The sequence below is a fragment of the Ovis canadensis genome, chromosome 21 (genome assembly GCF_042477335.2).
Source record: "Ovis canadensis isolate MfBH-ARS-UI-01 breed Bighorn chromosome 21, ARS-UI_OviCan_v2, whole genome shotgun sequence".
Lineage (NCBI taxonomy): Eukaryota > Metazoa > Chordata > Mammalia > Artiodactyla > Bovidae > Ovis > Ovis canadensis.
This window is the reverse complement of record NC_091265.1, coordinates 948869-1018365: the sequence shown is the minus strand read 5'-3', so window position 1 is coordinate 1018365 and position 69497 is coordinate 948869. Positions and strand designations below refer to the sequence as shown.

The window sequence follows — 69497 nt, the reverse complement described above, 5'->3', positions numbered from 1 at the left end:
CTTTGCAAAGGCTGCTCCTTCCTGGGTAGGAAGCCTAGCAGCGAGGCAAGACTGGGCAAGGTTCGCCCAGGGCAGAGCAGCCTCGCACCAGGAACTCTGCCAGATCGGGCCTCTGAGCAGAGCTGGAGCTCTGCCATCCTGGAGGCGCACTCGACTCCGCCCAAGCAGGGCTTGCAGCCTAAGGCGGCTGGGCTGCTTCGTCTTCCCCCTAGGAAGCTCGATTCCCGCATGCTGTTCACTCGGCTTCCAGGCGCCGGCTCCCTGCCCCTCCTTACGGTCTAGGATCAGGGGCTGCTTCCCCTGAGCTGGGGCTGTGGGCAGGAGCCCAGACACACAGGTGCAGGACCCAACCACCTGCACACGTCTCTGCTGGAGAGGAGAGCGCTAGGGAACCTACGTGTGTGAGGCAGCTACTGGGCGCCCACGGAGTCAGACTCGAGGTGTGCGGGGCTCCAGAGCCCCGCCAGGGGTCCAAGGAGCCTGGTGCTCACCGTGCGGCGCTGAGTCTGGGCTGTCAAGCAACCGCTGGAGGAGACCTGCACTTGCCCTTCCCTTGCCTCTGACAGAGCTCTCCCTGCTGGAGCCCTTGGCAGTGTGCAACCCACCGGCCCCTAAGCCATCCCCAAGGACGCCTGGTGCAAAGGCAAGGCAGGAGCAGAGCTGAGGCCAGGAAGGCGACAGTGGCATCTCCCAGGCTCAAGGAGCCTGCTCCTTCCATGGCAGGAAGCCTAGCAGCCAGGCAAGTCAGGGCAAGGCTCGGCCAGGGCAGAGCAGCCTCAGACCAGGAACTCTGCCAGATCGGGCCTCTGAGCAGAGCTGGAGATCTGCCATACTGGAGGCGCGCTCAGATCCAGCCAAGCAGGGCTTGAGCCGCACGTGGCTGGGCTGCCTCTTCTTACCTCGAGGAGGCTTGCCACCTTGAATGCTCTTCCTTCGGCTTCCAGGCGCGGAAGCTCTGTGCCTCCTGCAGGTCTTGGCTCAGGGGCTGCTTGCCCTGAGCTGGGGCTGTGGGCGGGAGTCAAGACACGCAGGGGCATACCCCAAACTGCTGCACACTTCTCTGCTGGGGAAGAGAGCGCAAGGGAACGACATGTGAGAGGCAGCTGATCGGCACCCACGGAGTCAGCCTCCAGGTATGCCGGGATGGAGACCCCAGCCAGTGGCCCTGGGAGGTGCGTTTCTTCGTGCGGCGCTGAGTCTCGGCGACCAAGCAACCGCTGGAGGATCCCTGCACTTGCCCTTCCCTTCCCTCTCACAGAGCTCGCCCTGCCTGAGCTCTTGGCAGTATGCAAGCCACCGGCCCCTAAGCATTACCCACGGACGCCTGGGGTCTAGGTTCAAAGGCAAGGCAGATGCGGAGCTGAGGTCAGGAAGGCGCCAGTGGCGTCTCCCAGGCTCACGCAGCCGGCTCCTTCCTGGGCAGGAAGCCTAGCAGTGAGGTAAGTCTGGGCAAGGCTCGCCCAGGGCAGAGCAGCCTCGCGCCAGCAACTCTGCCAGATCGGGCCTCTGAGCAGAGCTGGAGCCCTGCCGTCCTGGAGGCACACTCGGCTCCAGCCAAGTAGGGCTTGAATCAAAGGAGGCTGGACGGCCTCTTCTTCCCTCGAGGAGGCTCGCCTCCCCGCCAGCTCTTCACTCAGCTACCAGGTGGCGGCGCTCTGAGCCTCCTGCAGCTCTTGGCTCAGGGGCTGCTTGCCCTGAGCTGGGGCTGTGGGCGGGAGCCCAGGCACGCAGGGGCAGGCCCCAACCAGCTGCACACGTCTCGCCTGGGGAGGAGAGCGCTAGGGAAGCTACGTGTGTGAGGCAGCTGCTGGGGGCCAGGGAGTCAGCGTCGGGGTGTGCGGGGCAGCAGACCCCAGCCAGGGACCCTGGGAGCCTTTTGCACTCCGTGCGGCGCTGAGTCTGGGCAGCCCAGCAACCGCTGGAGGAGCCCTGCACTAGCCCTTCCCTTCCTTCGCACAGAGCTCTTCCTGCTGGAGCCCTTGGCAGTGTGCAAGCCACCGGCCCCTAAGCCCTCCCAATGGACGCCTGGGGCCTAGGTGCAAAGGCAAGGCAGGAGCGGAGCTGAGGCCAGAAAGGCGCCAGTGGCGTCTCCCAGCCTCGCGCAGCCGGCTCCTTCCTGGGCAGGAAGCCTAGCAGCGAGGCAAGTCTGGGCAAGGCTCGCCATGGGAAGCGCAGCCTCGCGCCAGCAACTCTGCCAGATCGGGCCTCTGAGCAGAGCTGGAGCTCTGCCGTCCTGGAGGCGCAATCGGCTCCAGCCAAGTAGGGCTTGAGACAAACGAGGCTGGGCTGCCTCTTCTTCCCTCGAGGAGGCTCGGCTCCCCGCCAGCTGTTCACTCGGCTTCCAGGTGGGGGCGCTCTGCGCCTCCTGCAGGTCTTGGCTCAGGGGCTGCTTGCCCTGAGCTGGGGCTGTGGGCGGGAGCCCAGGCACGCAGGGGCAGGCCCCAACCAGCTGCACACGTCTCTGCTGGGGAGGAGAGCGCTAGGGAAGCTACGTGTGTGAGTCAGCTGCTGGGTGCCCAGGGAGTCAGCCTCCGGGTGTGCGGGGCTGCAGACCCCAGCCAGGGGCCCTGGGAGCCTGGTGCACTCCGTGCGGCGCTGAGTCTGGGCGGCCAAGCAACCGCTGGAGGAGCCCTGCACTAGCCCTTCTCTTCCCTCGCACAGAGCTCTTCCGGCTTGAGCCCGTGGCAGTGTGCAAGCCACTGGCCCCTAAGCCCTCCCAATGGACGCCTGGGGCCTAGGTGCAAGGGCAAGGCAAGAGCGGAGCTGAGGCCAGGAAGGCGCCAGTGGCGTCTCCCAGCCTCGCGCAGCCGGCTCCTTCCTGGGCAGGAAGCCTAGCAGCGAGGCAAGTCTGGGCAAGGCTCGCCGAGGGCAGAGCAGCCTCGCGCCAGCAACTCTGCCAGATCGGGCCTCTGAGCAGAGCTGGAGCTCTGCCGTCCTGGAGGCGCACTCGGCTCCAGCCAAGTAGGGCTTGAGCCAAACGAGGCTGGGCTGCCTCTTCTTCCCTCGAGGAGGCTCGGCTCCCCGCCAGCTGTTCACTCGGCTTCCAGGTGGGGGCGCTCTGCGCCTCCTGCAGGTCTTGGCTCAGGGGCTGCTTGCCCTGAGCTGGGGCTGTGGGCGGGAGCCCAGGCACGCAGGGGCAGGCCCCAACCAGCTGCACACGTTTCTGCTGGGGAGGAGAGCGCTAGGGAAGCTACGTGTGTGAGGCAGCTGCTGGACTCCCAGGGAATCAGCCTCCGGGTGTGCGGGGCTGCAGACCCCAGCCAGGGGCCCTGGGAGCCTGGTGCACTCCGTGCGGCGTTGAGTCTGGGCGGCCAAGCAACCGCTGGAGGAGCCCTGCTCTAGCCCTTCCTTTCCCTGGCACAGAGCTCTTCCTGCTGGAGCCCTTGGCAGTGTGCAAGCCACCGGCCCCTAAGCCTTCCCCAAGGAAGCCTGGGGCCTAGGTGCAAAGGCAAGGCAGGAGCGGAGCTGAGGCCAGGAAGGAGCCAGTGCCGTCTCCCAGCCTCGCTCAGCCGGCTCCTTCCTGGGCAGGAAGCCTAGCAGCGAGGCAAGTCTGGGCAAGGCTTGCCCAGGGTAGAGCAGCCTCGCGCCAGCAACTCTGCCAGATCGGTGCTCTCACCAGAGCTCGAGCTTTGCCGTCCTGGAGGCGCACTCGGCTCCAGCCAAGTAGGGCTTGAGACAAACGACGCTGGGCTGCCTCTTCTTCCCTCGAGGGCGCTCGCCTCCCCGCCAGCTGTTCACTCGGCTTCCAGGTGGGGGCGCTCAGCGACTCGTGCAAGTCTTGGCTCAGGGGCTGCTTGCCCTGAACTGGGGCTGTGGGCGGGAGCCCAGCCACGCAGGGGCAGGCCCCAACCAGCTGCACACGTCTCTGCTGGGGAGGAGAGCGCTAGGGAAGCTACGTGTGTGAGTCAGCTGCTGGGTGCCCACGGAGTCAGCCTCCGGGTGTGCGGGGCTGCAGACCCCTGCCAGGGACCTTGGGAGCCTTTTGCACTCCGTGCGGCGAAGAGTCTGGGCAGCCCAGCAACCGCTGGATGAGCCCTGCACTAGCCCTTCCCTTCCCTCGCACAGAGCTCTTCCTACTGGAGCCCTTGGCGGTGTGCAAGCCACCGGCCCCTAAGCGCTCCCAAAGGACGCCTGGGGCCTAGGAGGCCAGGAAGGCGCCAGTGGCGTCTCCCAGCCTCGAGCAGCCGGCTCCTTCCTGGGCAGGAAGCCTAGCAGCGAGGCAAGTCTGGGCAAGGCTCGCCCAGGGCAGAGCAGCCTCGCGCCAGCAACTCTGCCAGATCGGGCCTCTGAGCAGAGCTGGAGCTCTGCCGTCCTGGAGGCGCACTCGGCTCCAGCCAAGTAGGGCTTGAGCCAAAAGAGGCTGGGCTGCCTCTTCTTCCTTCGAGGGGGCTCGCCTCCCCGCCAGCTGTTCACTCGGCTTCCAGGTGGGGGCGCTCTGTGCCTCCTGCAGGTCTTGGCTCAGGGGCTGCTTGCCCTGAGCTGGGGCTGTGGGCGGGAGCCCAGGCACGCAGGGGCAGGCCCCAACCAGCTGCACACGTTTCTGCTGGGGAGGAGAGCGCTAGGGAAGCTACGTGTGTGAGGCAGCTGCTGGACTCCCAGGGAGTCAGCCTCCGGGTGTGCGGGGCTGCAGACCCCAGCCAGGGGCCCTGGGAGGCTGCTGCACTCCGTTCGGCGCTGAGTCTGGGCGGCCAAGCAACCGCTGGAGGTGCCCTGCACTTGCCTTTCCTTCCCTCTCACAGAGCTCTCCCTGCTGGAACCCTTGGCAGTGTGCAAGCCACCGGCTCCTAAGCCCTCCCTAAGGACGCCTGGGGCCTAGGTGCAAAGGCAAGGTAGGAGCGGAAATGAGGCCAGGAAGGCGCCAGTGGCGCCTCCCAGCCTCGCGCAGCCTGCTTCTTCTGGGCAGGAAGCCTTGCAGCGAGGCAAATCTGGGCAAGGCTCGCCCAGGGCAGTGCAGCCTCGCGCCAGCAACTCTGCCAGATCGGGGCTCTGAGCAGAGCTGGAGCTCTGCCGTTCTGGAGGCGCACTCGGCTCCAGCCAAGTAGGGCTTGAGCCAAACGAGGCTGGGCTGCCTCTTCTTCCCTCAAGGAGGCTCACCTACCCGCCAGCTGTTCACTCGGCTTCCAGGTGGGGGCGCTCTGCGCCTCCTGCAGTTCTTGGCTCAGGGGCTGCTTGCCCTGAGCTGGGGCTGTGGGCGGGAACCCAGCCACGCAGGGGCAGGCCCCAACCAGCTGCACACGTCTCTGCTGGGGAGGAGAGCGATAGGGAAGCTACGTGTGAGAGGCAGCTGCTGGGCGCCCAGGGAGTCAGCCTCCGGGTGTGCGGGGCTGCAGACCCCAGCCAGGGGCCCTGGGAGCCTGGTGCACTCCGTGCAGCGCTGAGTCTGGGAGGCCAAGCAACCGCTGGAGGAGCCCTGCACTAACCCTTCCCTTCCTTCGCACAGAGCTCTTCCTGCTGGAGCCCTAGCCACGGGCCCCTAAGCTCTCCCCAAGGACGCCTGGGGCCTAGGTGCAAAGGCGAGGCAGGAGCGGAGCTGAGGCGAGGAAGGAGCCGGTGGCGTCTCCCAGCCTCGCGCAGCCGGCTCCTTCCTGGGCAGGAAGCCTAGCAGCGAGGCAAGTCTGGGCAAGGCTCGCCCAGGGCAGAGCAGCCTCGCGCCATCAACTCTGCCAGATCGGGGCTCTGAGCAGACCTGGAGATCTGCCGTCCTGGAGGCGCACTCGGCTCCAGCCAAGTAGGGCTTGAGCCAAAGCAGGCTGGGCTGCCTCTTCTTCCCTCGAGGGGGCTCGCCTCCCCGCCAGCTGTTCACACGGCTTCCAGGTGGGGGCGCTCAGCGACTCGTGCAGGTCTTGGCTCAGGGGCTACTTGCCCTGAGCTGGGGCTGTGGGCGGGATCCCAGGCACGCAGGGGCAGGCCCCAACCAGCTGCACACGTCTCTGCTGGGGAGGAGAACGCTAGGGAATCTACGTGTGAGAGGCAGCTGCTGGGCGCCCAGGGAGTCAGCCTCAGGGTGTGCGGGGCTGCAGACCCCAGCCAGGGACCCTGGGAGCCTTTTGCACTCCGTGCGGCGATGAGTCTGGGCAGCCCAGCAACCGCTGGATGAGCCGTGCACTAGCCCTTCCCTTCCCTCGCACAGAGCTCTTCCTACTGGAGCCCTTGGCAGTGTGCAAGCCACCGGCCCCTAAGCCCTCCCAAAGGACGCCTGGGGCCTAGGAGGCCAGGAAGGCGCCAGTGGCGTCTCCCAGCCTCGCGCAGCCGGCTCCTTCCTGGGCAGGAAGCCTAGCAGCGAGGCAAGTCTGGGCAAGGCTCGCCCAGGGCAGAGCAGTCTCGCGCCAGCAACTCTGCCAGATCGGGCCTCTGAGCAGAGCTGGAGCTCTGCCGTCCTGGAGGCGCACTCGGCTCCAGCCAAGTAGGGCTTGAGCCAAACGAGGCTGGGCTGCCTCTTCTTCCCTCGAGGAGGCTCGGCTCCCCTCCAGCTGTTCACTCGGCTTCCAGGTGGGGGCGCTCTTCCCCCCCTGCAGGTCTTGGCTCAGGGGCTGCTTGCCCTGAGCTGGGGCTGTGGGCGGGAGCCCAGGCACGCAGGGGCAGGCCCCAACCAGCTGCACACGTCTCTGCTGGGGAGGAGAGCGCTAGGGAAGCTACGTGTGTGAGTCAGCTGCTGGGCGCCCAGGGAGTCAGCCTCCATGTGGGCGGGGATGCAGACCCCAGCCAGGGGCCCTGGCAGCCTGGTGCACTCCGTGCGGCGCTGAGTCTGGGCGGCCAAGCAACCGCTGGAGGAGCCCTGCACTAGCCCTTCTCTTCCCTCGCACAGAGCTCTTCTGGCTTGAGCGCTTGGCAGTGTGCAAGCCACTGGCCCCTAAGCCCTCCCAATGGACGCCTGGGGCCTAGGTGCAAGGGCAAGGCAGGAGCGGAGCTGAGGCCAGGAAGGCGCCAGTGGCGTCTCCCAGCCTCGCGCAGCCGGCTCCTTCCTGGGCAGGAAGCCTAGCAGCGAGGCAAGTCTGGGCAATGTTCGGCCAGGGCACAGCAGCCTCGCGCCAGCAACTCTGCCAGATCGGGCCTCTGAGCAGAGCTGGAGCTCTGCCGTCCTGGAGGCGCACTCGGCTCCAGCTAAGTAGGGCTTGAGCCAAAAGAGGCTGTGCTGCCTCTTCTTCCTTCGAGGGGGCTCGCCTCCCCGCCAGCTGTTCACTCGGCTTCCAGGTGGGGGCGTTCTGCGCCTCCTGCAGGTCTTGGCTCAGGGGCTGCTTGTCCTGAGCTGGGGCTGTGGGCGGGAGCCCAGGCACGCAGGGGCAGGCCCCAACCAGCTGCACACGTTTCTGCTGGGGAGGAGAGCGCTAGGGAAGCTACGTGTGTGAGGCAGCTGCTGGGCTCCCAGGGAGTCAGCCTCCGGGTGTGCGGGGCTGCAGACCCCAGCCAGGGGCCCTGCGAGCCTGGTGCACTCCGTGCGGCGCTGAGTCTGGGCGGCCAAGTAACCGCTGGAGGAGCCCGGCACTAGCCCTTCCTTTCCTTCGCACAGAGTTCTTCCTGCTGGAGCCCTTGGCAGTGTGCAAGCCACCTGCCCCTAAGCCCTCCCCAAGGACGCCTGGGGCCTAGGTGCAAAGGCAAGGCAGGAGCGGAGCTGAGGCCAGGAAGGCGCCAGTGGCGTCTCCCAGCCTCGCGCAGCCGGCTCCTTCCTGGGCAGGAAGCCTAGCAGCGAGGCAAGTCTGGGCAAGGCTCGCCTTGGGAAGAGCAGCCTCGCGCCAGCAACTCTGCCAGATCGGGCCTCTGAGCAGAGCTGGAGCTCTGCCGTCCTGGAGGCGCACTCGGCTCCAGCCAAGCAGGGCTTGAGCCAAACGAGGCTGGGCTGCCTCTTCTTCCCTCAAGGAGGCTCACCTCCCCGCCAGCTGTTCACTCGGCTTCCAGGTGGGGGCGCTCTGCGCGTCCTGCAGGTCCTGGCTCAGGGGCTACTTTCCCTGAGCTGGGGCTGTCGGCGTGAGCCCAGGGACGCAGGGGCAGGCCCCAACCAGCTGCACACGTCTCTGCTGGGGAGGAGAGCGCTAGGGAAGCTACGTGTGTGAGGCAGCTGCTGGGCGCCCAGGGAGTCAGCCTCCGGGTGTGCGGGGCTGCAGACAAAAGCCACGGGCCCTGGGAGGCTGGTACACTCCGTTCGGCGCTGAGTCTGTGCGGCCAAGCAACCGCTGGAGGTGCCCTACACTTGCCTTTCTTTCCCTCTCACAGAGCTCTCCCTGCTGGAACCCTTGGCAGTGTGCAAGCCACCGGTCCCTAAGCCCTCCCTAAGGACGCCTGGGGCCTAGGTGCAAAGGCAAGGCAGGACCAGAGCTGAGGCCAGGAAGGGGCAAATGGCGTCTCCCAGCCTCGCGCAGCCTGCTTCTTCCGGGCAGGAAGCCTAGCAGCCGGGCAAGTCTGGGCAAGGCTCGCCGAGGGCAGAGCAGCCTCGCGCGAGCAACTCTGCCAGATTGGGCCTCTGAGCGGAGCTGGAGCTCTGCCGTCCTGGAGGCACACTCGGCTCCAGCCAAGTAGGGCTTGAGCCAAACGAGGCTGGGCTGCCTCTTCTTCCCTCGAGGGGGCTCGCCTCCCCGCCAGCTGTTCACTAGGCTTCCAGGTGGGGGGGCTCAGCGACTCGTGCAGGTCTTCGCTCAGGGGCTGCTTGCCCTGAGCTGGGGCTGTGGGCGGGAGCCCAGGCACGCAGGGGCAGGCCCCAACCAGCTGCACACGTCTCTGCTGGGGAGCAGAGCGCTAGGGAATCTTCGTGTGTGAGGCAGCTGCTGGGCGCCCAGGGAGTCAGCCTCCGGGTGTGCGGGGCTGAAGACCCCAGCCAGCGGCCCAGGGAGCCTGGTGCACTCCGTGCGGCACTGAGTCTGGGCGGCCAAGCAACCGCTGGAGGAGCCCAGCACTAACCCTTCCCTTCCCTCGCACAGAGCTCTTCCTGCTGGAGCCCTTGGCATGTGCAAGCCACCGGCCCCTAAGCCCTCCCAAAGGACGCCTGGGGCCTAGGTCCAAAGGTGAGGCAGGAGCGGAGCTGAGGCCAGGAAGGCGCCAGTGGCGTCTCCCAGCCTCGCGCAGCCTGCTCCTTCCTGGGCAGGAAGCCTAGCAGCCAGGCAAGTCTGGGCAAGGCTCGCCCAGGGCAGAGCAGCCTCGCGCCAGCATCTCTGCCAGATCGGGCCTCTGAGCAGAGCTGGAGCTCTGCCGTTCTGGAGGCGCACTCGGCTCCAGCCAAGTAGGGCTTGAGCCAAACGAGGCTGGGCTGCCTCTTCTTCCCTCGAGGAGGCTCGCCTCCCCGCCAGCTCTTCACTCGGCTTCCAGGTGGGGGCGCTCTTCGCCTCTTGCAGGTCTTGGCTCAGTGGCTGCTTGCCCTGAGCTGGGGCTGTGGGCCGGAGCCCAGGCACGCAGGGGCATTCCCCCAACCAGCTGCACACGTCTCTGCTGGGGAGGAGAGCGCTAGGGAAGCCAAGTGTGTAAGGCAGCTGCTAGGCGCCCAGGGAATCAGCCTCCAGGTGTGCGGGGCTGCAGACCCCAGCCAGGGGCCCTGGGAGCCTGGTGCACTCCGTGCGGCGCTGAGTCTGGGCGGCCAAGCAACTGCTGGAGGAGCCCTGCACTTGCCCTTCCCTTCCCTCTCACAGAGCTCTCCCTGCTGGAGCCCTTGACAGTGTGCAAGCCACCGGCCCTTAAGCCCTTCCCAAGGACGCCTGGGGCCTAGGTGCAAAGGCAAGGCAGGAGTGGAGCTAAGGCCAGAAAGGCGCCAGTAGCGTCTCCCAGCTTCTCGCAGCCTGCTTTTACTGCTGGAGCCCTTGCCTCTGCGGCACTCAGTAGCCCCTAATCGCGACTCCAATCCCGGAACTCCACCCTGACCTCAAAACCCTATATCCCAAACCTGTAAACTGAATGCCTAGCTCGAATCCCCAAACAATGAACCTGAAACCTGATACCTTAACCCTAACCCGACCTCAAACCAAAACACCTACCCCTTAATCCCAAACCCAAACTCCAATCTCCAAACCGCAACCCCAAACCGCAAACCTCTAACCCCGAAGCCGAACCCCAAACCCCAAGCCCCTAATCAGAACAAGAACCCCCAAACTCCGAACCCCAAACCCCTAACTCGAACACCATACCATGAACCCCAACCCATTTCCCGAATCCAAATCTCTAACCCCAAGCACCGAACTCCCAACCTGAACCCGAATCCCCTAACCCAATCCCCTACCTGAACCCTTTACCATAACCCGAAAACGAAACACCAAACCCCTAACCCATAACCTGAACTGCGACCCCCTACCCTAAAACAGAAGCCCCTGTCACTAACCCCTAACCAGAACAGCGAACCCCTTAACCGAACCTCAAAGGCCGAACCCCAAACCCCTAACCCGATCCGTGAACCCCAAACTCGTACCCGAACCCCTAACCCGAGCCCCAAACCCAAACCCCGACCCCCAAACCCCATACCACAAACCCCGAACCATGTAGCCCAAACCCCGAATCCATAACTCAAACCCCGAACCCCAAATCTGGAACCCGAACCCCCAACCCCAAACCGCTAACACGAACCCCACACCCAGACCGCACACCCCTAATGCCTTACCGGAAACGCAAACCCATAAAGTGAACCCCAAACCCTGAACCCAAACCCCTAACCCGTACCCCACACCCCACACCCCCAACCCAAACCCCAAACCCCTAACCCAAACTGCGAACACCTAACCCGAATTCTAAACCCCGAAACCCAAACCCCAAAACCCAACCCTCAAACCCAAACTCCAAACCCCTGATCCGAACCCCAAACCCCAAACCCCTAGCCGGAACCCCAAACCTCAAACCCCAAACCGCACACCCCAAACCCCTAAGCCGAACCCCGAACTCCCAACCCCTAACTCCTAACCTGAACAGCAAAACTCGAAACTGCACCTCACACCCCCATCCCCAAACCCTGAACCCAAACCCCCGAAGCCCAAACCCCAAACCTCAAATCTTGACCCCCGATCCACAAATCTCACTTACTGAACCTCTAATCGGAACCCCCAACCCCAATCCTCGAATCCCAATTCCCGAACCCCAAACCCAAACCCCAAACCCCTAATCCGTAACCCAAACTGCAAACCCAAAAACCGAACCCCAAACCCCCAACCCACAACCCTGAACCCAAACCCATAACTGGAACCCCAAACCACGAACCCCTGACCCAAATCCCAGACTCCAAACCCCAAATCCCTAACCCCTAACCAAATCCGCGAACCCCTATCCCAAACCGCGAACCCCAAACCCCAACCCTCAACCCCTAACCTGAAACGCGAACCCCAAACCTCGAACTCCAAACCCCAAACCCGAACCCCGAACCCCTAACCAGAACCCCAAACCCAAACCCAAACCGCGAACCCCAAAACCCAAACCCATAACCCGAATCCCAAACCCAAAACCCCTAACCCGAATCCCAAACCTCCAACCCAAACCGCGAACCCCAAACCCCAAACCCTTCACCCTAACCTCAAACCCAAACCCGAACTGTGAACCCCTAACCCAATCCGAGAGCCCCTAACCTGATCCCCAAACCCCAAACCCAAACCTCAAACCACAAACCCAAACCGCGAACCCCAAACCCTTTACCTGAACCTCAAACCCCAAACCCGAACTGCGAACCCCGAACCTGAACTGAGAACCCATAACCTGATCCCCAAATCTGAAACGCGAACCCCTAACCCGAACCCCAAACCCCAAACCCAAACCGCGAACCCCTAACCCGAACCCCAAACCCCAAACCCCTAAGCTGAACCTTGAACCCCTAATCGGAACCCCAAACTTCAAACTAGAACCGCGAACCCCTAACCCCAAACGCTGAACCCCAAACCACAAACACGAACCCTGAACCCGAACCCTAAGTAGAGAGGGGATTCCCCGCACCCGAACTCTGAACCTGAACCCTAACAAGTTGGGGGGATGCCAGAACCCTAAACCTAACCCTAACAATAAAACTCTAACATAAACATAAACTTTTCTGGCCTAAGCCCCGCCCCTTGCTGTCCCTCACCCCCTAAAAGCAAACGAGGCAAAACTGGGACTTGAATGCCTGACCTACAGAGCCAAGTTGGATGTTTAACTGGTTGTCAGCCTAACCGCTTCGCTAGAGAGGATTACTGGGTTTTGTTTTGCTCCCAGGCGCTCTTCAAGCCTCACCCCGCCACTGCAGGCTAATAAAGAACTATGGACCCTATTAGCGCTCACTTTAGCTGTAACCCTAGAGTTAATGCCAACCCTAACCGTAACCCGAACCCTGACCCTGACATGAACCCTAACCCAAACCCGAACTCTAAGAAGAGGGGGGTCCCCGAATTCTAACCTGAACCCGAACCCTAACAAGTGGGGGGGGGTTGCCCGAACCCTAACCCTAAGCTTAACAATAAACCTCTAAAATAAAAAAATTTTCTGGTCTAAGCCCTGGCTCTTGCAGTCCCCTGCCCCTGAAAAGCGAAAAGGTCAGACTGGAGACTTGAACTCCTGATTTACAGGCCATAGCCTACCTGCCTAGTGGCCCACCTAACCCCTATGCTACAGAGGCTTGCTGCTTCCAGCAGGGCTCCCGAACCCTCTTCAAGCCTCGGCCCACCAGGGCAGGCTAATAAAGAACTATGGGCCCTATTAGGGCTCACTTTAAGCTGTAACCCCAACACTAATGCTAACCCTAACCGTAACCCGAACCCTGACCCTGACATGAACCCTAACCCAAACCCGAACTCTTAGAAGAGGGGGGATCCCCAAATTCTAACCCTAACCCTGAACCCGAACCTGAACAAGTTGGGGGGTTGCCCGAACCCTAACCCTAAGCTAAACAATAAACCTCTAAAATAAAAATAAACGTTTCTGGTCTAAGTCCCGCCTGTTGCTGTCCCCCGCCCCCTAAGAGCAAAAGAGTTAAGCTGCAGACTTGAACTCCTGACTTACAGACCATCGTCTGCCTGCTCACCAGCGCACCTAACCGCTACGCTACAGAGGCTTGCTGTTCTGACAGAGCTCCCGGACCCTCTTCAAGCCTCTGCCCGCCAGGGTCTGGCTCTATAGACTATCATGGCTGTCCTAGGTCATCTTTGCTTTCTATAGTCATAGTTTTATCCCTAAATCATAGACAGATCAGCTGAGAAAAAGCTTGGATTGTCTCGGTGGGGTGGATTTGCTTGTCCTTGTGTTTCACCTGGAGGCAGTCGCGGTCCCGCGGGCCTGTCCTGGAAGGGGGCGTGGGGGTGGGGCGCACCGTGAGCGCGTCGGGGGCGGGGCGAGCCTGGGCGGCTGGTCAGGAGCGCGGCTCACGTGAGCGGGTCTGGGGCGGGATGAACATGGCGGCGCGTCGGGGGCCAGGGCTCTCAGGGCTCGCCATTGCAGCTGGGAATGCTCGTTTCGTGGGCTCCTGGGTCCCCGTCGATTGGCATCCAGCGAGCAGAGCGCAGGGCTGTGGGCCACAGGTAAGGGAACTCGGACTGGGCGGAGCAGGGAACCATGTATTCTGCCCTCTTTGTTTGCAGTCTCGGAGCCGACTAAAATGGCGGTCGCAGAAAAGCCTCGCCTTTGGGGCCAAGGGTTTTACTGCTTTACCCCTTTGCATAAAGCTCAGACCCGCGCGGTTTTCCCAAGCAGCCTAGTGTATTGCTTCCTACAGGCCTGGAGAGGATAACAGGCAGGAAGGCCAGGGGTCTCCAGACAGAGAAAATAGACTGCAAGTGTCAGACGTTTTTTTCTCTCTCTTAAGAGGCCGGAGGAGACAAAAGAGTGCTGCATTTTTTTTTCTCCATCTTGATACAAATTTAAAAGGTTTCTCAGAAATTTCTGTGTTGCCATGACCACTCCTGGCTCCACCTGAATTTAACTTTCCTCAAACCTTGAACTAAGCAATGCATTTTTCTTATGGAAATGTTTGTCTTAAGGTATGCTAATGTACTATGTATTTACCCAAGGCTCTGTCTTCAGGTCAGTTTCCCCTAAAGGCTCAGAAAAAACTTGACAAACCAGTATGTTTTACTCATACCTTGTTCTCTTAATCTATGTGAATGAAACTATATATTTGCTTGGAAATCTGCCTTTCTTCAAGATTCATGTCCATCATTTTATGGCCTGGGATGACTCATCTGCTGCCAATGTTATCTCAATGCATGCTGTGGGTGAGGGGCCTGGTGCCATTCTCTGACACATTGTCTTTCTTTCATTAGCAGACTGCTAGTGGCTCTATAACATCTGGCTAAAGACTAGCAGGGGGTACTCTTCCCCCTTTTACTGTCTACGTCAGCAGCTCTCTCGATCTCTTTTATATTTTAATAAAACTTTTTAACAGAAAACCTCTGAGCCATCAAGCTTCGTCACTTGCCCTGGATTGAATTCTCCTCTGGAGTCCAAGAATGCTGGCATCTTTTGTGGTTTAGCAACCACCTTTCAGCCTTTTGAAATTCATATTGAATCTTCATTTCAGATTGAAGATGCATTCCATGGTATTGCCAACTGAAGCCTTTTCATCGCTATGGCATATCTGTCCATGTCTTTAGGGTATTTTTCAGCAATCATGTATCATTTCCAGTGTGCCAGTCTTGTTATCCTCATTCTGTCCATAGCAAAGTCTTTTATTAATGTTGACATGACTGAAAGGGAATCGTTTGTTTAAATTCCTTTTCAGATTGTTATTTGCTGGTGTATACAGATAACACTGTGTCATCATTCATTTGTATCAGTTTGGACAGCTTGATAGTTGTCTTTAGTTTCTTTAATTTCTCATAATTTAAGATGACCCTGTCTCATATATTTACAGTCTCACCCCTAGTCTCAGTCATTTCTTCAAAGAACTGTCCTTTTTTTAAACATTACATTATTTTTGACTGTGCTGGGTCTTTATTGCTCGTTTGTCTAGTTGTAGTGAGCAGAGGCTACCCTCTAGTTGCTGTGCCATGGCTTCTCATTGCAGTGCTTTCTCTGTTTGCAGAACTTGGGCTCTGGAGCATGCAAACTTCAAGAGCTGTTCAAGGGCTTCGTTGCCCCTGGGCGTGTGGAATCTCCTACACAGGAATTGAACCCGTGTTCCCTGCATCGGTAGGCAGATTCTTTACCACCGGGCCATTGGAGATGTTTCCTGTTCCCTTTTATTAGAGAATGATATTTAAAACATACATGTAGGAGCTCAATATGCTCAGCTGACAATACATGGATATATATATATATATATATATATATATATATATATATCCATGTATTCCAGCTCACCTTTGAACATATTCAGTTAAAGGTAATTTGTGATGTCTCCAACCTGATCCACCACGACATGGACATTGTAACGTTTCCTTTTGTTTATCTGTAACTTTGCATTCCAATGGTAAGATACCTGGCTTCCACCGCTTGTCATACACAGAATTCAGTGCTTGTCCCACGTGGTTACTGAAAAAAAAACTGTCAGATTGTCTTTCAAAGGGGGCTCTGCATGCATTGCACCAGTATCTTGAGTATGTTTTTGTATGATAGTTTACTATCAGTATACCCTCAGTGGCCAGGTGTCTATTTCAGTCGCTACCAATTATGAATGGGCTTGTTTGCTCTAGTGTTCTTGGACAATTCGAATACAGTTTCTTTGTCAGATATGCATTGTTTTAGGAAAACAGTTTTATTGATTGTTGGCTGTGTTGCCTCTTTGTGTGTGGGCTTTTCTCTAGTTTTGGTGAGCATGGGCCATAACTAGTGGTTTGCAGGCTTCTCACTGCAGTGTCTCCTCTTGTTGAGGGGCACAGGCTCACGGGCTTCAGTGGCTGCAGCATGTGAACTCGGCATCGTGGCTTCCAGGATCTAGAGCACAGGCTCGCTCGGCTGTTGTGGCACACGGGCTCCATAGGATGTGGGATCTTCCCATCCTAGGGATCGCACATGCATCTCCAGCACCGGGGGGTGGATTCTTTACTATGGAACCACCAGGGCATATTTTAGACTAGTTTTCCACACATGTATCTAGTGAAAGAGGCCAGGATCAAGAGGCATGGCAGCTGGGAATCCTCAGCCCCAGCTCTGGTGTGCTATCCAAAGCTCTGGGGCCTTTGGTGAGCAGCTCAGCTTCCCTGGGACTGTTTCCTCCCATCAGAAATGCCCTGCTTTTGGACTGTAGCCCACCAAGCTCCTCTGTCCCTGGGATTTCTGAGACCAGAGTACTGCAGGTGGTGCCATTTCCTTCTCTGCTGCTGCTGCTGCTGCTGCTGCTGCTGCTGCTGCTGCTGCTGCTGCTGCGTCGCTTCAGTCGTGCCTGACTCTGCGCGACCCCATAGACAGCAGCCTACCAGGCTCCTCTGTCCCTGGGATTCTCCAGGCAAGAACACTGGAGTGGGTTGCCATGTCCTTCTCCAGTGCATGAAAGTGAAAAGTGAAAGTGAAGCCACTCAGTGAAGTCGTGTCCGTCTCTTAGTGACCCCGGGGTTGCAGCCTACCAGGCTCCTCTGTCCGTGGGATTCTCCAGGCAATGGTACTGGAGTGGGCTGCCATTGCCTTCTCTGATTTCCTTCTCTGCAAGATAGCGTTTTGAAGATATTTTCTCCTGGATATTGCTTTTGATGAAGGAAGGGGGATCCCTTTCAGGGCTTGAGAGTGAGTTCTTGTCTGACACTGGGCAATGAGTTGTCTGAGGAGAGGAGTGCTGTCCAAGCGAGAGGCTTTATTGGGAAGGGCTGCCAGGGTGGAGGGCAGGAGGGTGAGGGAAACGGAGAGAACCACTCTGTCACGTGGCTCACAGTCTCAGGTTTTATGGTCATCGGGCTCATTTCTGGTTTGTCTCTTGCCAGGCATTCTGAATTGGGATCCTTCTTGGGGGCACACGCATCACTCAGCTGAGATGGATTCCAGCGAAGTGGATCCTGGGAGGTTGGTAGGACCTCTGAACTGGAGCCTCCCATCTCCTGACCTCTCCAGAATTCTGGTTGGTGGTAGCTTGTTCGTTCCTTGTTCCTTCCCAGGACCTCCTGTTGTAAGATGATTCCTGCAAGTGTTTTCTTTTCTCTGTTGCCTGGCCAGGGTGGGTGGTCCGTGGTTCATTTAACAGTTTGTTTTTGGTTCTCTCGAGTAAGGTCCTCCACAGGGTAAATGTATGAAATGATAAAAGGCAATGTTTTAAATAATTTATATTCATAATTTGGTAAGTTGGCTTGTTTTGTGTATGTTAGACCTGATCACCAGACCAACGGTCATGTAGAACTTTTGCAGTTTTCTAAAATTCTATAGTTTTTTAAATGGAGTTACCTTGTTGCAAAGTTTGTGTTTATGTTCATATTTTTTTAAAGTTATTTCTTTTAGTTGATTGATCATTGCTTTACAATACTGGTTTGATTTGTCATACATCCACATGAATTAACCATAGGTGTACCTATGTCCTCTTGCTCTTGAATCTCCCTCCCACCTCGCACGCATTCCCACCTCTCCAGGTTACTACTGAGCCCCAGTTTGAGTTCCCTGAATCATACAGCAAATTCCCATTGGTTGTCTATTTACAAATGTAGGTGTACCTGCATCCATGCTGCTCTCTCCATTCATCTCACCCTCTCCCTCTTGTTCCCCACCCTCGTCTGTAAGTCTGTTCTCTATGTCTGCACCTCCATTGCTGCTCTGTGAACAGACTCGTCAGTACCATCCTTCTAGATTCCATGTTTTTCTCTCTTTGACTGACTTCCCTCCCCTTTATTAGAACAAACTCAAATGTGTTCCTTTTTATGGCTGCATTCCATGCAGGCTCTGATTGTTCCTTAGCCATGTTTTGCGGAGGGTCATGGAGCTATTCTGCTCCATTTCAGTTTGGGCTTCCAGTCTGAGTGCTCACAGCAGAGCTGCTTCTGGGTGAGCCCTCTGAGGTCTGTGAGCACCGGGCTGCCCGCTCTTCTCTTGTGGCCCGCAGGGGGCGCCAAAGGCCCCTCTGACCCGCGGGCGCAGGACGCTTTGCCTTTAGACTCTGCTCCGTGAGCAGCTGGCGGGAGCTTTGTCTCCTCAGGACCATCAGGGCTCAGGCTTCTGGATAACAGGGCTGCATCCAGGCTGAGAGGAGCAGGGTTGCCTCAGTGCCCACCAGCAGGGAGGCGCTGCAAGAGCGAAAAATGAGGATGGAGTAGACGTTTCCTGTGTCCAGCTGAGGGCTGACTGGAGGTCCATCTCAGAGGACTCAGGGGGAAAGAGCTCCGTGTGCAAAGCGGTGGGTTTTCAGTTAGATTTGCGTTAGATGATGTAGAGGATGAACACTGATGTTCTTCCGTGTAGGTGGCCATTTTCCTGTCACTGTTTCTTGAGAAGACTGTCCTTTCCTCTTCGCTCGTTCCTGGTTTGATTTTCAGGAACTGACCATGTACAGGTGGGTTCGTTTCTGGGCTCTCTATTCTCTCCTGGAGTCCATGTGTCTGTGTTCCTGCCAGTTCCTCACTGTGGTGGTCACTACAGCTCCGTGATGTAGTTTGAAGAGGGATAGGAAGATGCCTCCAGCTGTGTTCCTCTTTCTCAGAGTCTTTTTGGCCGTTTAAGGTCCTGTTCAACAGTAGCAGCCTAATATTAGGAATATTTCTATTTCTGTGAAAAATGCCATTGAATATTATTTTGTGATTGCAGTCCGTGTATTTGTTGATGACTTTGGTTGGAATGGACCTTTTAATTCCTCATTGTTCCAGTGCATGAGCGTGGAATAATTTTCTGTGTGTTTGTATTTTCTTTGGTTTCTTTATCAGTGCCTTCTAGTTTTCTGACTACTGGTTTTTTATGTTCTTGATTAAGTTTGTTGCTAGATGTTTTATTTAAGTGGAATTTTCTTAATATTTTTTTCCTGATTGTTATTAGTGTATAGAAATGCAAGTGATTTTTGGACTGTAAAGGGTAGTATTTTATGATTGTAAATTAATCCAAAATGATTCAGCTTTACTGAATGTAGTCTAACAACTTTTTGTGAAGTGATGTGGAACATTTTATCTGTAAGATCTGTTTCTCCTGCAGTAGGTCATCCAGAGGACCCAAGACATGGTGGTTACTAATAGACTTCCCACACTACTTCTTCATTCCACGTGGACTCCTTCACGGGCAGTGAGCATCCCAGCTTCCCTTGAACTTCATCTGGGTAAGTCTTGGCCTGTATCAGAAAGTTTCCTGCCTGTCTGCGCTAAATTTCTTTTGTGGTATTGACATGGTTGTTTTGAAACCTAGTATACTTTCCAGTCATTTAAAATGTACAGAAAATGCCTAGCAATGGGAACAAGTGCTAGCATTTGCCACATCATCTAAAATACTCTATGTGTTTTATCCAAAATGGGTACCTTCTGCAGAACCAGCACATAATCTCCAAAATCAGGAAATCATATGGTACCTACATTATAATGTAATCCACTGCCCCACTTCCACTTTTAGCAATTGTTCAAGTGTATGAATATATCTTTTGTTTCCATCTTCATCCTTTTTTCTTTATTTAGAGTGTTACTGAGATTTTCAGTTATTTGGACAAACTTGATGGATTGAAAGCAGACATGGTGAATAAGGGTTCTGGGTGGCCTTTTCGATGTGGATTTCTTTTTCACTGAAGATGGTTTTAATATTTATTCATGTGGTAACATGTATGAATCCTGCATTCTTTCTCCCCCCCCCCCCATAGTAATTAAAAATAAATAATATGCCATTTACCATTTAGATATTTGTAAGCATACAGTGTTGTAGCAGACAACCTTTTCTTGTTTTGCAAACCAGTTTAATAATGTGCACCTTGTGCGTGCTTTGGAGAAACTCAGGAAACTGAGTCAGTGACTGAAATGGCCCAAGATATCACCTTAGATTCCATCTTCATCTGAAAACAAAACAGGCACTTTCTGGTGGTCCAGTGGCTGAGACTGGACACTCCCAAAGAAGGAGGCCCAGGTTCATTCCCTGATCCAAGAGCTAGATCTCCCATGCCACAAAGGAGAATTTGCATGTTGTAGCTAAATATCTGGCTTACCTCAATGAAGGTTGACCTGGCGCAGCCAAATTAAAAAAGAAACAAATATTTTACAGATACAACCAAAGGAAAGGAAGGGTATGGTTGTTGTGCAGATTTACGGCTTAGCTTTCCCTATCGATAGAAAAGAAAAAAGAGTTTCAAAAGACTGTGTCTCATCCTTCTATCTGGCATATAGAGAGGATTCCTTTGAAATGAGATTTCTCTGGTAAATGTGACTCACAGAAGAGCTGTCTTGAACTTGGGTTTCAGAGATGATCATGTGTCCTCTAAAAAAAAAAGTTAATTGGGTCCCACTAATTATCATGCTGAGGTGGTATATTTTGTGGTAGCATTTGCTCCCCTTCACTTTGGATGTATCCCCATTTGTTTACACTGTCATCTACTGAAGACATCCTGATATTTGAAAGTTTTTAGTTATTACAAGTAGAGCTGTTGTATATAATCATGTGATACTTTTTGTCTGGACGTTTTCAAAGCTGTTTAGTAAGTGCTAGCCATATAGTATTCAGGTCACAGGTGAGCTTTGTTTAGCTGTGGAAAAATCCAGCTATGTTTCTCTGTGGCATGTGGGATCTTCTGGGGTAAGGGATCAAACTAGAGTGTCTTGCATTGTCAGGCAGATTCTTTACCACTGAGCCACCGGAGAAGTTGTGCCCTACCCCCGTTTTTTTTTTTGAGTTTACTGGATCTAATAGGTGTGCAGTGCTACCTCACTGTTATTTTAGTTTGTAATTTCCTAATGATATGTGATTTTGAGTCTTTTTGATAGGCTTATTTACTATCTTTATATTTTTGTAGGACAGGTGTTTAGGTGTATACATTTTTTATGAGATTGTTCTAGATTTTTTGGTATATTTGGAGTACAATCCTTTATCAGATATGTATTTTATAAATATATTTTCCTGTGGCTTGTGTTTAAGTTTTGTGAATAAGGTTTTTCACAGTTTAAATGTCTAATTCTTTAAAGTTAATGTTATATATGTTTTATATCCTTTTTTGGATAGACTTTAGTGTGTTGTTGTTAAATTTTATAAGCAGAAGTGAGGTACTGTAGATACAGTTTTAAGCTAAGCTGAGGTACCATAGATACAGTTTTGCCTTTTGTCTGTTAAGAAGTTTGAGTGAGTTTGGTGTACACTGTATATAACATTATGTCTACATTCATTTGACTGGATATAGCTTCCAATTATTTGTCTAATTGGTTTTGGAGATATCACGGGAAGTCAGTTTTTCCAAGGGAAACTGAGGTCCATGAAACATGAACTCTTTTCGATCGGTCGGAATCACTCTCTGCTATTTCTGACAGATTTGACTTGTTTGGATATCTCATATGAGTGGAATCACAGAACGTTTGTCTTTTCTTGGTCTGGTTTATTTCACATGATCTAATGACCATAAGGTTTGTCCACATTGTCACATTGTCAGAATTACTGACTTTGAAGGGCCGAATCAGATTCCATTGTGTGTATACCACAGTTTGTTTATGGAATTGGCTGCCATGGACACTTAGATCACTTCTGTTTGTTTGCCAGTGTGAATCATGCTGTTGTGAGTATGACGGAAGAAGTATCCATTTTTTCAGCCCCCTTTCCCAATCCTTTTGGGTACATAGCTTGAATTGGAATCGAACTATGTATTTATTCCATGTGTTTGTTTTGGAGCCATTTCTGTAATGTCTTGCAGAGTGGCAGCACCATTTAATGTACTTTTTCGTATGGTGGAATACCGTTCAAGCTTCTGAATATACCTTGTGTTGCATATTCAGTCTCCCACCAACGGACACTTGAATGAGTTCTACCTTTGAGCTATTGTGAATGTCACTATGAGTATTTGTGTACCAGTTTTTGTTTGAATTATTAACAAGTACATTACTATATATAAAAGAAGCCACAAGGACCTACTGTACAGTTTAGGAAACTATTAAATATCTTATGATAATGTATAATGGAAGAGAATCTCAAAAGGAATATATGAAAAGCACATAGTAACCATGATATTTATTGTGCCAACACTATGAGTTATCATAGCACTACTCAACGTGTATTTATACATGTCAGTAAAATATTCACATCTGTAAGGATATTATAAAAAATTATATAAAAAATCAAGAATTCAAACAGAGATTAAATAAACTTCCTGTCATTGCTCATCATCATTTATACATTCATACTACCTGTAACACTCATTGTATAAGTGCTGGACTAGCAATTGATGTTCTCGTAAACCAAGAGATTGTGAAGGTGTAAGGAAATATAGCTTATTGAATTCCTTAATGAAGGATTATAGAACTCTATGTCCATGAAGTGAATGAAATTCCATTTTTTTGAACCACATTCTTACTAGAGTGATGAGCTTCCACCCCACCCAACGTTAGTTCACAATGAAATCCTGCAGTCCTCTGGCCTCAATGTCTGCTTCCTGCTACCAAGAAAGAAAAGATGAGGAAGTCCTGACAAAACCGATGCTATTTTTCTTTTTCTGATTTGTATTTTATCGCAGGGCTTGGCAAAAAGAGGGCCCAACCTGTTTTTAGAGTTCCATCCCAAGGGTTCCTCTGGCATGTTCCCTATGTTGACAAAGTGCTGATTATTTTCAACAAAGGACAATGATCTGCACTTCACTATCTGTTGCTTGAGCTGGAATAGCGGGCATCCCTTGAAGTGCATTCCTTCATGCTGAAGTAGGCATCCCTGAAGCAATAGTATAAGAGGAACACATTTATCACGTAGACATCGCAGCCCATGCATTTGTAATAATTTTTCAGTTATACCCATCATCATCGGAGGAACTGACTTGTCCCAGTAACAACGAGAGTACCCAGTATAACAGTTCCTTGACTTATGAGTACTTCCTATGAGTACCCTTATGAGTACTTCTTCCAATGTTGTTTCTCCTACTTTGGTCATGAACAGTAGAAGCTGATGGCAGTGGTCCTTGAAATGTATGTCGATTCCTAGGTGGCACAGTTGATAAATAAAAAATCTGCCTACCAGTGCAGGAGGGGGAAGTGATGTGGGTTTGATCCCTGGTTCAGGAAGATAACAATTCATACACATGTTTTATGTGAACCAGTTTGATACTCATGAGTTTTTTCTTCTGTATACAGAAAAACAAATGCTGTTCAAGGACACTGAAAGAACCCTGATGTTGAAAATCAGATCTGTATTGTGAGCAATGCTTAGATATCCATGAGTCGAAGCATAGTATTATGCCTATCATCCTTGTATTTCTCTCAGTGAAATATGTTGAGGAAAACTCTTCATTCGTGGTCTAGATTCACGAAGAAGCTAAATAGCATTCATCCTTTACGTTGACAACTGTGAATTTAAATCTCCTGTGAATCCTATGTGACAACCACACATACCAACATGAGTTATCAGTATTATATCAATATTTTTAGTCCTATTGTATGTCAACTAAAAAAATCAGTATATAATTGTACATGAAGTCAAGACATAAAATCAGTGCAAATACAAAATGTTCCATTCCATCCTTTGAGAAAGGGAGAAAAACATCTCTGTGCTTAGCCTATTGCATTTTTATGTATTAGACCCTTAAGTAGTTTATTCACCACACCCTGTGAATGATTCACAAATCTTCAGAGAAGAAAGGATCATTTCTCTTGAACAATGAGTAGTTCAACTATTCTCAAAGCAAAGCCATAAGTGAGTCTTATTTTGGGTGAGACCATGAAAACTCAGTGTTTTCATTATGCTTGTGCTTATGATGGGAGGAGGTCTGAGAAAGCACTTCTGAAGGTTTATTCATACCAGTCGTTCTCATATGTATCGAGTCTTTAAAGGTCGAATCACCAAGGTGTTGCTTCTACACTTGTACTAGGCTGAGCAGCAACATTCCCTTTCTCCGTAAGTGCAGTAGACGTGTTCCCAACCTGTCTGTCTTCTGTCCTCTGGAGTATGCATTGCTTGAGCTCATCACAGCCTAGTAGATGGAAATCATCAGGATATTCTGGAAACCCTTTTTATTTCAGTCTGTTCAGGAGGTTACCACTGCTGCAAACCTCTGGATTTTACCAAGCGCTTTTAACAACCTCAGATGAAGGATATAAGTCAACACTGGTGACAGCCACGGGCTTCCATGGCCTATCCATGATTGTTGGCTTTGCTTTCATAATCATCCTGTTTCTTATACCAGCTAAACTGTCAGTGTATTTTTTAATTACCATTTTATCTTTGATGGTTTTTAGAGCTATTATGGATTTTCCTATATATCTTCACTTATCGGTGAGGGTCTTATGTTAGTAGTAGTTATGACAACTGACTTTCTGTCTGTTAGCTGTGGCAGAATAAAAAAAGAATGACCCACTGTATATTATTAATATTATGTATCAATATATTGTTAGTTTTATTGTTTGCAGTCATCCAATTCCAAGTTTCTGAAATAAACTTTCAGAAAAATCACATCCTTTTGAATGCCCATTTGACTGAATAGGAGCACGGAAATGTTCTTCCATAAAATTGTTTACAGTTTCCATTCCGTTTCTCCTGTTTGATGTAGATATTGGCCTTTGGTTCTATCAGTAGCTTTGCAAGTAAAAAAAAAAATTAATTAGAGCTCGTATGGTAATTTTACTGTTAGCAATAAGTTTAGCATAAAATGAACACAGAAGAGGTTACAGTAGACCAAATATGAAAGTCAGTTTAAAAGAAAACATAGTGTTGAATGTTTACAGTAGGAATATAGTTATGAAGTTCCTTTATTATTATTCTATCCTTTCCTTTTGTTTTGCAGGGGTGTTAATGTACAGATTCCAGTACTATGGCTAGAGCGAATAATAGTATCATTATTCTTGAGAGCAACTCTACTAAGTCTTCACGCTCATGTCACTCAAGGTTTTTTAATACCTATTATGTTAGTCGTGTTTGTAGTTTGTGAAGTCACATAAGTTGCATTCATTCAAGCAATAGTATCAAACAGCTATGGCATCAATTATAGATGTGAATCGATATCGAATGTGAATCCATTTCACTGTGACAAGTTATTATTGTAGATATTCTATTCATGCCAGTAACAAAGCTGTGCAGAAATAATACAATGTTTATTAAGAAAATAAGATTTACTAATTTGTTTTATTATTCTATTTCTTTTAAACAGATTGAATGACAACAGGCTCAACTTTTCATTCACTTGTATGACTATGAGCGGTTTGACCAAGTTGAAGAAGATGACTCGTTTGTAGTCTTCCTCATCAGCTCATTCCATCTACTAGCTTTAAAATCATTTAGTACAGAGCTCACCGTCTAGGTGTTCATCCAGTGTTTTGTTTGCTTATCATGCAGGATCATTTTAAAAGGAAAAGTATGTGTGTATGAGTTAGAGCTCTGATCCCAGGAGTCCATGTAGAAGCTTCCCCTGAGAAATGTATCGTTTTTGCACCAATGCTACTGAAATGTGTGAATGTGGTATACCACGCGTCCCAATAAGTGTAAACAGCGTCATAGGCTACTTATTTGAAATGACCAGTACTCATGACATTCCATTCAACTGAGGACTAAATATAGCCAACGTAGGCTGTGTTTGCCAAATAGACTTTGAAGTATTCTTCACACAGTCCTTCATCGATGCCAGTTTTCAGATCGAAGAAACCCTTGCTCCATGAAGTTTGTGAACACATATACTCATGTTTTGTTTGAGATTTTAAAGTCATTCTTCAGTTTTGTTGGAGGAATGGTTCTGTATATGCCCCGTGGATCCCCAAATCCACTGATGTTCATGTGTCTTGGGGCTTCCCAGGTGGTTCTAGTGGTAAAGAACATGCAGAACATACCCATGCAGGAGACATGGGAGGTATGGATTCCATCCCTGGGGCAGGAAGATCTCCTGAGGGAGAGCATGGCAACCCCCTCCAGTATCTTTGCCTAGAGAATCTCATGGAGAGAGGAGCCTGGTGGGGCCTAGTCCATATGATCCCAAGGAGTTGGACACAATGTAAGTGACTTCGCACAGCACATGATTCGTTGTCATAGCTAATATAATGGAGATGACATAAAAAGAAGCACCAGCGGGCGAAAGTCAATATCCATCACTTTTAAACTTTGGAATGTATTGTGATATTTTACATCCATATTTGTATGACTTGATAGTTGGAGAATCGATGCATGTGAAGGCCTGGTTGTGTTATATGTATGTTGAGGGAAGATATATTTTTATGTGGTTTGACATATAGGTCCCATTTCATTCGTAGACATATGCATACTCATCACTTATCATCATTTTTTTTTTTTTGAAAAGACCATTGTTTGGAAAGGTTGTTGTCTAACCATGAAAGATGCTTGAATTCTTGGGCTCCTTAGAGGAAGAATTCAACCCGGGGCCAGTGATGAGGGTTGATCAGTCAGAGCTTTTGTGTCCCAACGTTTTATTAAAGTATAAAAGAGAGAAAGCTTCTGACATAGACATCAGAAGGGGGCAGAAAGAGTGCCCCCCTACTCATCTTTGGCTGGATGTTATCTAGCTACTAGCAGTCTACTCATTAGAGAAAGGAATGGCAGCAGACCCCTCACCCACAAGATATATGGAGATGACCGTGGCACCAGGTGAGTCATCCTGGGCCATAAAACGATTGATATGAGCAAATGGATAGCTTCATTCACATAGATCAGGAGAGCCATGTATGAGTAAAGCATATTGGTTTGTCAAGTCAGTTCTGAGCCTTTAGGCAGAACCTACTTGAAGATAGAGTCTAGGGTAAATACATAGTACATTCACATAGCTTAAGGCAAACCTTTCCATGAGAAAAATGCCTTGGTCAGCTCAAAGTATGAGAAAAGTGAAGTTCAGGCGGAACCAGGTGTCATTATAGCAACACAGAATTGTAAGAGAAAATCTCTGTTTAAATTTGTATCAAGAAGGGGAAAAAAGATAACAGCTTGTTTCCTCCTGCCTCGGAAGTGACAGATAACAACTGTCTGACACTTGCACCCCATTTCCTCCCTTTGGAGACCCCTGGCCTTCCTGGCTGTTACCCTCTCAGTTTCATTCATTGAGCGTTTTCTGCCTTGTGAAACATTGGGCATAGAAGTATGTGTTTATTTAGGGGTATTTCATCCAATTTCATTTAAATGCATATGTGAATTAGAAAGTTTGACATGCTGTTGCTTTGTATACCGATTGGGAAATGTGAGCCTCCAAGCTTAATTTAGTTTTTCATGTTCATTTTTCTTTTTAGGGGTACAAAGAAAAATAATATGACTGTTAAGATCAGCTTTCGTATTTTTTGCCAAATATGAATTGGGATCACATCGATCAGAGATGAGTCTGTGCATGAAAGCCCTAATAACTAATGCTAATTGACTTCACTACCATGGGATGTTTTCATATCTATTGAGGATTTACTTCATGTATTTCGATTTTAACTTTCTGTCTCACAGCCTTGTTTGTAGATCAAAGCTATTTGAAATTGTCATCTGGTTTCAAATGGCTTGTGAGGTTATTCATGAGTGGTTCATAAAACCGAATGGATTGTACGTAGCCATACTTTGTTGTCATTCTATGAATTTGAAGAATGTCTGAAGAATGTCTGCAGTTATGCCTTAAAGATTCATACAATTGATGTCCAATATTTATCTCAATAGACTTGCTTTCAATTTGTAGTTTCCTATGCGTATGTCTTTCTTTATGGATTTGGGTAGAACTTGTATTGGAACACTGAAAAATCTGTGATATCAACCGTGCTGACCTTTCTGGTGGTCATCATTAAGATTTTCACGCTCTATGGATCCTAGTGGAAACAGGTGCTGTTCATCCTACTTTTGTGAAGATTGAACTCATCGTAGAAAGTGGAATTTGTTGAAATATTTATGGTATAAATAAATCTTGTCTCTATAATTACCCAGAGTCCTGGTGCGTATTTGATTGCTAAGTTATAAAATGTATGAGATAGATGTGATCCATCAATGGCGACTGGATAAGTGGTGGAGAGGTATTTTGGTGATGCAAGAGATTTAAATGATGTGATCATAGTATTTATATCCCTTTTATGTGGATAATGGGTCTTGGATCCATGTTTGAAACCTTACAACCTCGTCTTTTGTTATGCATGGGAAGTGTCAAAAATGAAGAAGATGCGGGTAGGTACTTCAAGGGTAAGTATAGGGCTGAGGGCGTGACTATGATGTGGGTTAGGGTTAGGATGTGGATGGGGGTCCGGTTAGGGTAGGGTAAAGGTTAGAGTTCGTGGAACAGCCCTCCAAACTTGTTAGGGTGAGGGGTGAGGTGTGAGGGTTCAGGATGAGGGTGAGGGTAAGGATTCAGGGTGAGGGTTAGGATTCAGGATGAGGGTGAGGATTCAGGGAGAGGGTGAGGGTGAGGGTTCAGGGAGAGGGTGAGGGTGAGGGTTCAGGGAGAGGGTGAGGGTGAGGGTTCAGGGTGAGGGCGTGGGTGAGGGTAAGGGTTCGGGGTGAGGGTTCAGAGTGAGCGTTCAGGGTGAAGGTGTGGGCCTCACATCTGATACAGGATTGTACTCCAAATATACCCATCCCTTCCCTTGAACAGACCTCTCACTATGGGAGCCCTTGGCAGTGTGGAACCCACCGGCCCCTAAGGCCTCCCAAAGGACGCCTGGGGCCTAGGTGCAAAGGCAATACAGGAGTGGAGCTGAGGCCAGGAAGGCGCCAGTGGCGTCTCCCAACTTTGCAAAGGCTGCTCCTTCCTGGGTAGGAAGCCTAGCAGCGAGGCAAGTCTGGGCAAGGTTCGCCCAGGGCAGAGCAGCCTCGCACCAGGAACTCTGCCAGATCGGGCCTCTGAGCAGAGCTGGAGCTCTGCCATCCTGGAGGCGCACTCGACTCCGCCCAAGCAGGGCTTGCAGCCTAAGGCGGCTGGGCTGCTTCGTCTTCCCCCTAGGAAGCTCGATTCCCGCATGCTGTTCACTCGGCTTCCAGGCGCCGGCTCCCTGCCCCTCCTTACGGTCTAGGATCAGGGGCTGCTTCCCCTGAGCTGGGGCTGTGGGCAGGAGCCCAGACACACAGGTGCAGGACCCAACCACCTGCACACGTCTCTGCTGGAGAGGAGAGCGCTAGGGAACCTACGTGTGTGAGGCAGCTACTGGGCGCCCACGGAGTCAGACTCGAGGTGTGCGGGGCTCCAGAGCCCCGCCAGGGGTCCAAGGAGCCTGGTGCTCACCGTGCGGCGCTGAGTCTGGGCTGTCAAGCAACCGCTGGAGGAGACCTGCACTTGCCCTTCCCTTGCCTCTGACAGAGCTCTCCCTGCTGGAGCCCTTGGCAGTGTGCAACCCACCGGCCCCTAAGCCATCCCCAAGGACGCCTGGTGCAAAGGCAAGGCAGGAGCAGAGCTGAGGCCAGGAAGGCGACAGTGGCATCTCCCAGGCTCAAGGAGCCTGCTCCTTCCATGGCAGGAAGCCTAGCAGCCAGGCAAGTCAGGGCAAGGCTCGGCCAGGGCAGAGCAGCCTCAGACCAGGAACTCTGCCAGATCGGGCCTCTGAGCAGAGCTGGAGATCTGCCATACTGGAGGCGCGCTCAGATCCAGCCAAGCAGGGCTTGAGCCGCACGTGGCTGGGCTGCCTCTTCTTACCTCGAGGAGGCTTGCCACCTTGAATGCTCTTCCTTCGGCTTCCAGGCGCGGAAGCTCTGTGCCTCCTGCAGGTCTTGGCTCAGGGGCTGCTTGCCCTGAGCTGGGGCTGTGGGCGGGAGTCAAGACACGCAGGGGCATACCCCAAACTGCTGCACACTTCTCTGCTGGGGAAGAGAGCGCAAGGGAACGACATGTGAGAGGCAGCTGATCGGCACCCACGGAGTCAGCCTCCAGGTATGCCGGGATGGAGACCCCAGCCAGTGGCCCTGGGAGGTGCGTTTCTTCGTGCGGCGCTGAGTCTCGGCGACCAAGCAACCGCTGGAGGATCCCTGCACTTGCCCTTCCCTTCCCTCTCACAGAGCTCGCCCTGCCTGAGCTCTTGGCAGTATGCAAGCCACCGGCCCCTAAGCATTACCCACGGACGCCTGGGGTCTAGGTTCAAAGGCAAGGCAGATGCGGAGCTGAGGTCAGGAAGGCGCCAGTGGCGTCTCCCAGGCTCACGCAGCCGGCTCCTTCCTGGGCAGGAAGCCTAGCAGTGAGGTAAGTCTGGGCAAGGCTCGCCCAGGGCAGAGCAGCCTCGCGCCAGCAACTCTGCCAGATCGGGCCTCTGAGCAGAGCTGGAGCCCTGCCGTCCTGGAGGCGCAATCGGCTCCAGCCAAGTAGGGCTTGAGACAAACGAGGCTGGGCTGCCTCTTCTTCCCTCGAGGAGGCTCGGCTCCCCGCCAGCTGTTCACTCGGCTTCCAGGTGGGGGCGCTCTGCGCCTCCTGCAGGTCTTGGCTCAGGGGCTGCTTGCCCTGAGCTGGGGCTGTGGGCGGGAGCCCAGGCACGCAGGGGCAGGCCCCAACCAGCTGCACACGTCTCTGCTGGGGAGGAGAGCGCTAGGGAAGCTACGTGTGTGAGTCAGCTGCTGGGTGCCCAGGGAGTCAGCCTCCGGGTGTGCGGGGCTGCAGACCCCAGCCAGGGGCCCTGGGAGCCTGGTGCACTCCGTGCGGCGCTGAGTCTGGGCGGCCAAGCAACCGCTGGAGGAGCCCTGCACTAGCCCTTCTCTTCCCTCGCACAGAGCTCTTCCGGCTTGAGCCCGTGGCAGTGTGCAAGCCACTGGCCCCTAAGCCCTCCCAATGGACGCCTGGGGCCTAGGTGCAAGGGCAAGGCAAGAGCGGAGCTGAGGCCAGGAAGGCGCCAGTGGCGTCTCCCAGCCTCGCGCAGCCGGCTCCTTCCTGGGCAGGAAGCCTAGCAGCGAGGCAAGTCTGGGCAAGGCTCGCCGAGGGCAGAGCAGCCTCGCGCCAGCAACTCTGCCAGATCGGGCCTCTGAGCAGAGCTGGAGCTCTGCCGTCCTGGAGGCGCACTCGGCTCCAGCCAAGTAGGGCTTGAGCCAAACGAGGCTGGGCTGCCTCTTCTTCCCTCGAGGAGGCTCGGCTCCCCGCCAGCTGTTCACTCGGCTTCCAGGTGGGGGCGCTCTGCGCCTCCTGCAGGTCTTGGCTCAGGGGCTGCTTGCCCTGAGCTGGGGCTGTGGGCGGGAGCCCAGGCACGCAGGGGCAGGCCCCAACCAGCTGCACACGTTTCTGCTGGGGAGGAGAGCGCTAGGGAAGCTACGTGTGTGAGGCAGCTGCTGGACTCCCAGGGAATCAGCCTCCGGGTGTGCGGGGCTGCAGACCCCAGCCAGGGGCCCTGGGAGCCTGGTGCACTCCGTGCGGCGTTGAGTCTGGGCGGCCAAGCAACCGCTGGAGGAGCCCTGCTCTAGCCCTTCCTTTCCCTGGCACAGAGCTCTTCCTGCTGGAGCCCTTGGCAGTGTGCAAGCCACCGGCCCCTAAGCCTTCCCCAAGGAAGCCTGGGGCCTAGGTGCAAAGGCAAGGCAGGAGCGGAGCTGAGGCCAGGAAGGAGCCAGTGGCGTCTCCCAGCCTCGCTCAGCCGGCTCCTTCCTGGGCAGGAAGCCTAGCAGCGAGGCAAGTCTGGGCAAGGCTTGCCCAGGGTAGAGCAGCCTCGCGCCAGCAACTCTGCCAGATCGGTGCTCTCACCAGAGCTCGAGCTTTGCCGTCCTGGAGGCGCACTCGGCTCCAGCCAAGTAGGGCTTGAGACAAACGACGCTGGGCTGCCTCTTCTTCCCTCGAGGGCGCTCGCCTCCCCGCCAGCTGTTCACTCGGCTTCCAGGTGGGGGCGCTCAGCGACTCGTGCAAGTCTTGGCTCAGGGGCTGCTTGCCCTGAACTGGGGCTGTGGGCGGGAGCCCAGCCACGCAGGGGCAGGCCCCAACCAGCTGCACACGTCTCTGCTGGGGAGGAGAGCGCTAGGGAAGCTACGTGTGTGAGTCAGCTGCTGGGTGCCCACGGAGTCAGCCTCCGGGTGTGCGGGGCTGCAGACCCCTGCCAGGGACCTTGGGAGCCTTTTGCACTCCGTGCGGCGAAGAGTCTGGGCAGCCCAGCAACCGCTGGATGAGCCCTGCACTAGCCCTTCCCTTCCCTCGCACAGAGCTCTTCCTACTGGAGCCCTTGGCGGTGTGCAAGCCACCGGCCCCTAAGCGCTCCCAAAGGACGCCTGGGGCCTAGGAGGCCAGGAAGGCGCCAGTGGCGTCTCCCAGCCTCGAGCAGCCGGCTCCTTCCTGGGCAGGAAGCCTAGCAGCGAGGCAAGTCTGGGCAAGGCTCGCCGAGGGCAGAGCAGCCTCGCGCCAGCAACTCTGCCAGATCGGGCCTCTGAGCAGAGCTGGAGCTCTGCCGTCCAGGAGGCGCACTCGGCTCCAGCCAAGTAGGGCTTGAGCCAAAAGAGGCTGGGCTGCCTCTTCTTCCTTCGAGGGGGCTCGCCTCCCCGCCAGCTGTTCACTCGGCTTCCAGGTGGGGGCGCTCTGCGCCTCCTGCAGGTCTTGGCTCAGGGGCTGCTTGCCCTGAGCTGGGGCTGTGGGCAGGAGCCCAGGCACGCAGGGGCAGGCCCCAACCAGCTGCACACGTTTCTGCTGGGGAGGAGAGCGCTAGGGAAGCTACGTGTGTGAGGCAGCTGCTGGACTCCCAGGGAGTCAGCCTCCGGGTGTGCGGGGCTGCAGACCCCAGCCAGGGGCCCTGGGAGGCTGCTGCACTCCGTTCGGCGCTGAGTCTGGGCGGCCAAGCAACCGCTGGAGGTGCCCTGCACTTGCCTTTCCTTCCCTCTCACAGAGCTCTCCCTGCTGGAACCCTTGGCAGTGTGCAAGCCACCGGCTCCTAAGCCCTCCCTAAGGACGCCTGGGGCCTAGGTGCAAAGGCAAGGTAGGAGCGGAAATGAGGCCAGGAAGGCGCCAGTGGCGCCTCCCAGCCTCGCGCAGCCTGCTTCTTCTGGGCAGGAAGCCTTGCAGCGAGGCAAATCTGGGCAAGGCTCGCCCAGGGCAGTGCAGCCTCGCGCCAGCAACTCTGCCAGATCGGGGCTCTGAGCAGAGCTGGAGCTCTGCCGTTCTGGAGGCGCACTCGGCTCCAGCCAAGTAGGGCTTGAGCCAAACGAGGCTGGGCTGCCTCTTCTTCCCTCAAGGAGGCTCACCTACCCGCCAGCTGTTCACTCGGCTTCCAGGTGGGGGCGCTCTGCGCCTCCTGCAGTTCTTGGCTCAGGGGCTGCTTGCCCTGAGCTGGGGCTGTGGGCGGGAACCCAGCCACGCAGGGGCAGGCCCCAACCAGCTGCACACGTCTCTGCTGGGGAGGAGAGCGCTAGGGAAGCTACGTGTGAGAGGCAGCTGCTGGGCGCCCAGGGAGTCAGCCTCCGGGTGTGCGGGGCTGCAGACCCCAGCCAGGGGCCCTGGGAGCCTGGTGCACTCCGTGCAGCGCTGAGTCTGGGAGGCCAAGCAACCGCTGGAGGAGCCCTGCACTAACCCTTCCCTTCCTTCGCACAGAGCTCTTCCTGCTGGAGCCCTAGCCACGGGCCCCTAAGCTCTCCCCAAGGACGCCTGGGGCCTAGGTGCAAAGGCGAGGCAGGAGCGGAGCTGAGGCGAGGAAGGAGCCGGTGGCGTCTCCCAGCCTCGCGCAGCCGGCTCCTTCCTGGGCAGGAAGCCTAGCAGCGAGGCAAGTCTGGGCAAGGCTCGCCCAGGGCAGAGCAGCCTCGCGCCATCAACTCTGCCAGATCGGGGCTCTGAGCAGACCTGGAGATCTGCCGTCCTGGAGGCGCACTCCGCTCCAGCCAAGTAGGGCTTGAGCCAAAGCAGGCTGGGCTGCCTCTTCTTCCCTCGAGGGGGCTCGCCTCCCCGCCAGCTGTTCACACGGCTTCCAGGTGGGGGCGCTCAGCGACTCGTGCAGGTCTTGGCTCAGGGGCTACTTGCCCTGAGCTGGGGCTGTGGGCGGGATCCCAGGCACGCAGGGGCAGGCCCCAACCAGCTGCACACGTCTCTGCTGGGGAGGAGAACGCTAGGGAATCTACGTGTGAGAGGCAGCTGCTGGGCGCCCAGGGAGTCAGCCTCAGGGTGTGCGGGGCTGCAGACCCCAGCCAGGGACCCTGGGAGCCTTTTGCACTCCGTGCGGCGATGAGTCTGGGCAGCCCAGCAACCGCTGGATGAGCAGTGCACTAGCCCTTCCCTTCCCTCGCACAGAGCTCTTCCTACTGGAGCCCTTGGCAGTGTGCAAGCCACCGGCCCCTAACCCTCCCAAAGGACGCCTGGGGCCTAGGAGGCCAGGAAGGCGCCAGTGGCGTCTCCCAGCCTCGCGCAGCCGGCTCCTTCCTGGGCAGGAAGCCTAGCAGCGAGGCAAGTCTGGGCAAGGCTCGCCCAGGGCAGAGCAGTCTCGCGCCAGCAACTCTGCCAGATCGGGCCTCTGAGCAGAGCTGGAGCTCTGCCGTCCTGGAGGCGCACTCGGCTCCAGCCAAGTAGGGCTTGAGCCAAACGAGGCTGGGCTGCCTCTTCTTCCCTCGAGGAGGCTCGGCTCCCCTCCAGCTGTTCACTCGGCTTCCAGGTGGGGGCGCTCTTCCCCCCCTGCAGGTCTTGGCTCAGGGGCTGCTTGCCCTGAGCTGGGGCTGTGGGCGGGAGCCCAGGCACGCAGGGGCAGGCCCCAACCAGCTGCACACGTCTCTGCTGGGGAGGAGAGCGCTAGGGAAGCTACGTGTGTGAGTCAGCTGCTGGGCGCCCAGGGAGTCAGCCTCCATGTGGGCGGGGATGCAGACCCCAGCCAGGGGCCCTGGCAGCCTGGTGCACTCCGTGCGGCGCTGAGTCTGGGCGGCCAAGCAACCGCTGGAGGAGCCCTGCACTAGCCCTTCTCTTCCCTCGCACAGAGCTCTTCTGGCTTGAGCCCTTGGCAGTGTGCAAGCCACTGGCCCCTAAGCCCTCCCAATGGACGCCTGGGGCCTAGGTGCAAGGGCAAGGCAGGAGCGGAGCTGAGGCCAGGAAGGCGCCAGTGGCGTCTCCCAGCCTCGCGCAGCCGGCTCCTTCCTGGGCAGGAAGCCTAGCAGCGAGGCAAGTCTGGGCAATGTTCGGCCAGGGCACAGCAGCCTCGCGCCAGCAACTCTGCCAGATCGGGCCTCTGAGCAGAGCTGGAGCTCTGCCGTCCTGGAGGCGCACTCGGCTCCAGCTAAGTAGGGCTTGAGCCAAAAGAGGCTGTGCTGCCTCTTCTTCCTTCGAGGGGGCTCGCCTCCCCGCCAGCTGTTCACTCGGCTTCCAGGTGGGGGCGTTCTGCGCCTCCTGCAGGTCTTGGCTCAGGGGCTGCTTGTCCTGAGCTGGGGCTGTGGGCGGGAGCCCAGGCACGCAGGGGCAGGCCCCAACCAGCTGCACACGTTTCTGCTGGGGAGGAGAGCGCTAGGGAAGCTACGTGTGTGAGGCAGCTGCTGGGCTCCCAGGGAGTCAGCCTCCGGGTGTGCGGGGCTGCAGACCCCAGCCAGGGGCCCTGCGAGCCTGGTGCACTCCGTGCGGCGCTGAGTCTGGGCGGCCAAGTAACCGCTGGAGGAGCCCGGCACTAGCCCTTCCTTTCCTTCGCACAGAGTTCTTCCTGCTGGAGCCCTTGGCAGTGTGCAAGCCACCTGCCCCTAAGCCCTCCCCAAGGACGCCTGGGGCCTAGGTGCAAAGGCAAGGCAGGAGCGGAGCTGAGGCCAGGAAGGCGCCAGTGGCGTCTCCCAGCCTCGCGCAGCCGGCTCCTTCCTGGGCAGGAAGCCTAGCAGCGAGGCAAGTCTGGGCAAGGCTCGCCTTGGGAAGAGCAGCCTCGCGCCAGCAACTCTGCCAGATCGGGCCTCTGAGCAGAGCTGGAGCTCTGCCGTCCTGGAGGCGCACTCGGCTCCAGCCAAGCAGGGCTTGAGCCAAACGAGGCTGGGCTGCCTCTTCTTCCCTCAAGGAGGCTCACCTCCCCGCCAGCTGTTCACTCGGCTTCCAGGTGGGGGCGCTCTGCGCGTCCTGCAGGTCCTGGCTCAGGGGCTACTTTCCCTGAGCTGGGGCTGTCGGCGTGAGCCCAGGGACGCAGGGGCAGGCCCCAACCAGCTGCACACGTCTCTGCTGGGGAGGAGAGCGCTAGGGAAGCTACGTGTGTGAGGCAGCTGCTGGGCGCCCAGGGAGTCAGCCTCCGGGTGTGCGGGGCTGCAGACAAAAGCCACGGGCCCTGGGAGGCTGGTACACTCCGTTCGGCGCTGAGTCTGTGCGGCCAAGCAACCGCTGGAGGTGCCCTACACTTGCCTTTCTTTCCCTCTCACAGAGCTCTCCCTGCTGGAACCCTTGGCAGTGTGCAAGCCACCGGTCCCTAAGCCCTCCCTAAGGACGCCTGGGGCCTAGGTGCAAAGGCAAGGCAGGACCAGAGCTGAGGCCAGGAAGGGGCAAATGGCGTCTCCCAGCCTCGCGCAGCCTGCTTCTTCCGGGCAGGAAGCCTAGCAGCCGGGCAAGTCTGGGCAAGGCTCGCCGAGGGCAGAGCAGCCTCGCGCGAGCAACTCTGCCAGATTGGGCCTCTGAGCGGAGCTGGAGCTCTGCCGTCCTGGAGGCACACTCGGCTCCAGCCAAGTAGGGCTTGAGCCAAACGAGGCTGGGCTGCCTCTTCTTCCCTCGAGGGGGCTCGCCTCCCCGCCAGCTGTTCACTAGGCTTCCAGGTGGGGGGGCTCAGCGACTCGTGCAGGTCTTCGCTCAGGGGCTGCTTGCCCTGAGCTGGGGCTGTGGGCGGGAGCCGAGGCACGCAGGGGCAGGCCCCAACCAGCTGCACACGTCTCTGCTGGGGAGCAGAGCGCTAGGGAATCTTCGTGTGTGAGGCAGCTGCTGGGCGCCCAGGGAGTCAGCCTCCGGGTGTGCGGGGCTGAAGACCCCAGCCAGCGGCCCAGGGAGCCTGGTGCACTCCGTGCGGCACTGAGTCTGGGCGGCCAAGCAACCGCTGGAGGAGCCCAGCACTAACCCTTCCCTTCCCTCGCACAGAGCTCTTCCTGCTGGAGCCCTTGGCATGTGCAAGCCACCGGCCCCTAAGCCCTCCCAAAGGACGCCTGGGGCCTAGGTCCAAAGGTGAGGCAGGAGCGGAGCTGAGGCCAGGAAGGCGCCAGTGGCGTCTCCCAGCCTCGCGCAGCCTGCTCCTTCCTGGGCAGGAAGCCTAGCAGCCAGGCAAGTCTGGGCAAGGCTCGCCCAGGGCAGAGCAGCCTCGCGCCAGCATCTCTGCCAGATCGGGCCTCTGAGCAGAGCTGGAGCTCTGCCGTTCTGGAGGCGCACTCGGCTCCAGCCAAGTAGGGCTTGAGCCAAACGAGGCTGGGCTGCCTCTTCTTCCCTCGAGGAGGCTCGCCTCCCCGCCAGCTCTTCACTCGGCTTCCAGGTGGGGGCGCTCTTCGCCTCTTGCAGGTCTTGGCTCAGTGGCTGCTTGCCCTGAGCTGGGGCTGTGGGCCGGAGCCCAGGCACGCAGGGGCATTCCCCCAACCAGCTGCACACGTCTCTGCTGGGGAGGAGAGCGCTAGGGAAGCCAAGTGTGTAAGGCAGCTGCTAGGCGCCCAGGGAATCAGCCTCCAGGTGTGCGGGGCTGCAGACCCCAGCCAGGGGCCCTGGGAGCCTGGTGCACTCCGTGCGGCGCTGAGTCTGGGCGGCCAAGCAACTGCTGGAGGAGCCCTGCACTTGCCCTTCCCTTCCCTCTCACAGAGCTCTCCCTGCTGGAGCCCTTGACAGTGTGCAAGCCACCGGCCCTTAAGCCCTTCCCAAGGACGCCTGGGGCCTAGGTGCAAAGGCAAGGCAGGAGTGGAGCTAAGGCCAGAAAGGCGCCAGTAGCGTCTCCCAGCTTCTCGCAGCCTGCTTTTACTGCTGGAGCCCTTGCCTCTGCGGCACTCAGTAGCCCCTAATCGCGACTCCAATCCCGGAACTCCACCCTGACCTCAAAACCCTATATCCCAAACCTGTAAACTGAATGCCTAGCTCGAATCCCCAAACAATGAACCTGAAACCTGATACCTTAACCCTAACCCGACCTCAAACCAAAACACCTACCCCTTAATCCCAAACCCAAACTCCAATCTCCAAACCGCAACCCCAAACCGCAAACCTCTAACCCCGAAGCCGAACCCCAAACCCCAAGCCCCTAATCAGAACAAGAACCCCCAAACTCCGAACCCCAAACCCCTAACTCGAACACCATACCATGAACCCCAACCCATTTCCCGAATCCAAATCTCTAACCCCAAGCACCGAACTCCCAACCTGAACCCGAATCCCCTAACCCAATCCCCTACCTGAACCCTTTACCATAACCCGAAAACGAAACACCAAACCCCTAACCCATAACCTGAACTGCGACCCCCTACCCTAAAACAGAAGCCCCTGTCACTAACCCCTAACCAGAACAGCGAACCCCTTAACCGAACCTCAAAGGCCGAACCCCAAACCCCTAACCCGATCCGTGAACCCCTAACTCGTACCCGAACCCCTAACCCGAGCCCCAAACCCAAACCCCGACCCCCAAACCCCATACCACAAACCCCGAACCATGTAGCCCAAACCCCGAATCCATAACTCAAACCCCGAACCCCAAATCTGGAACCCGAACCCCCAACCCCAAACCGCTAACACGAACCCCACACCCAGACCGCACACCCCTAATGCCTTACCGGAAACGCAAACCCATAAAGTGAACCCCAAACCCTGAACCCAAACCCCTAACCCGTACCCCACACCCCACACCCCCAACCCAAACCCCAAACCCCTAACCCAAACTGCGAACACCTAACCCGAATTCTAAACCCCGAAACCCAAACCCCAAAACCCAACCCTCAAACCCAAACTCCAAACCCCTGATCCGAACCCCAAACCCCAAACCCCTAGCCGGAACCCCAAACCTCAAACCCCAAACCGCACACCCCAAACCCCTAAGCCGAACCCCGAACTCCCAACCCCTAACTCCTAACCTGAACAGCAAAACTCGAAACTGCACCTCACACCCCCATCCCCAAACCCTGAACCCAAACCCCCGAAGCCCAAACCCCAAACCTCAAATCTTGACCCCCGATCCACAAATCTCACTTACTGAACCTCTAATCGGAACCCCCAACCCCAATCCTCGAATCCCAATTCCCGAACCCCAAACCCAAACCCCAAACCCCTAATCCGTAACCCAAACTGCAAACCCAAAAACCGAACCCCAAACCCCCAACCCACAACCCTGAACCCAAACCCATAACTGGAACCCCAAACCACGAACCCCTGACCCAAATCCCAGACTCCAAACCCCAAATCCCTAACCCCTAACCAAATCCGCGAACCCCTATCCCAAACCGCGAACCCCAAACCCCCACCCTCAACCCCAAACCTGAAACGCGAACCCCAAACCTCGAACTCCAAACCCCAAACCCGAACCCCGAACCCCTAACCAGAACCCCAAACCCAAACCCAAACCGCGAACCCCAAAACCCAAACCCATAACCCGAATCCCAAACCCAAAACCCCTAACCCGAATCCCAAACCTCCAACCCAAACCGCGAACCCCAAACCCCAAACCCTTCACCCTAACCTCAAACCCAAACCCGAACTGTGAACCCCTAACCCAATCCGAGAGCCCCTAACCTGATCCCCAAACCCCAAACCCAAACCTCAAACCACAAACCCAAACCGCGAACCCCAAACCCTTTACCTGAACCTCAAACCCCAAACCCGAACTGCGAACCCCGAACCTGAACTGAGAACCCATAACCTGATCCCCAAATCTGAAACGCGAACCCCTAACCCGAACCCCAAACCCCAAACCCAAACCGCGAACCCCTAACCCGAACCCCAAACCCCAAACCCCTAAGCTGAACCTTGAACCCCTAATCGGAACCCCAAACTTCAAACTAGAACCGCGAACCCCTAACCCCAAACGCTGAACCCCAAACCACAAACACGAACCCTGAACCCGAACCCTAAGTAGAGAGGGGATTCCCCGCACCCGAACTCTGAACCTGAACCCTAACAAGTTGGGGGGATGCCAGAACCCTAAACCTAACCCTAACAATAAAACTCTAACATAAACATAAACTTTTCTGGCCTAAGCCCCGCCCCTTGCTGTCCCTCACCCCCTAAAAGCAAACGAGGCAAAACTGGGACTTGAATGCCTGACCTACAGAGCCAAGTTGGATGTTTAACTGGTTGTCAGCCTAACCGCTTCGCTAGAGAGGATTACTGGGTTTTGTTTTGCTCCCAGGCGCTCTTCAAGCCTCACCCCGCCACTGCAGGCTAATAAAGAACTATGGACCCTATTAGCGCTCACTTTAGCTGTAACCCTAGAGTTAATGCCAACCCTAACCGTAACCCGAACCCTGACCCTGACATGAACCCTAACCCAAACCCGAACTCTAAGAAGAGGGGGGTCCCCGAATTCTAACCTGAACCCGAACCCTAACAAGTGGGGGGGGTTGCCCGAACCCTAACCCTAAGCTTAACAATAAACCTCTAAAATAAAAAAATTTTCTGGTCTAAGCCCTGGCTCTTGCAGTCCCCTGCCCCTGAAAAGCGAAAAGGTCAGACTGGAGACTTGAACTCCTGATTTACAGGCCATAGCCTACCTGCCTAGTGGCCCACCTAACCCCTATGCTACAGAGGCTTGCTGCTTCCAGCAGGGCTCCCGAACCCTCTTCAAGCCTCGGCCCACCAGGGCAGGCTAATAAAGAACTATGGGCCCTATTAGGGCTCACTTTAAGCTGTAACCCCAACACTAATGCTAACCCTAACCGTAACCCGAACCCTGACCCTGACATGAACCCTAACCCAAACCCGAACTCTTAGAAGAGGGGGGATCCCCAAATTCTAACCCTAACCCTGAACCCGAACCTGAACAAGTTGGGGGGTTGCCCGAACCCTAACCCTAAGCTAAACAATAAACCTCTAAAATAAAAATAAACGTTTCTGGTCTAAGTCCCGCCTGTTGCTGTCCCCCGCCCCCTAAGAGCAAAAGAGTTAAGCTGCAGACTTGAACTCCTGACTTACAGACCATCGTCTGCCTGCTCACCAGCGCACCTAACCGCTACGCTACAGAGGCTTGCTGTTCTGACAGAGCTCCCGGACCCTCTTCAAGCCTCTGCCCGCCAGGGTCTGGCTCTATAGACTATCATGGCTGTCCTAGGTCATCTTTGCTTTCTATAGTCATAGTTTTATCCCTAAATCATAGACAGATCAGCTGAGAAAAAGCTTGGATTGTCTCGGTGGGGTGGATTTGCTTGTCCTTGTGTTTCACCTGGAGGCAGTCGCAGTCCCGCGGGCCTGTCCTGGAAGGGGGCGTGGGGGTGGGGCGCACCGTGAGCGCGTCGGGGGCGGGGCGAGCCTGGGCGGCTGGTCAGGAGCGCGGCTCACGTGAGCGGGTCTGGGGCGGGATGAACATGGCGGCGCGTCGGGGGCCAGGGCTCTCAGGGCTCGCCATTGCAGCTGGGAATGCTCGTTTCGTGGGCTCCTGGGTCCCCGTCGATTGGCACCCAGCGAGCAGAGCGCAGGGCTGTGGGCCACAGGTAAGGGAACTCGGACTGGGCGGAGCAGGGAACCATGTATTCTGCCCTCTTTGTTTGCAGTCTCGGAGCCGACTAAAATGGCGGTCGCAGAAAAGCCTCGCCTTTGGGGCCAAGGGTTTTACTGCTTTACCCCTTTGCATAAAGCTCAGACCCGCGCGGTTTTCCCAAGCAGCCTAGTGTATTGCTTCCTACAGGCCTGGAGAGGATAACAGGCAGGAAGGCCAGGGGTCTCCAGACAGAGAAAATAGACTGCAAGTGTCAGACGTTTTTTTCTCTCTCTTAAGAGGCCGGAGGAGACAAAAGAGTGCTGCATTTTTTTTTCTCCATCTTGATACAAATTTAAAAGGTTTCTCAGAAATTTCTGTGTTGCCATGACCACTCCTGGCTCCACCTGAATTTAACTTTCCTCAAACCTTGAACTAAGCAATGCATTTTTCTTATGGAAATGTTTGTCTTAAGGTATGCTAATGTACTATGTATTTACCCAAGGCTCTGTCTTCAGGTCAGTTTCCCCTAAAGGCTCAGAAAAAACTTGACAAACCAGTATGTTTTACTCATACCTTGTTCTCTTAATCTATGTGAATGAAACTATATATTTGCTTGGAAATCTGCCTTTCTTCAAGATTCATGTCCATCATTTTATGGCCTGGGATGACTCATCTGCTGCCAATGTTATCTCAATGCATGCTGTGGGTGAGGGGCCTGGTGCCATTCTCTGACACATTGTCTTTCTTTCATTAGCAGACTGCTAGTGGCTCTATAACATCTGGCTAAAGACTAGCAGGGGGTACTCTTCCCCCTTTTACTGTCTACGTCAGCAGCTCTCTCGATCTCTTTTATATTTTAATAAAACTTTTTAACAGAAAACCTCTGAGCCATCAAGCTTCGTCACTTGCCCTGGATTGAATTCTCCTCTGGAGTCCAAGAATGCTGGCATCTTTTGTGGTTTAGCAACCACCTTTCAGCCTTTTGAAATTCATATTGAATCTTCATTTCAGATTGAAGATGCATTCCATGGTATTGCCAACTGAAGCCTTTTCATCGCTATGGCATATCTGTCCATGTCTTTAGGGTATTTTTCAGCAATCATGTATCATTTCCAGTGTGCCAGTCTTGTTATCCTCATTCTGTCCATAGCAAAGTCTTTTATTAATGTTGACATGACTGAAAGGGAATCGTTTGTTTAAATTCCTTTTCAGATTGTTATTTGCTGGTGTATACAGATAACACTGTGTCATCATTCATTTGTATCAGTTTGGACAGCTTGATAGTTGTCTTTAGTTTCTTTAATTTCTCATAATTTAAGATGACCCTGTCTCATATATTTACAGTCTCACCCCTAGTCTCAGTCATTTCTTCAAAGAACTGTCCTTTTTTTAAACATTACATTATTTTTGACTGTGCTGGGTCTTTATTGCTCGTTTGTCTAGTTGTAGTGAGCAGAGGCTACCCTCTAGTTGCTGTGCCATGGCTTCTCATTGCAGTGCTTTCTCTGTTTGCAGAACTTGGGCTCTGGAGCATGCAAACTTCAAGAGCTGTTCAAGGGCTTCGTTGCCCCTGGGCGTGTGGAATCTCCTACACAGGAATTGAACCCGTGTTCCCTGCATCGGTAGGCAGATTCTTTACCACCGGGCCATTGGAGATGTTTCCTGTTCCCTTTTATTAGAGAATGATATTTAAAACATACATGTAGGAGCTCAATATGCTCAGCTGACAATACATGGATATATATATATATATATCCATGTATTCCAGCTCACCTTTGAACATATTCAGTTAAAGGTAATTTGTGATGTCTCCAACCTGATCCACCACGACATGGACATTGTAACGTTTCCTTTTGTTTATCTGTAACTTTGCATTCCAATGGTAAGATACCTGGCTTCCACCGCTTGTCATACACAGAATTCAGTGCTTGTCCCACGTGGTTACTGAAAAAAAAACTGTCAGATTGTCTTTCAAAGGGGGCTCTGCATGCATTGCACCAGTATCTTGAGTATGTTTTTGTATGATAGTTTACTATCAGTATACCCTCAGTGGCCAGGTGTCTATTTCAGTCGCTACCAATTATGAATGGGCTTGTTTGCTCTAGTGTTCTTGGACAATTCGAATACAGTTTCTTTGTCAGATATGCATTGTTTTAGGAAAACAGTTTTATTGATTGTTGGCTGTGTTGCCTCTTTGTGTGTGGGCTTTTCTCTAGTTTTGGTGAGCATGGGCCATAACTAGTGGTTTGCAGGCTTCTCACTGCAGTGTCTCCTCTTGTTGAGGGGCACAGGCTCACGGGCTTCAGTGGCTGCAGCATGTGAACTCGGCATCGTGGCTTCCAGGATCTAGAGCACAGGCTCGCTCGGCTGTTGTGGCACACGGGCTCCATAGGATGTGGGATCTTCCCATCCTAGGGATCGCACATGCATCTCCAGCACCGGGGGGTGGATTCTTTACTATGGAACCACCAGGGCATATTTTAGACTAGTTTTCCACACATGTATCTAGTGAAAGAGGCCAGGATCAAGAGGCATGGCAGCTGGGAATCCTCAGCCCCAGCTCTGGTGTGCTATCCAAAGCTCTGGGGCCTTTGGTGAGCAGCTCAGCTTCCCTGGGACTGTTTCCTCCCATCAGAAATGCCCTGCTTTTGGACTGTAGCCCACCAAGCTCCTCTGTCCCTGGGATTTCTGAGACCAGAGTACTGCAGGTGGTGCCATTTCCTTCTCTGCTGCTGCTGCTGCTGCTGCTGCTGCTGCTGCTGCTGCTGCTGCTGCTGCTGCGTCGCTTCAGTCGTGCCTGACTCTGCGCGACCCCATAGACAGCAGCCTACCAGGCTCCTCTGTCCCTGGGATTCTCCAGGCAAGAACACTGGAGTGGGTTGCCATGTCCTTCTCCAGTGCATGAAAGTGAAAAGTGAAAGTGAAGCCACTCAGTGAAGTCGTGTCCGTCTCTTAGTGACCCCGGGGTTGCAGCCTACCAGGCTCCTCTGTCCGTGGGATTCTCCAGGCAATGGTACTGGAGTGGGCTGCCATTGCCTTCTCTGATTTCCTTCTCTGCAAGATAGCGTTTTGAAGATATTTTCTCCTGGATATTGCTTTTGATGAAGGAAGGGGGATCCCTTTCAGGGCTTGAGAGTGAGTTCTTGTCTGACACTGGGCAATGAGTTGTCTGAGGAGAGGAGTGCTGTCCAAGCGAGAGGCTTTATTGGGAAGGGCTGCCAGGGTGGAGGGCAGGAGGGTGAGGGAAACGGAGAGAACCACTCTGTCACGTGGCTCACAGTCTCAGGTTTTATGGTCATCGGGCTCATTTCTGGTTTGTCTCTTGCCAGGCATTCTGAATTGGGATCCTTCTTGGGGGCACACGCATCACTCAGCTGAGATGGATTCCAGCGAAGTGGATCCTGGGAGGTTGGTAGGACCTCTGAACTGGAGCCTCCCATCTCCTGACCTCTCCAGAATTCTGGTTGGTGGTAGCTTGTTCGTTCCTTGTTCCTTCCCAGGACCTCCTGTTGTAAGATGATTCCTGCAAGTGTTTTCTTTTCTCTGTTGCCTGGCCAGGGTGGGTGGTCCGTGGTTCATTTAACAGTTTGTTTTTGGTTCTCTCGAGTAAGGTCCTCCACAGGGTAAATGTATGAAATGATAAAAGGCAATGTTTTAAATAATTTATATTCATAATTTGGTAAGTTGGCTTGTTTTGTGTATGTTAGACCTGATCACCAGACCAACGGTCATGTAGAACTTTTGCAGTTTTCTAAAATTCTATAGTTTTTTAAATGGAGTTACCTTGTTGCAAAGTTTGTGTTTATGTTCATATTTTTTTAAAGTTATTTCTTTTAGTTGATTGATCATTGCTTTACAATACTGGTTTGATTTGTCATACATCCACATGAATTAACCATAGGTGTACCTATGTCCTCTTGCTCTTGAATCTCCCTCCCACCTCGCACGCATTCCCACCTCTCCAGGTTACTACTGAGCCCCAGTTTGAGTTCCCTGAATCATACAGCAAATTCCCATTGGTTGTCTATTTACAAATGTAGGTGTACCTGCATCCATGCTGCTCTCTCCATTCATCTCACCCTCTCCCTCTTGTTCCCCACCCTCGTCTGTAAGTCTGTTCTCTATGTCTGCACCTCCATTGCTGCTCTGTGAACAGACTCGTCAGTACCATCCTTCTAGATTCCATGTTTTTCTCTCTTTGACTGACTTCCCTCCCCTTTATTAGAACAAACTCAAATGTGTTCCTTTTTATGGCTGCATTCCATGCAGGCTCTGATTGTTCCTTAGCCATGTTTTGCGGAGGGTCATGGAGCTATTCTGCTCCATTTCAGTTTGGGCTTCCAGTCTGAGTGCTCACAGCAGAGCTGCTTCTGGGTGAGCCCTCTGAGGTCTGTGAGCACCGGGCTGCCCGCTCTTCTCTTGTGGCCCGCAGGGGGCGCCAAAGGCCCCTCTGACCCGCGGGCGCAGGACGCTTTGCCTTTAGACTCTGCTCCGTGAGCAGCTGGCGGGAGCTTTGTCTCCTCAGGACCATCAGGGCTCAGGCTTCTGGATAACAGGGCTGCATCCAGGCTGAGAGGAGCAGGGTTGCCTCAGTGCCCACCAGCAGGGAGGCGCTGCAAGAGCGAAAAATGAGGATGGAGTAGACGTTTCCTGTGTCCAGCTGAGGGCTGACTGGAGGTCCATCTCAGAGGACTCAGGGGGAAAGAGCTCCGTGTGCAAAGCGGTGGGTTTTCAGTTAGATTTGCGTTAGATGATGTAGAGGATGAACACTGATGTTCTTCCGTGTAGGTGGCCATTTTCCTGTCACTGTTTCTTGAGAAGACTGTCCTTTCCTCTTCGCTCGTTCCTGGTTTGATTTTCAGGAACTGACCATGTACAGGTGGGTTCGTTTCTGGGCTCTCTATTCTCTCCTGGAGTCCATGTGTCTGTGTTCCTGCCAGTTCCTCACTGTGGTGGTCACTACAGCTCCGTGATGTAGTTTGAAGAGGGATAGGAAGATGCCTCCAGCTGTGTTCCTCTTTCTCAGAGTCTTTTTGGCCGTTTAAGGTCCTGTTCAACAGTAGCAGCCTAATATTAGGAATATTTCTATTTCTGTGAAAAATGCCATTGAATATTATTTTGTGATTGCAGTCCGTGTATTTGTTGATGACTTTGGTTGGAATGGACCTTTTAATTCCTCATTGTTCCAGTGCATGAGCGTGGAATAATTTTCTGTGTGTTTGTATTTTCTTTGGTTTCTTTATCAGTGCCTTCTAGTTTTCTGACTACTGGTTTTTTATGTTCTTGATTAAGTTTGTTGCTAGATGTTTTATTTAAGTGGGATTTTCTTAATATTTTTTTCCTGATTGTTATTAGTGTATAGAAATGCAAGTGATTTTTGGACTGTAAAGGGTAGTATTTTATGATTGTAAATTAATCCAAAATGATTCAGCTTTACTGAATGTAGTCTAACAACTTTTTGTGAAGTGATGTGGAACATTTTATCTGTAAGATCTGTTTCTCCTGCAGTAGGTCATCCAGAGGACCCAAGACATGGTGGTTACTAATAGACTTCCCACACTACTTCTTCATTCCACGTGGACTCCTTCACGGGCAGTGAGCATCGCAGCTTCCCTTGAACTTCATCTGGGTAAGTCTTGGCCTGTATCAGAAAGTTTCCTGCCTGTCTGCGCTAAATTTCTTTTGTGGTATTGACATGGTTGTTTTGAAACCTAGTATACTTTCCAGTCATTTAAAATGTACAGAAAATGCCTAGCAATGGGAACAAGTGCTAGCATTTGCCACATCATCTAAAATACTCTATGTGTTTTATCCAAAATGGGTACCTTCTGCAGAACCAGCACATAATCTCCAAAATCAGGAAATCATATGGTACCTACATTATAATGTAATCCACTGCCCCACTTCCACTTTTAGCAATTGTTCAAGTGTATGAATATATCTTTTGTTTCCATCTTCATCCTTTTTTCTTTATTTAGAGTGTTACTGAGATTTTCAGTTATTTGGACAAACTTGATGGATTGAAAGCAGACATGGTGAATAAGGGTTCTGGGTGGCCTTTTCGATGTGGATTTCTTTTTCACTGAAGATGGTTTTAATATTTATTCATGTGGTAACATGTATGAATCCTGCATTCTTTCCCCCCCCCCCCCCATAGTAATTAAAAATAAATAATATGCCATTTACCATTTAGATATTTGTAAGCATACAGTGTTGTAGCAGACAACCTTTTCTTGTTTTGCAAACCAGTTTAATAATGTGCACCTTGTGCGTGCTTTGGAGAAACTCAGGAAACTGAGTCAGTGACTGAAATGGCCCAAGATATCACCTTAGATTCCATCTTCATCTGAAAACAAAACAGGCACTTTCTGGTGGTCCAGTGGCTGAGACTGGACACTCCCAAAGAAGGAGGCCCAGGTTCATTCCCTGATCCAAGAGCTAGATCTCCCATGCCACAAAGGAGAATTTGCATGTTGTAGCTAAATATCTGGCTTACCTCAATGAAGGTTGACCTGGCGCAGCCAAATTAAAAAAGAAACAAATATTTTACAGATACAACCAAAGGAAAGGAAGGGTATGGTTGTTGTGCAGATTTACGGCTTAGCTTTCCCTATCGATAGAAAAGAAAAAAGAGTTTCAAAAGACTGTGTCTCATCCTTCTATCTGGCATATAGAGAGGATTCCTTTGAAATGAGATTTCTCTGGTAAATGTGACTCACAGAAGAGCTGTCTTGAACTTGGGTTTCAGAGATGATCATGTGTCCTCTAAAAAAAAAAGTTAATTGGGTCCCACTAATTCTCATGCTGAGGTGGTATATTTTGTGGTAGCATTTGCTCCCCTTCACTTTGGATGTATCCCCATTTGTTTACACTGTCATCTACTGAAGACATCCTGATATTTGAAAGTTTTTAGTTATTACAAGTAGAGCTGTTGTATATAATCATGTGATACTTTTTGTCTGGACGTTTTCAAAGCTGTTTAGTAAGTGCTAGCCATATAGTATTCAGGTCACAGGTGAGCTTTGTTTAGCTGTGGAAAAATCCAGCTATGTTTCTCTGTGGCATGTGGGATCTTCTGGGGTAAGGGATCAAACTAGAGTGTCTTGCATTGTCAGGCAGATTCTTTACCACTGAGCCACCGGAGAAGTTGTGCCCTACCCCCGTTTTTTTTTTTTGAGTTTACTGGATCTAATAGGTGTGCAGTGCTACCTCACTGTTATTTTAGTTTGTAATTTCCTAATGATATGTGATTTTGAGTCTTTTTGATAGGCTTATTTGCTATCTTTATATTTTTGTAGGCCAGGTGTTTAGGTGTATACATTTTTTATGAGATTGTTCTAGATTTTTTGGTATATTTGGAGTACAATCCTTTATCAGATATGTATTTTATAAATATATTTTCCTGTGGCTTGTGTTTAAGTTTTGTGAATAAGGTTTTTCACAGTTTAAATGTCTAATTCTTTAAAGTTAATGTTATATATGTTTTATATCCTTTTTTGGATAGACTTTAGTGTGTTGTTGTTGTTGTTGTTAAATTTTATAAGCAGAAGTGAGGTACTGTAGATACAGTTTTAAGCTAAGCTGAGGTACCATAGATACAGTTTTGCCTTTTGTCTGTTAAGAAGTTTGAGTGAGTTTGGTGTACACTGTATATAACATTATGTCTACATTCATTTGACTGGATATAGCTTCCAATTATTTGTCTAATTGGTTTTGGAGATATCACGGGAAGTCAGTTTTTCCAAGGGAAACTGAGGTCCATGAAACATGAACTCTTTTCGATCGGTCGGAATCACTCTCTGCTATTTCTGACAGATTTGACTTGTTTGGATATCTCATATGAGTGGAATCACAGAACGTTTGTCTTTTCTTGGTCTGGTTTATTTCACATGATCTAATGACCATAAGGTTTGTCCACATTGTCGCATTGTCAGAATTACTGACTTTGAAGGGCCGAATCAGATTCCATTGTGTGTATACCACAGTTTGTTTATGGAATTGGCTGCCATGGACACTTAGATCACTTCTGTTTGTTTGCCAGTGTGAATCATGCTGTTGTGAGTATGACGGAAGAAGTATCCATTTTTTCAGCCCCCTTTCCCAATCCTTTTGGGTACATAGCTTGAATTGGAATCGAACTATGTATTTATTCCATGTGTTTGTTTTGGAGTCATTTCTGTAATGTCTTGCAGAGTGGCAGCACCATTTAATGTACTTTTTCGTATGGTGGAATACCGTTCAAGCTTCTGAATATACCTTGTGTTGCATATTCAGTCTCCCACCAACGGACACTTGAATGAGTTCTACCTTTGAGCTATTGTGAATGTCACTATGAGTATTTGTGTACCAGTTTTTGTTTGAATTATTAACAAGTACATTACTATATATAAAAGAAGCCACAAGGACCTACTGTACAGTTTAGGAAACTATTAAATATCTTATGATAATGTATAATGGAAGAGAATCTCAAAAGGAATATATGAAAAGCACATAGTAACCATGATATTTATTGTGCCAACACTATGAGTTATCATAGCACTACTCAACGTGTATTTATACATGTCAGTAAAATATTCACATCTGTAAGGATATTATAAAAAATTATATAAAAAATCAAGAATTCAAACAGAGATTAAATAAACTTCCTGTCATTGCTCATCATCATTTATACATTCATACTACCTGTAACACTCATTGTATAAGTGCTGGACTAGCAATTGATGTTCTCGTAAACCAAGAGATTGTGAAGGTGTAAGGAAATATAGCTTATTGAATTCCTTAATGAAGGATTATAGAACTCTATGTCCATGAAGTGAATGAAATTCCATTTTTTTGAACCACATTCTTACTAGAGTGATGAGCTTCCACCCCACCCAACGTTAGTTCACAATGAAATCCTGCAGTCCTCTGGCCTCAATGTCTGCTTCCTGCTACCAAGAAAGAAAAGATGAGGAAGTCCTGACAAAACCGATGCTATTTTTCTTTTTCTGATTTGTATTTTATCGCAGGGCTTGGCAAAAAGAGGGCCCAACCTGTTTTTAGAGTTCCATCCCAAGGGTTCCTCTGGCATGTTCCCTATGTTGACAAAGTGCTGATTATTTTCAACAAAGGACAATGATCTGCACTTCACTATCTGTTGCTTGAGCTGGAATAGCGGGCATCCCTTGAAGTGCATTCCTTCATGCTGAAGTAGGCATCCCTGAAGCAATAGTATAAGAGGAACACATTTATCACGTAGACATCGCAGCCCATGCATTTGTAATAATTTTTCAGTTATACCCATCATCATCGGAGGAACTGACTTGTCCCAGTAACAACGAGAGTACCCAGTATAACAGTTCCTTGACTTATGAGTACTTCCTATGAGTACCCTTATGAGTACTTCTTCCAATGTTGTTTCTCCTACTTTGGTCATGAACAGTAGAAGCTGATGGCAGTGGTCCTTGAAATGTATGTCGATTCCTAGGTGGCACAGTTGATAAATAAAAAATCTGCCTACCAGTGCAGGAGGGGGAAGTGATGTGGGTTTGATCCCTGGTTCAGGAAGATAACAATTCATACACATGTTTTATGTGAACCAGTTTGATACTCATGAGTTTTTTCTTCTGTATACAGAAAAACAAATGCTGTTCAAGGACACTGAAAGAACCCTGATGTTGAAAATCAGATCTGTATTGTGAGCAATGCTTAGATATCCATGAGTCGAAGCATAGTATTATGCCTATCATCCTTGTATTTCTCTCAGTGAAATATGTTGAGGAAAACTCTTCATTCGTGGTCTAGATTCACGAAGAAGCTAAATAGCATTCATCCTTTACGTTGACAACTGTGAATTTAAATCTCCTGTGAATCCTATGTGACAACCACACATACCAACATGAGTTATCAGTATTATATCAATATTTTTAGTCCTATTGTATGTCAACTAAAAAAATCAGTATATAATTGTACATGAAGTCAAGACATAAAATCAGTGCAAATACAAAATGTTCCATTCCATCCTTTGAGAAAGGGAGAAAAACATCTCTGTGCTTAGCCTATTGCATTTTTATGTATTAGACCCTTAAGTAGTTTATTCACCACACCCTGTGAATGATTCACAAATCTTCAGAGAAGAAAGGATCATTTCTCTTGAACAATGAGTAGTTCAACTATTCTCAAAGCAAAGCCATAAGTGAGTCTTATTTTGGGTGAGACCATGAAAACTCAGTGTTTTCATTATGCTTGTGCTTATGATGGGAGGAGGTCTGAGAAAGCACTTCTGAAGGTTTATTCATACCAGTCGTTCTCATATGTATCGAGTCTTTAAAGGTCGAATCACCAAGGTGTTGCTTCTACACTTGTACTAGGCTGAGCAGCAACATTCCCTTTCTCCGTAAGTGCAGTAGACGTGTTCCCAACCTGTCTGTCTTCTGTCCTCTGGAGTATGCATTGCTTGAGCTCATCACAGCCTAGTAGATGGAAATCATCAGGATATTCTGGAAACCCTTTTTATTTCAGTCTGTTCAGGAGGTTACCACTGCTGCAAACCTCTGGATTTTACCAAGCGCTTTTAACAACCTCAGATGAAGGATATAAGTCAACACTGGTGACAGCCACGGGCTTCCATGGCCTATCCATGATTGTTGGCTTTGCTTTCATAATCATCCTGTTTCTTATACCAGCTAAACTGTCAGTGTATTTTTTAATTACCATTTTATCTTTGATGGTTTTTAGAGCTATTATGGATTTTCCTATATATCTTCACTTATCGGTGAGGGTCTTATGTTAGTAGTAGTTATGACAACTGACTTTCTGTCTGTTAGCTGTGGCAGAATAAAAAAAGAATGACCCACTGTATATTATTAATATTATGTATCAATATATTGTTAGTTTTATTGTTTGCAGTCATCCAATTCCAAGTTTCTGAAATAAACTTTCAGAAAAATCACATCCTTTTGAATGCCCATTTGACTGAATAGGAGCACGGAAATGTTCTTCCATAAAATTGTTTACAGTTTCCATTCCGTTTCTCCTGTTTGATGTAGATATTGGCCTTTGGTTCTATCAGTAGCTTTGCAAGTAAAAAAAAAAATTAATTAGAGCTCGTATGGTAATTTTACTGTTAGCAATAAGTTTAGCATAAAATGAACACAGAAGAGGTTACAGTAGACCAAATATGAAAGTCAGTTTAAAAGAAAACATAGTGTTGAATGTTTACAGTAGGAATATAGTTATGAAGTTCCTTTATTATTATTCTATCCTTTCCTTTTGTTTTGCAGGGGTGTTAATGTACAGATTCCAGTACTATGGCTAGAGCGAATAATAGTATCATTATTCTTGAGAGCAACTCTACTAAGTCTTCACGCTCATGTCACTCAAGGTTTTTTAATACCTATTATGTTAGTCGTGTTTGTAGTTTGTGAAGTCACATAAGTTGCATTCATTCAAGCAATAGTATCAAACAGCTATGGCATCAATTATAGATGTGAATCGATATCGAATGTGAATCCATTTCACTGTGACAAGTTATTATTGTAGATATTCTATTCATGCCAGTAACAAAGCTGTGCAGAAATAATACAATGTTTATTAAGAAAATAAGAGTTACTAATTTGTTTTATTATTCTATTTCTTTTAAACAGATTGAATGACAACAGGCTCAACTTTTCATTCACTTGTATGACTATGAGCGGTTTGACCAAGTTGAAGAAGATGACTCGTTTGTAGTCTTCCTCATCAGCTCATTCCATCTACTGGCTTTAAAATCATTTAGTACAGAGCTCACCGTCTAGGTGTTCATCCAGTGTTTTGTTTGCTTATCATGCAGGATCATTTTAAAAGGAAAAGTATGTGTGTATGAGTTAGAGCTCTGATCCCAGGAGTCCATGTAGAAGCTTCCCCTGAGAAATGTATCGTTTTTGCACCAATGCTACTGAAATGTGTGAATGTGGTATACCACGCGTCCCAATAAGTGTAAACAGCGTCATAGGCTACTTATTTGAAATGACCAGTACTCATGACATTCCATTCAACTGAGGACTAAATATAGCCAACGTAGGCTGTGTTTGCCAAATAGACTTTGAAGTATTCTTCACACAGTCCTTCATCGATGCCAGTTTTCAGATCGAAGAAACCCTTGCTCCATGAAGTTTGTGAACACATATACTCATGTTTTGTTTGAGATTTTAAAGTCATTCTTCAGTTTTGTTGGAGGAATGGTTCTGTATATGCCCCGTGGATCCCCAAATCCACTGATGTTCATGTGTCTTGGGGCTTCCCAGGTGGTTCTAGTGGTAAAGAACATGCAGAACATACCCATGCAGGAGACATGGGAGGTATGGATTCCATCCCTGGGGCAGGAAGATCTCCTGAGGGAGAGCATGGCAACCCCCTCCAGTATCTTTGCCTAGAGAATCTCATGGAGAGAGGAGCCTGGTGGGGCCTAGTCCATATGATCCCAAGGAGTTGGACACAATGTAAGTGACTTCGCACAGCACATGATTCGTTGTCATAGCTAATATAATGGAGATGACATAAAAAGAAGCACCAGCGGGCGAAAGTCAATATCCATCACTTTTAAACTTTGGAATGTATTGTGATATTTTACATCCATATTTGTATGACTTGATAGTTGGAGAATCGATGCATGTGAAGGCCTGGTTGTGTTATATGTATGTTGAGGGAAGATATATTTTTATGTGGTTTGACATATAGGTCCCATTTCATTCGTAGACATATGCATACTCATCACTTATCATCATTTTTTTTTTTTGAAAAGACCATTGTTTGGAAAGGTTGTTGTCTAACCATGAAAGATGCTTGAATTCTTGGGCTCCTTAGAGGAAGAATTCAACCCGGGGCCAGTGATGAGGGTTGATCAGTCAGAGCTTTTGTGTCCCAACGTTTTATTAAAGTATAAAAGAGAGAAAGCTTCTGACATAGACATCAGAAGGGGGCAGAAAGAGTGCCCCCCTACTCATCTTTGGCTGGATGTTATCTAGCTACTAGCAGTCTACTCATTAGAGAAAGGAATGGCAGCAGACCCCTCACCCACAAGATATATGGAGATGACCGTGGCACCAGGTGAGTCATCCTGGGCCATAAAACGATTGATATGAGCAAATGGATAGCTTCATTCACATAGATCAGGAGAGCCATGTATGAGTAAAGCATATTGGTTTGTCAAGTCAGTTCTGAGCCTTTAGGCAGAACCTACTTGAAGATAGAGTCTAGGGTAAATACATAGTACATTCACATAGCTTAAGGCAAACCTTTCCATGAGAAAAATGCCTTGGTCAGCTCAAAGTATGAGAAAAGTGAAGTTCAGGCGGAACCAGGTGTCATTATAGCAACACAGAATTGTAAGAGAAAATCTCTGTTTAAATTTGTATCAAGAAGGGGAAAAAAGATAACAGCTTGTTTCCTCCTGCCTCGGAAGTGACAGATAACAACTGTCTGACACTTGCACCCCATTTCCTCCCTTTGGAGACCCCTGGCCTTCCTGGCTGTTACCCTCTCAGTTTCATTCATTGAGCGTTTTCTGCCTTGTGAAACATTGGGCATAGAAGTATGTGTTTATTTAGGGGTATTTCATCCAATTTCATTTAAATGCATATGTGAATTAGAAAGTTTGACATGCTGTTGCTTTGTATACCGATTGGGAAATGTGAGCCTCCAAGCTTAATTTAGTTTTTCATGTTCATTTTTCTTTTTAGGGGTACAAAGAAAAATAATATGACTGTTAAGATCAGCTTTCGTATTTTTTGCCAAATATGAATTGGGATCACATCGATCAGAGATGAGTCTGTGCATGAAAGCCCTAATAACTAATGCTAATTGACTTCACTACCATGGGATGTTTTCATATCTATTGAGGATTTACTTCATGTATTTCGATTTTAACTTTCTGTCTCACAGCCTTGTTTGTAGATCAAAGCTATTTGAAATTGTCATCTGGTTTCAAATGGCTTGTGAGGTTATTCATGAGTGGTTCATAAAACCGAATGGATTGTACGTAGCCATACTTTGTTGTCATTCTATGAATTTGAAGAATGTCTGAAGAATGTCTGCAGTTATGCCTTAAAGATTCATACAATTGATGTCCAATATTTATCTCAATAGACTTGCTTTCAATTTGTAGTTTCCTATGCGTATGTCTTTCTTTATGGATTTGGGTAGAACTTGTATTGGAACACTGAAAAATCTGTGATATCAACCGTGCTGACCTTTCTGGTGGTCATCATTAAGATTTTCACGCTCTATGGATCCTAGTGGAAACAGGTGCTGTTCATCCTACTTTTGTGAAGATTGAACTCATCGTAGAAAGTGGAATTTGTTGAAATATTTATGGTATAAATAAATCTTGTCTCTATAATTACCCAGAGTCCTGGTGCGTATTTGATTGCTAAGTTATAAAATGTATGAGATAGATGTGATCCATCAATGGCGACTGGATAAGTGGTGGAGAGGTATTTTGGTGATGCAAGAGATTTAAATGATGTGATCATAGTATTTATATCCCTTTTATGTGGATAATGGGTCTTGGATCCATGTTTGAAACCTTACAACCTCGTCTTTTGTTATGCATGGGAAGTGTCAAAAATGAAGAAGATGCGGGTAGGTACTTCAAGGGTAAGTATAGGGCTGAGGGCGTGACTATGATGTGGGTTAGGGTTAGGATGTGGATGGGGGTCCGGTTAGGGTAGGGTAAAGGTTAGAGTTCGTGGAACAGCCCTCCAAACTTGTTAGGGTGAGGGGTGAGGTGTGAGGGTTCAGGATGAGGGTGAGGGTAAGGATTCAGGGTGAGGGTTAGGATTCAGGATGAGGGTGAGGATTCAGGGAGAGGGTGAGGGTGAGGGTTCAGGGAGAGGGTGAGGGTGAGGGTTCAGGGAGAGGGTGAGGGTGAGGGTTCAGGGTGAGGGCGTGGGTGAGGGTAAGGGTTCGGGGTGAGGGTTCAGAGTGAGCGTTCAGGGTGAAGGTGTGGGCCTCACATCTGATACAGGATTGTACTCCAAATATACCCATCCCTTCCCTTGAACAGACCTCTCACTATGGGAGCCCTTGGCAGTGTGGAACCCACCGGCCCCTAAGGCCTCCCAAAGGACGCCTGGGGCCTAGGTGCAAAGGCAATACAGGAGTGGAGCTGAGGCCAGGAAGGCGCCAGTGGCGTCTCCCAACTTTGCAAAGGCTGCTCCTTCCTGGGTAGGAAGCCTAGCAGCGAGGCAAGTCTGGGCAAGGTTCGCCCAGGGCAGAGCAGCCTCGCACCAGGAACTCTGCCAGATCGGGCCTCTGAGCAGAGCTGGAGCTCTGCCATCCTGGAGGCGCACTCGACTCCGCCCAAGCAGGGCTTGCAGCCTAAGGCGGCTGGGCTGCTTCGTCTTCCCCCTAGGAAGCTCGATTCCCGCATGCTGTTCACTCGGCTTCCAGGCGCCGGCTCCCTGCCCCTCCTTACGGTCTAGGATCAGGGGCTGCTTCCCCTGAGCTGGGGCTGTGGGCAGGAGCCCAGACACACAGGTGCAGGACCCAACCACCTGCACACGTCTCTGCTGGAGAGGAGAGCGCTAGGGAACCTACGTGTGTGAGGCAGCTACTGGGCGCCCACGGAGTCAGACTCGAGGTGTGCGGGGCTCCAGAGCCCCGCCAGGGGTCCAAGGAGCCTGGTGCTCACCGTGCGGCGCTGAGTCTGGGCTGTCAAGCAACCGCTGGAGGAGACCTGCACTTGCCCTTCCCTTGCCTCTGACAGAGCTCTCCCTGCTGGAGCCCTTGGCAGTGTGCAACCCACCGGCCCCTAAGCCATCCCCAAGGACGCCTGGTGCAAAGGCAAGGCAGGAGCAGAGCTGAGGCCAGGAAGGCGACAGTGGCATCTCCCAGGCTCAAGGAGCCTGCTCCTTCCATGGCAGGAAGCCTAGCAGCCAGGCAAGTCAGGGCAAGGCTCGGCCAGGGCAGAGCAGCCTCAGACCAGGAACTCTGCCAGATCGGGCCTCTGAGCAGAGCTGGAGATCTGCCATACTGGAGGCGCGCTCAGATCCAGCCAAGCAGGGCTTGAGCCGCACGTGGCTGGGCTGCCTCTTCTTACCTCGAGGAGGCTTGCCACCTTGAATGCTCTTCCTTCGGCTTCCAGGCGCGGAAGCTCTGTGCCTCCTGCAGGTCTTGGCTCAGGGGCTGCTTGCCCTGAGCTGGGGCTGTGGGCGGGAGTCAAGACACGCAGGGGCATACCCCAAACTGCTGCACACTTCTCTGCTGGGGAAGAGAGCGCAAGGGAACGACATGTGAGAGGCAGCTGATCGGCACCCACGGAGTCAGCCTCCAGGTATGCCGGGATGGAGACCCCAGCCAGTGGCCCTGGGAGGTGCGTTTCTTCGTGCGGCGCTGAGTCTCGGCGACCAAGCAACCGCTGGAGGATCCCTGCACTTGCCCTTCCCTTCCCTCTCACAGAGCTCGCCCTGCCTGAGCTCTTGGCAGTATGCAAGCCACCGGCCCCTAAGCATTACCCACGGACGCCTGGGGTCTAGGTTCAAAGGCAAGGCAGATGCGGAGCTGAGGTCAGGAAGGCGCCAGTGGCGTCTCCCAGGCTCACGCAGCCGGCTCCTTCCTGGGCAGGAAGCCTAGCAGTGAGGTAAGTCTGGGCAAGGCTCGCCCAGGGCAGAGCAGCCTCGCGCCAGCAACTCTGCCAGATCGGGCCTCTGAGCAGAGCTGGAGCCCTGCCGTCCTGGAGGCACACTCGGCTCCAGCCAAGTAGGGCTTGAATCAAAGGAGGCTGGACGGCCTCTTCTTCCCTCGAGGAGGCTCGCCTCCCCGCCAGCTCTTCACTCAGCTACCAGGTGGCGGCGCTCTGAGCCTCCTGCAGCTCTTGGCTCAGGGGCTGCTTGCCCTGAGCTGGGGCTGTGGGCGGGAGCCCAGGCACGCAGGGGCAGGCCCCAACCAGCTGCACACGTCTCGCCTGGGGAGGAGAGCGCTAGGGAAGCTACGTGTGTGAGGCAGCTGCTGGGGGCCAGGGAGTCAGCGTCGGGGTGTGCGGGGCAGCAGACCCCAGCCAGGGACCCTGGGAGCCTTTTGCACTCCGTGCGGCGCTGAGTCTGGGCAGCCCAGCAACCGCTGGAGGAGCCCTGCACTAGCCCTTCCCTTCCTTCGCACAGAGCTCTTCCTGCTGGAGCCCTTGGCAGTGTGCAAGCCACCGGCCCCTAAGCCCTCCCAATGGACGCCTGGGGCCTAGGTGCAAAGGCAAGGCAGGAGCGGAGCTGAGGCCAGAAAGGCGCCAGTGGCGTCTCCCAGCCTCGCGCAGCCGGCTCCTTCCTGGGCAGGAAGCCTAGCAGCGAGGCAAGTCTGGGCAAGGCTCGCCATGGGTAGCGCAGCCTCGCGCCAGCAACTCTGCCAGATCGGGCCTCTGAGCAGAGCTGGAGCTCTGCCGTCCTGGAGGCGCAATCGGCTCCAGCCAAGTAGGGCTTGAGACAAACGAGGCTGGGCTGCCTCTTCTTCCCTCGAGGAGGCTCGGCTCCCCGCCAGCTGTTCACTCGGCTTCCAGGTGGGGGCGCTCTGCGCCTCCTGCAGGTCTTGGCTCAGGGGCTGCTTGCCCTGAGCTGGGGCTGTGGGCGGGAGCCCAGGCACGCAGGGGCAGGCCCCAACCAGCTGCACACGTCTCTGCTGGGGAGGAGAGCGCTAGGGAAGCTACGTGTGTGAGTCAGCTGCTGGGTGCCCAGGGAGTCAGCCTCCGGGTGTGCGGGGCTGCAGACCCCAGCCAGGGGCCCTGGGAGCCTGGTGCACTCCGTGCGGCGCTGAGTCTGGGCGGCCAAGCAACCGCTGGAGGAGCCCTGCACTAGCCCTTCTCTTCCCTCGCACAGAGCTCTTCCGGCTTGAGCCCGTGGCAGTGTGCAAGCCACTGGCCCCTAAGCCCTCCCAATGGACGCCTGGGGCCTAGGTGCAAGGGCAAGGCAGGAGCGGAGCTGAGGCCAGGAAGGCGCCAGTGGCGTCTCCCAGCCTCGCGCAGCCGGCTCCTTCCTGGGCAGGAAGCCTAGCAGCGAGGCAAGTCTGGGCAAGGCTCGCCGAGGGCAGAGCAGCCTCGCGCCAGCAACTCTGCCAGATCGGGCCTCTGAGCAGAGCTGGAGCTCTGCCGTCCTGGAGGCGCACTCGGCTCCAGCCAAGTAGGGCTTGAGCCTAACGAGGCTGGGCTGCCTCTTCTTCCCTCGAGGAGGCTCGGCTCCCCGCCAGCTGTTCACTCGGCTTCCAGGTGGGGGCGCTCTGCGCCTCCTGCAGGTCTTGGCTCAGGGGCTGCTTGCCCTGAGCTGGGGCTGTGGGCGGGAGCCCAGGCACGCAGGGGCAGGCCCCAACCAGCTGCACACGTTTCTGCTGGGGAGGAGAGCGCTAGGGAAGCTACGTGTGTGAGGCAGCTGCTGGACTCCCAGGGAATCAGCCTCCGGGTGTGCGGGGCTGCAGACCCCAGCCAGGGGCCCTGGGAGCCTGGTGCACTCCGTGCGGCGTTGAGTCTGGGCGGCCAAGCAACCGCTGGAGGAGCCCTGCTCTAGCCCTTCCTTTCCCTGGCACAGAGCTCTTCCTGCTGGAGCCCTTGGCAGTGTGCAAGCCACCGGCCCCTAAGCCTTCCCCAAGGAAGCCTGGGGCCTAGGTGCAAAGGCAAGGCAGGAGCGGAGCTGAGGCCAGGAAGGAGCCAGTGGCGTCTCCCAGCCTCGCTCAGCCGGCTCCTTCCTGGGCAGGAAGCCTAGCAGCGAGGCAAGTCTGGGCAAGGCTTGCCCAGGGTAGAGCAGCCTCGCGCCAGCAACTCTGCCAGATCGGTGCTCTCACCAGAGCTCGAGCTTTGCCGTCCTGGAGGCGCACTCGGCTCCAGCCAAGTAGGGCTTGAGACAAACGACGCTGGGCTGCCTCTTCTTCCCTCGAGGAGGCTGGCCTCCCCGCCAGCTCTTCACTCGGCTTCCAGGTCGGGGCGCACTGCGCCTCCAGCAGGACTTGGATCAGGGGCTCCTTGCCCTGAACTGGGGCTGTGGGCGATAGCCCAGGCACTCAAGGGCAGGCCCCAACCAGCTGCACACGTCTCTGCTGGGGAGGAGAGCGCTAGTGAAGCTCCGTGTGTGAGGCAGTTGCTGGGCGCCCAGGGAGTCAGCTTCCGGGTGGGCGATGCTGCAGACCCCATGCAGGGGCCTGGGAGCCTGGTGCACTCCTTGCGGGGCTGAGTCTGGGCGGCCAAGCAACCGCTGAAGGAGCCCTGCACTAGCCCTTCCTTTCCCTGGCACAGAGCTCTTCCTCCTGGAGCCCTTGGCAGTGTGCAAGACACCGGCCCCTAAGCCCTTCCAAAGGCAGCCAGGGGCCTAGGTTCAAAGGCAAGGCAGGAGTGGAGCTGCGGCCAGGAAGGCACCAGTGGCGAATCCCAGCCTCGTGCAGCCTGCTCCTTCCTGGGCAGGAAGCCTAGCAGCGAGGCAAGTTTGGGCAAGGCTCGCTCAGGGCAGAGCAGACTCGCGCCATCAACTCTGCCAGATCGGGCCTCTGAGCAGAGCTGGAGCTCTGCCGACCTGGAGGCGCACTCGGCTCCAGCCAAGTAGGGCTTGAGCCAAACGAGGCTGGTCTGCCTCTTCTTCCCTCGAGGGAGCTGGCCTCCCCGCCAGCTGTTTACCCGGCTTCCAAGTGGGGGCGCTCAGCGACTCGTGCAGGTCTTGGCTCAGGGGGTGCTTGCCCTGAGCTGGGGCTGTGGGCAGGAGCCCAGGGACGCAGGGGAGGGCCCCAACCAGCTGCACACGTCTCTGCTGGGGAGGAGAGCGCTAGGGAAGCTACGTGTGTGAGGCAGCTGCTGGGCGCCCAGGGAGTCAGCCTCCAGGTGTGCGGGGCTGCAGACCCCAGCCAGGGGCCCTGGGAGCCTGGTGCACTACGTTCGGGGCTGAGTCTGGGCAGCCAAGCAACCGCTGGAGGTGCCCTGCACTTGCCTTTCCTTCCCTCTAACAGAGCTCTCCATGCTGGAACCCTTGGCAGTGTGCAAGCCACCGGCCCCTAAGCCCTCCCGAAGGACGCCTGGGGCTTAGGTGCAAAGGTAAGTCACGAGCGGAGATGAGGCCAGGAAGGCGCCAGTGGCGTCTCCCAGCCTCGCGCAGCCTGCTTCTTCCGGGCAGGAAGCCTAGCAGCGAGGCACGTCTGGGCAAGGCTCGCCCAGGGCAGAGCAGCCTCGCCCCAGCAACTCTGCCAGATCGGGCCACTGAGCAGAGCTGGAGCTCTGCCGTCCTGGAGGCGCCCTCGGCTCCAGCCAAGTAGGGCTTGAGCCAAACGAGGCTGGGCTGCCTCTTCTTCCCTCGAGAAGGCTCGCCTCCGGGCCAGTTCTTCACTCGGCTACCAGATGGGGGCGCTCTGCGCCCCCTGCAGGTCTTGGCTCAGGGGCTGCTTGCCCTGAGCTGGGGCTGTGGGCGGGAGCCCAGGCACGCAGGGGCAGGCCCCAACCAGCTGCACACGTCTCTGCTGGGGAGGAGAGCGCTAGGGAAGCTACGTGTGTGAGGCAGCTGCTGGGCGCCCAGGAAGTCAGCCTCCGGGTGTGCGGGGCTGCAGACAAGAGCCACGGGCCCTGGGAGGCTGGTGCACTCCGTTCGGCGCTGAGTCCGGGCGGCCAAGCAACCGCTGGAGGTGCCCTGCACTTGCCTTTCCTTCCCTCTCACAGAACTCTCCCTGCTGGAACACTTGGCAGTGTGCAAGACACCGGCCCCTAAGCCCTTCCAAAGGAAGCCAGGGGCCTAGGTTCAAAGGCGAGGCAGGAGCGCAGCTGCGGCCAGGAAGCCGCCAGTGGCGAATCCCAGCCTCGCGCAGCCGGCTCCTTCCTGGGCAGGAAGCCTAGCAGCGAGGCAAGTCTGGGCAAGGCTTGCCCAGGGCAGTGCAGCCTCGCGCCAGCAACTCTGCCAGATCGGGCCTCTGAGCAGAGCTGGAGCTCTGCCGACCTGGAGGCGCACTCGGCTCCAGCCAAGTAGGGCTTGAGCCAAACGAGCCTGGGCTACCTCTTCTTCGCTCGAGGGGGCTCGCCTCCTCGCCAGCTGTTCACTTGGCTTCCAGGTGGGGGCGCTCTGCGTCTCCTGCAGGTCTTTGCTCAGGGGCTGCTTGTCCTGATCTGGGGCTGTGGGCGGGACCCCGGCAGGCTGGGCCAGGCCCCAACCAGCTGCACACGTCTCTGCTGGGGAGGAGAGCGCTAGGGAAGCTACGTGTGTGAGGCAGCTGCTGGGCGCCCAGGGAGTCAGCTTCCGGGTGTGCGGGGCTGCAGACCCCATGCAGGGGCCCTGGGAGCCTGTTGCACTCCGTGCAGCACTGAGTCTCTGCGGCCAAGCAACCTCTGGCGGAGCCCTGCACTAGCCCTTCCTTTCCCTGGCACAGAGTTCTTCCTGCTGAAGCCCTTGGCAGTGTGCAAGCCACCGGCCCGTAAGCCCTCCCAAAGGACGCCTGGGGCCTAGGTGCAAAGGCAAGGAGCGAGGGGAGCTGAGGCCAGGAAGGCACCAGTGGCGTCTCCCAGCCTCGCGCAGCCTGCTTCTTCCAGGCAAGAAGCCTAGCAGCGAGGAAAGTCTGGGCAAGGCTCGCCCAGGGCAGAGCAGCCTCGCGCCAGCAACTCTGCCAGATCGGGCCTCTGAGCAGAGCTGGAGCTCTGCCGTCCTGGAGGCGCACTCGGCTCCAGCCAAGTAGGGCTTGAGCCAAACGAGGCTGGGCTGCCTCTTCTTCCCTCGAGGAGGCTCGCCTCCCCGCCAGCTGTTCACTCGGCTTCCAGGTGGAGGCGCTCTGCGCGTCCTGCAGGTCCTGGCTCAGGGGCTGCTTGTCTTGAGCTGGGGCTGTGGGCGGGTGCCCAGGCACGCAGGGGCAGGCCCCAACCAGCTGCACACGTCTCTGCTGGGGAGGAGAGCGCTAGGGAAGCTACGTGTGTGAGGCAGCTGCTGGGCGCCCAGGGAGTCAGCCTCCGGGTGTGCGGGGCTGCAGACCCCAGCCAGGGGCCCTGGGAGGCTGGTGCACTCCGTGCGGGGCTGAGTCTGGGCGGCCAAGCAACCGCTGAAGGAGCCCTGCACTAACACTTCCCTTCCCTCGCACAGAGTTCTTCCTGCTGAAGCCCTTGGCAGTGCGCAAGCCACCGGCCCCTAAGCCCTCCCAAAAGACTCCTGGGGCCTAGGTGCAAAGGCAAGGCAGGAGCGGAGCTGAGGCCAGGAAGGCGCCAGTGGCGTCTCCTAGCCTCGCGCAGCCTGCTTCTCCGGGCAGGAAGCCTAGCAGCGAGGCAAGTCTGGGCAAGGCTCGCCCAGGGCAGAGCAGCCTCGCCCCAGCAACTCTGCCAGATCGGGCCACTGAGCAGAGCTGGAGCTCTGCCGTCCTGGAGGCGCACTCGGCTCCAGCCAAGTAGGGCTTGAGCCAAACGAGGCTGGGCTGCCTCTTCTTCCCTCGAGGAGGCTCACCTCCCCGCCAGCTGTTCACTCGGCTTCCAGGTGGGGGCGCTCTGCGCCTCCTGCAGGTCTTGGCACAGGGGCTGCTTGCCCTGAGCTGGGGCTGTGGGCGGGAGCCCAGGCACGCAGGCCCAGGCCCCAAGCAGCTGCACACTTCTCTGCTGGGGAGGAGAGCGCTAGGGAAGCTACGTGTGTGAGGCAGATGCTGGGCGCCCAGGGAGTCAGCCTCTGGGTGTGCGGGGCTGCAGACCCCAGCCAGGGGCCCTGGGAGCCTGGGGCACTCCGTGCAGCGCTGAGCCTGGGCGGCCAAGCAACCGCTGGAGGAGCCCTGCACTGGCCCTTCCCTTCCCTCGCACAGAGCTCTTCCTGCTGGAACCTTTGGCAGTGTGCAGCCACCGGCCCCTAAGCCCTCCCCAAGGACGCCTGGGGCCGAGGTGCAAAGGCAAGGCAGGAGCGGAGCTGAGGCCAGGAAGGCTCCAGTGGCGTCTCCCAGCCTCGCGCAGCCTGCTTCTTCCGGGCAGGAAGCCTAGCAGCGAGGCAAGTCTGGGCAAGGCTCGCCCAGGGCAGAGCAGCCTCGTGCCAGCAACTCTGCCAGATCGGGCCTCTGAGCAGAGCTGGAGCTCTGCCGTCCTGGAGGCGCACTCGGCTCCAGCCAAGTAGGGCTTGAGCCAAACGAGGCTGGGCTGCCTCTTCTTCCCTCGAGGAGGCTCGCCTCCCCGCCAGCTGTTCACTCGGCTTCCAGGTGGGGGCGCTCTGCGCCTCCTGCAGGTCTTGGCTCAGGGGCTGCTTGCCATGAGCTGGGGCTGTGGGCGGGAGCCCAGGCACTCAGGGGCAGGCCCCAACCAGCTGCACACGTCTCTACTGGGGAGGAGAGCGCTAGGGAAGCTACGTGTGTGAGGCAGCTGCTGGGCGCCCAGGGAGTCAGCCTCCGTGTGTGGGGAGCTGCAGACAAGAGCCACGTGCCCTGGGAGGCTGGTGCACTCCGTTCGGCGCTGAGTCTGGGCGGCCAAGCAACCTCTGGAGGTGCCCTGCACTTGCCTTTCCTTCCCTCTCACAGAGCTCTCCCTGCTGGAACCCTTTGCAGTGTGCAAGCCACTGGCCCCTAAGCCCTCCCTAAGGACCTGGGGCCTAGGTGCAAAGGCAAGGCAGGGGCAGAGCTGAGGCCAGGAAGGGGCCAATGGCGTCTCCCAGCCTCGCGCAGCCTGCTTCTTCCGAGCAGGAAGCCTAGCAGCGAGGAAAGTCTGGGCAAGGCTCGCCCAGGGCAGACCAGCCTCGCGCCAGCAACTCTGCCAGATCGGGCCTCTGAGCAGAGCTGGAGCTCTGCCGTCCTGGAGGCGCACTCGGCTCCAGCCAAGTAGGGCTTGAGCCAAACGAGGCTGGGCTGCCTATTCTTCCCTCGAGGAGGCTGGCCTCCCTGCCAGCTCTTCACTCGGCTTCCAGGTCGGGGCGCACTGCGCCTCCTGCAGGTCTTGGCTCAGGGGCTGCTTGCCCTGAGCTGGGGCTGTGGGCGGGAGCCCAGGCACTCAGGGGCAGGCCCCAACCAGCTGCACACGTCTCTGCTGGGGAGGAGAGCGCTAGGGAAGCTACGTGTGTGAGGCAGCTGCTGGGCGCCCAGGGAGTCAGCCTCCGGGTGTGCGGGGCTGCAGACCCCAGCCAGGGGCCCTGGGAGCCTGGTGCACTCCGTTTGGCGCTGAGTCTGTTCGGCCAAGCAACCGCTGAAGGAGCCCTGCACTAGCCCTTCCTTTCCCTGGCACAGAGTTCTTCCTCCTGGAGCCCTTGGCAGTGTGCAAGACACCGGCCCCTAAGCCCTTCCAAAGGAATCCAGGGGCCTAGGTTCAAAGGCGAGGCAGGAGCGCAGCTGCGGCCAGGAAGCCGCCAGTGGCGAATCCCAGCCTCGCGCAGCCGGCTCCTTTCTGGGCAGGAAGCCTAGCAGCGAGGCAAGTCTGGGCAAGGCTTGCCCAGGGCAGAGCAGCCTCACGCCAGCAACTCTGCCAGATCGGGCCTCGGAGCAGAGCTGGAGCTCTTCCGACCTGGAGGCGCACTCGCCTCCAGCCAAGTAGGGCTTGAGCCAAACGAGGCTGGGCTGCCTCTTCTTCCCTCGAGGGGTCTCGCCTCCCCGCGAGCTGTTCACTCGGCTTCCAGGTGGGGGCGCTCAGCGACTCGTGCAGGTCTTGGCTCAGGGGCTGCTTGCCCTGAGCTGGGGCTGTGGGCGGGAGCCCAGGCACGCAGGGGCAGGCCCCAACCAGCTGCACACGTCTCTGCTGGGGAGGAGAGCGCTAGGGAAGCTACGTGTGTGAGGCAGCTGCTGGGCGCCCAGGGGGTCAGCCTCCGGGTGTGCGGGGTTGCAGTCCCCAGCCAGGGGCCCTGGGATCCTGGTGCACTCCATGCGGCGCTGAGTCTTGGCGGCCAAGCAACCGCTGGAGGAGCCCTGCACTGCCCTTCTCTTCCCTCGCACAGAGCTTTTCCTGCTTGAGCCCTTCGCAGTGTGCAAGCCACCGGCCCCTAAGCCCTCCCAAAGGACGCCTGGGGCCTAGGTGCAAAGGCAAGGCAGGAGCGGAGCTGAGGCCAGGAAGGGGCCAGTGGCGTCTCCCAGCCTCGCGCAGCCTGCTTCTTCCGGGCAGGAAGCCTAGCAGCGAGGCAAGTCTGGGCAAGGCTCGCCCAGGGCAGAGCAGCCTCGCGCCAGCAACTCTGCCAGATTGGGCCTCTGAGCAGAGCTGGAGCTCTGCCGTCCTGGAGGCGCACTCGGCTCCAGCCAAGTAGGGCTTGAGCCAAACGAGGCTGGGCTGCCTCTTCTTCCGTCGAGGAGGCTCGCCTCCCCGTCAGATCTTCACTCGGCTTCCAGGTGGGGGCGCTCTGCGCCTCCTGCAGGTCTTGGCTCAGGGGCTGCTTGCCCTGAGCTGGGGCTGTGGGCGGGAGCCCAGGCCCGCAGGGGCAGGCCCCCACCAGCTGCACACGTCTCTGCTGGGGAGGAGAGCCCTAGGGAAGCTACGTGTGTGAGGCAGCTGCTGGGCGCCCAGGGGGTCAGCCTCCGGATGTGCGGGGCTGCAGACCCCAGCCAGGGGCCCTGGGAGCCTGGTGCACTCCGTTCGGCGCTGAGTCTGGGCGGCCAAGCAACTGCTGGAGGAGCCCTGCACTGCCCTTCTATTCCCTCGCACAGAGCTCTGCCTGCTGGAGTCCTTGGCATTGTGCAAGCCACCGGCCCCTAAGCCCTCCCAAAGGTCGCCTGGGGCCTAGGTGCAAAGGCAAGGCAGGAGCGGAGCTGCGGCCAGGAAGGCGCCAGTGGCGTCTCCCAGCCTCGCGCAGCCTGCTTCTTCCGGGCAGGAAGCCTAGCAGCGAGGAAAGTCTGGGCAAGGCTCGCCCAGGGCAGAGCAGCCTCGCGCCAGCAACTCTGCCAGATCGGGCCTCTGAGCAGAGCTGGAGCTCTGCCATCCTGGAGGCGCACTCGGCTCCAGCCAAGTAGGGTTTGAGCCAAACGAGGCTGGGCTGCCTCTTCTTCCCTCGAGGAGGCTCGCCTCCGGGCCAGTTCTTCACTCGGCTACCAGATGGGGGCGCTCTGCGCCCCCTGCAGGTCTTGGCTCAGGGGCTGCTTGCCCTGAGCTGGGGCTGTGGGCGGGAGCCCAGGCACGCAGGGGCAGGCCCCAACCAGCTGCACACGTCTCTGCTGGGGAGGAGAGCGCTAGGGAAGCTACGTGTGTGAGGCAGCTGCTGGGCGCCCAGGAAGTCAGCCTCCTGGTGTGCGGGGCTGCAGACAAGAGCCACGGGCCCTGGGAGGCTGGTGCACTCCGTTCGGCGCTGAGTCCGGGCGGCCAAGCAACCGCTGGAGGTGCCCTGCACTTGCCTTTCCTTCCCTCTCACAGAACTCTCCCTGCTGGAACACTTGGCAGTGTGCAAGACACCGGCCCATAAGCCCTTCCAAAGGAAGCCAGGGGCCTAGGTTCAAAGGCGAGGCAGGAGGGCAGCTGAGGCCAGGAAAGCGCAGTGGCGTCTCCCAGCCTCGCGCAGCCTGCTCCTTCCTGGGCAGGAAGTCTAGCAGCGAGGCAATTCTGGGCAAGTTTCGCCCAGGCCAGAGCAGCCACGCGCCAGCAACTCTGCCAGATCTGGCCTCTGAGCAGAGCTGGAGCTCTGCTGACCTGGAGGGGCACTCGGCTCCAGCCAAGTAGGGCTTGAGCCAAACGAGGCTGGGCTGCCTCTTCTTCCCTCGAGGGGGCTCGCCTCCCCGCCAGCTGTTCACTCGGCTTCCAGGTGGGGGCGCTCACCGACTCGTGCAGGTCTTGGCTCAGGGGCTGCTTGCCCTGAGCGGGGGCTGTGGGCGGGAGCCCAGGAACGCAGGGCCAGGCCCCAACCAGCTGCACACGTCTCTGATGGGGAGGAGAGCGATAGGGAAGCTACGTGTGTGAGGCGGCTGCTGGGCGCCCAGGGGGTCAGCCTCCGGGTGTGCGGGGCTGCAGACAAGAGCCACGGGCCCTGGGAGGCTCGTGCACTCGTGCGGCGCTGAGTCTGGGCGGCTAAGCAACCGCTGCAGAAGCCCTGCACTGCCCTTCTCTTCCCTCGCACAGAGCTCTTCCTGCTTGAGCCCTTGGCATGGTGCAAGCCACCGGCCCCTAAGCCCCCCCAAAGGACGCCTGGGGCCTAGGTGCAAAGGCAAGGCAGGAGCGGAGCTGAGGCCAGGAAGGCGCCAGTGGCGTGTCCCAGCTTCGCGCAGCCGGCTCCTTCCTGGGCAGGAAGCCTAGCAGCGAGGTAAGTCTGGGCAAGGCTTGGGCAGGGCAGAGCAGCCTCACGCCAGCAACTCTGCCAGATCGGGCCTCTGAGCAGAGCTGGAGCTCTGCCGACCTGGAGGCGCACTCTCCTCCAGCCAAGTAGGGCTTGAGCCAAACGAGGCTGGGCTGCCTCTTCTTCCCTCGAGGGGGCTCGCCTCCCCGCGAGCTGTTCACTCGGCTTCCAGGTGGGGGCGCTCAGCGACTCGTGCAGGTCTTGGCTCAGGGGCTGCTTGCCCTGAGCTGGGGCTGTGGGCGGGTGCCCAGGCACGCTGGGCCAGGCCCCAACTAGCTGCACACGTCTCTGCAGGGGAGGAGAGCGCTAGGGAAGCTACGTGTGAGAGGCAGCTGCTGGGCGCCCAGGGGGTCAGCCTCCGGGTGTGCGGGGTTGCAGTCCCCAACCAGGGGCCCTGGGAGCCTGGTGCACTCCGTTTGACGCTGAGTCTTGGCGGCCAAGCAACCGCTGGAGGAGCCCTGCACTGCCCTTCTCTTCCCTCGCACAGAGCTCTTCCTGCTTGAGCCCTTGGCAGTGTGCAAGCCACCGGCCCCTAAGCGCTCCCAAAGGACGCCTGGGGCCTAGGTGCAAAGGCAAGGCAGGAGCGGAGCTGAGGCCAGGAAGGCGCCAGTGGCGTCTCCCAGCCTCGCGCAGCCTGCTTCTTCCGGGCAGGAAGCCTAGCAGCAAGGCAAGTCTGGGCAAGGCTCGCCCAGGGCAGAGCAGCCTCGCGCCAGCAACTCTGCCAGATCGGGCCTCTGAGCAGAGCTGGAGCTCTGCCGTCCTGGAGGCGCACTCGGCTCCAGCCAAGTAGGGCTTGAGCCAAACGAGGCTGGGCTGCCTCTTCTTCCCTCGAGGAGGCTGGCCGCCCCGCCAGCTCTTCACTCGGCTTCCAGGTCGGGGCGCACTGCGCCTCCTGCAGGTCTTGGCTCAGGGGCTGCTTGCCCTGAGCTGGGGCTGTGGGCGGGAGCACAGGCACTCAGGGGCAGGCCCCAACCAGCTGCACACGTCTCTGCTGGGGAGGAGAGCGCTAGGGAAGCTACGTGAGGCAGCTGCTGGGCGCCCAGGGAGTCAG

General features: G+C 54.3%; 2 long non-coding RNA genes across 3 annotated transcripts; both read left to right on the top strand.

Moving 5' to 3' along the window:
- The first annotated feature begins 13255 nt into the window (after window positions 1-13255).
- LOC138427109 (uncharacterized) lies at window positions 13256-20217 on the top strand. The gene is made up of 4 exons (XR_011251914.1): window positions 13256-13436; window positions 14939-15045; window positions 16770-16903; window positions 18949-20217. It is a non-coding gene; the product is annotated as an uncharacterized lncRNA (long non-coding RNA).
- Window positions 20218-41166: 20949 nt separating this feature from the next.
- LOC138427108 (uncharacterized) lies at window positions 41167-55675 on the top strand. Of its 2 annotated transcripts, XR_011251912.1 has the most exons (5): window positions 41173-41322; window positions 42825-42931; window positions 44639-44772; window positions 46818-46938; window positions 52934-55675. It is a non-coding gene; the product is annotated as an uncharacterized lncRNA (long non-coding RNA). The 2 variants fall into 2 exon arrangements; XR_011251913.1 differs by lacking the exon at window positions 42825-42931 and having other exon boundaries at window positions 41167-41322; window positions 52934-55674.
- Window positions 55676-69497: the final 13822 nt, after the last annotated feature.